The sequence below is a fragment of the Arachis hypogaea genome, chromosome 6, assembly GCF_003086295.3.
Source record: "Arachis hypogaea cultivar Tifrunner chromosome 6, arahy.Tifrunner.gnm2.J5K5, whole genome shotgun sequence".
In the NCBI taxonomy this organism is placed as follows: Eukaryota; Viridiplantae; Streptophyta; class Magnoliopsida; order Fabales; family Fabaceae; genus Arachis; species Arachis hypogaea.
In genome coordinates, this window is record NC_092041.1 from 74,509,148 (window position 1) to 74,570,095 (window position 60,948).

The 60,948-nt window shown below is 34.5% G+C and overlaps 1 protein-coding gene and 1 long non-coding RNA gene across 3 annotated transcripts; both read left to right on the forward strand.

The window, feature by feature from the left end:
* Nucleotides 1-24,543: 24,543 nt before the first annotated feature.
* On the forward strand, nucleotides 24,544-30,972 carry LOC112696718 (kinesin-like protein KIN-5C). The gene is made up of 22 exons (XM_025749558.2): nucleotides 24,544-24,945; nucleotides 25,152-25,310; nucleotides 25,393-25,742; nucleotides 25,829-25,967; nucleotides 26,061-26,158; nucleotides 26,278-26,434; nucleotides 26,877-26,946; nucleotides 27,028-27,104; nucleotides 27,302-27,355; nucleotides 27,453-27,533; nucleotides 27,614-27,725; nucleotides 27,811-27,897; nucleotides 27,982-28,157; nucleotides 28,344-28,505; nucleotides 28,610-28,717; nucleotides 28,895-29,053; nucleotides 29,133-29,216; nucleotides 29,313-29,518; nucleotides 29,596-29,697; nucleotides 29,861-29,970; nucleotides 30,168-30,319; nucleotides 30,427-30,972. The coding sequence occupies exons 1-22, from the start codon at nucleotides 24,757-24,759 to the stop codon at nucleotides 30,619-30,621; spliced, it is 3,027 nt and encodes a 1,008-aa protein (XP_025605343.1). The 5' UTR covers nucleotides 24,544-24,756; the 3' UTR covers nucleotides 30,622-30,972.
* Nucleotides 30,973-39,396: 8,424 nt separating this feature from the next.
* On the forward strand, nucleotides 39,397-56,659 carry LOC112696719 (uncharacterized). 2 transcript variants are annotated; one of them, XR_003150855.3, is made up of 8 exons: nucleotides 39,397-39,635; nucleotides 39,810-39,914; nucleotides 40,339-40,494; nucleotides 40,629-41,088; nucleotides 41,746-41,844; nucleotides 42,419-42,550; nucleotides 54,326-54,468; nucleotides 56,312-56,659. It is a non-coding gene; the product is annotated as an uncharacterized lncRNA (long non-coding RNA). The 2 variants fall into 2 exon arrangements; XR_003150854.3 differs by lacking the exon at nucleotides 54,326-54,468 and having other exon boundaries at nucleotides 39,398-39,635.
* The last annotated feature ends 4,289 nt before the right edge of the window (nucleotides 56,660-60,948 follow it).

Genomic DNA, 60,948 nt, shown 5'->3' on the forward strand with positions numbered 1-60,948 from the left:
GTATCCTCGATGTAGGGTTGACTAATTGGGATTAATCCACACACAATTACCATGTTTGTGGTTCACAACTAGGATAGCAAGTCTTAATTACCCAATTCTCACCAAGAGTTCTTTTTAATATTTAAATTCCATTTTTATTACCTTTACTTGCTTTTCATTTATTTTCTTACATGCTATTTATATTTCTTGCTATTTACATTTTTTGCATGATCATTTAATTTCTTGCACTTTACATTTTCTTGTTATCATCCAACCCCCATTTCTCCCTAATAGCCAATAATATGATATTTTAATTGCAACTCTTAGGAAAGACGACCTGAGAATTTAAATACTCTCGGTTAATTTTGTATTGCTTGTGACATCGTTGAATTTAAATTGGATTGATTGTCAATTGTTCGGGTTTGGAACTATACTAGCAATGAAAATCTATTTTGTGAAAATTTCAAACCCATGCTTTTGGTCATCGTCAGTGCCATTCCACCTTTTCCACATCCATACCATGACAAAGAGAGAGAATCTTTCATCCTCACCTTGCCAAATCCATGAGAAAAAAACCACCGTCCTCACAACATCAACCATATTCACATTTCAATATCAAATACGCAAGCACGATAAGACCACTATCCTTGCCAATCATATTTCAATAATATTCACAATGAATCATGCTCAAAATCACTGGCGACGAGTAAAACGATGGCAGAAGCTCGGTGATGGTGGCTGGCCCCCAGCAGCGGCAGTAACAACAGCAATTCCAGCTCCTTCCCCTTTTCGTGTTCTCTCCTTTCACTGGCGCTTTGATGGCAACGCTGAAAACTTCGACGGCAGCATGCAGTTCGGCGATGGCCCAACAACGACGACGGCGAACATCTCACAACTCTATGGATGGCAACGCGGGTAGTAGCGGGACGAGTTCTACGATCGCGTCATCTCCCTTTCGGCTTTCCTCCCTCGTGCAGTCATTCTCTCTCCTCCACGACGGTTCAACAGCGACGGTGACGCCCCTCCTCGCTGGCGCCGTCTCCCCCTCTCATCTCTTCTTCTCTTCTTCCGCTGTTGCCCAGGAGAAGGGGGGAAAGGAGGAGGTAGTGTGTCTGTTTTGAGGGAAGAGGGTTTTAGGGTGAGTATAAAGTTTATGTCAGAGTTTTAGGGTTTGTTGTAGAAATTAGGGTTTGTTTTGAGAATTTTAGAGTTAAGATAGATAGTATAATAATTAAAAACCAATTTTAATCCAACAAAATTATTTTAAAAAAAATACTATTTGTTTATCAAATAAATATTTTAACTCAAGAATTAGAGGTAATAAAAGTAATCTTTTTATTCATAAAATAAAGTTTAAAATTTAGATATTAAAATTAAAGTATATAAAATTTTTATTATATTTTAATTACTAAAATTATAAATTTAATATAAAAATTATCTAATTAATAATAAAAATATATGAAAATATAATTTTTAATAAATATTATAATTTATAAATAATTTATTATATAATTTTAAAAAATATGAGGTCTTACCATTAGTAGTTACCTGCAATGAAATAGTCTTCTCTAACGACTTTTGACCTCCAATTATTGTCTTTGGTTCTCTGCTACGTATTTTGAATTTTTGTATTCAACTTGGCTTATTGTTAGATGATAAAGTTGCAATGAAAGACCATTGTAGGAAGTACCTGGATTCTATTATTTTCTCATCCATTAAGTCTTATTAAATTTTATATCCTAACTTTTAAACACTAAATTTTAATAGTATAAAATAAGGTTTTAATTTAAATTATTGATTAATGTTAATAAAAAATATTAATTTCTAATATTTCTCTTGATTAAATATTAATTTTGCTTTTTTTTTTGTTGGATAAAAAACTCTATCTAGTTCAAAATAAAGAGACTTCTTTTGCAATTTGTGTGACATATTATGATAAATTATTGGAAGGACTAATTAATAAATCTAATTATTCTCTTAATTCTATAAAGTTGACATTTATCAAATTTGTCCATATCTTATTCATGTGCATTTTTCTTTTCTTAATAATCATAAATTTTTTATTCTTAATTTATCCACACATTTAGTTTTATATCACTTTCTATTCCCTCAAATTCTTTTCGTTGTACAGAGATGTATGCCAAGAATATGCTAAAAACATGGTGAAACTAGCATTAGAGTTTATGCATGGAACTTATTGCTCCACACTATATACTTATTAGAAATAACTCAAATAAGTAATGCTAATGTAAATATGCAGCTCCAAAGCATAACCCTCACCTACACTTGCGGGACAACCGTGAACATTACAACAAAAATTCACCAAAGAATTGTGAAAGTCCTAATAGAAAGGGATACGTGTAGAGTTTGAGAATAGAAAGGAGCAGAAACCAAGGAACCTTGATATAAAATAAAGTTGGGTGAAAACTAAAGATTGTAATTAAATTTTTAAGAAAATGTGTATTGTATATTATGCTTTTATTATTTAAATATTTTTCTATTGTAAAACAAATAATTTTTACTTTTTACTTAATTTTATTCTTCATTATGATATTACCCAAAAATTGTGTGTGTGTGTAAATTAGGAATAAAAAATTTTATGACTAGGAGAGAAAAATATATATAAATAAAATATAAAAAAATTAACAAGGATCAATTATTTATAAAATTAAGAAGATAATTAGGCTTATCAAGAATGCGTTTGGTTTGTCTTTTATTTTCTATTTTTATTTTTAATGTTTTCTATTTTTAAAATTTTATAAACAAAAAAAAGAGAAAATAAAAAATAAAATTTTATTGGTTTTACTCTTTTTTTTTTTCACAAAATTTTAGAAATAGAATAAAATTACTGAAAATAAAAATAAAAAATACAAATACAAACCAAACACACCCTAATTATTAATCCTTCTAATCATTTTTCTATTATTATTATTATTATTAATTTATTATTATCTGATCTCTACTGCTTATATTAAATTCATGTTCTCAACTTTATTAGACATATAATTATTCACATGTTTTTATTTAATCATTTAAGTTTAAAATTTTTTTAAAATATTTTATAATATAATATTAAAATTTAAAAAATATTAAAAAACCATCATAATTTATTATTTTTTACTATTAGTTAATTATTAATATTTAAAAATATAGAATAAAATATACATATTATTAAATTATTAGACTAAAAAAATTAAATTAATAATAAAATAATAGCTAAATATAATAAATTCTGTTAACTTTCTAACATTTATCTTAAAATTTCTATAAGCAAAATTTTTTAAACAAATCAGATTGTTAAGTTTATTTCGGTCAAAAGATTCAATCTTTTAACTGTGTTAAAAGAACTGACATATTTTTTGATGAAGTTAACCATTCTCTTTTATTAGGCCAGTGACGTTTCCGTGCATTATACGGATTACTGCAACTTTTTTGTTCCAATTTGGAATTTATTTTTGAATGACATTTTCATTCAATATTTTGAATATGGGATGACACTTTTATCAAATAACAGATACCCATTTAGTGCTTTTGGATAACACAACAATATACTTTAATTTTGGATTAATTTTTGGAACTTATTTAAAAACATGATGAAATCTTTTTTTTAATGACAATGCTACATAACTAAGTCATATTAGTACAAATTAGTTCAATAGCTAATTGAAATAATAAAAATCAGCCGAAAACAATATATAAAAACAATAAAAAAGTAGTTAAACTTAATTATAAAAATAATTTATTCATTTAATATTTTTTTCTAATGACATACCTTGTTTGTTATGCTAGCCTATAACAGTCATAATTCGATTTTATGTTTTAATATCATCATCTAATGTAATTTTTAGCCGAAATTTTTTATGATGATAATCATCATTAGGAATGACAAACGAGTAAGTCTATCCCCCTTTATCCCGCCAAATGTTTGTTTTTAATGAGTAGCGGGTTGGCAGGTTAAGTAGGGGTGGCAAAACGGATCGAGTCGATCCGCTAAACTCGCTAAAAAGGTGGGTCGGGTTAAGATTTAGAGTCCGACAAATTAAAAAAATCCGCCAAACCCACATTATCAAATTGGCAGGATGGGACGGATCGGTTCGTTGGACCGAATATTTTTTTTATTAAATAAAAGAGTGATTACTATATTATAAAATTAATAATTATAGAATTTTTAAAAACTTTTTTTTCATTTTTTATTTTTATTCTTCATTTAGTTATTAACTTTATTTATTTTATTTTACAATTTCGTATATATGTTCAAATTATGTGACTTATTTTTTAAAATAAAGATGATTCTATTGAAAAATATTATTTTGAACAATTTTATTGAAGTTAAAAATTAAAAAAAATAAAAAAATTATATTATAATTTGACTATTTTTTATTTGTATTTTATTTTTTAATTATTATTTTTTGATTAATTTTAATGAATTTTATTTTTCAAAAAAAAGAGTCAAGCGGGCTAGCCCGCCAACCTGCCATAAAGTGGGGTGGACTAGCATTTTAAACCCATTTTAGTTGGCGGGGCGGGTCGGTCCGCCCCGTTTATGAGGCGGGCCTAGGCGCGGGGGGGGGGGGAGGGGGCAGGCCGGCCCGCTTTGCCACCCCTAAGACCAAGTCCACTAAATTTATCTTTTTTACTATTAAATATTAAATAATATATATAATTTCACAATTATTTTAACAAATTTATAATTTTAAAAAATATAAAAAATTTATAATTTTTAAATTCATAAACATTAAAGTCTTTATAATTATAAATATGTAATAAACATAATCATAAACTAAATTTTTGAAATAAAATAATAAAACCAATATTGTCCAAAGTAAAATAAATATTGTCCAAAACATATAATTAAACATCTATAAGTTTAGAACATAATCAATCAAACATAAAATATAATTCAAAATACTAAATTAGAACATTTTCAAAAAAAAAAACCTGAGCCCAGTGAAAAAACCCGCTCCGCGCCGTCAAAACCCGCGATTTAAACGGTACAAATTAGACGAGCTTTTAATGTTTGACAATCTCAATTTTTCAGCCCGACTCGCCTTCTTGACGGGTTACACAAATCGATCTGACAAATTTAGGCCCGTTTACCGACCCTAATCATTATCAATTTAATGGCCAAACACATAGTCAATAATATCAAATTTTTTCATGGTAATTCATCCATGAAATGATTACATATATAGTTATCCAATTATGCTAAGTAATCAATCAGGATATTAGCCAATAATATTTAATTATTAATTAAGTTACAAACAAACAAAAAATTATCAATTGAAAAGAAATATGCAAAAGCAAAAGAGAAAAAATATTTAAAATATAAAAAATATCTAAACCTAAATGAAAAAATATCTAAAATTATTATAAATATAATAAAAACTTTTAATCATGATAAAAACATCTAAAATATAAAAAAGAAAAAACATTTAAAACCCATAAAAAAGTAAAAAACAGACATACAAAATGTAAGAAATACAAACATTTAAAATTATTAAAAAGAATCATCCAAAATCTAAAAAAAAATCAACATTATTAAAAAGAATTCTTTTGTTTCTTGATTTTGGAGAGATAGTGTAAGTAGCGGTGATCGAAAAGAAAAAGAGAGAAATGTGGAGGGAGAGGCGTGGAAGAAGAAAAAGAAGAAGAAGAGACATGGTGTAAGGAAGTGGTGCAAGGATGTGCGGCTGCTGGCGGTGGTTTTCGAACGCAGTTTGTAGTGTAATCGCGACAGTCGTTCTCGTGCACCGTTCGAAGTTGAGGATGCATGGCTGCTGGATGTGAATGACTTCTGGGCGAGAGACGTGGTGGAAGAGGAGAAAAGATGGGAAAAAGAGTAGGGGACGCGTGTTTTTTTAGCGTAAAATTAATTTTTGAAAATTTAAAATAATGATTTTTTTTAAAAGTTGACTACTTGATTGCATATAAATAAGTTGGTTTTCTAGATTTTTTTTGTAGTTATCAATCTCGATTTAAATTGAAAACTTAATCATCCAATCGATCAAATAAGATCTGGTCTCTAAATTAAATTAGATCATCACTTAAATCAGTTAAACAATAAATAATTTAGTCAAATTTAATTAAACTCAATCAAAACGGGCCAAATTTGATCAAAATCGAAAAACTCAGTTAAATCTAACCAAACCCAATCCAAAGCCAAGATAAGGCTTAGCTTATCACTAAGTTAAATTGTTGTATTATACATGATTTTTTTATTTTCAAATTATATTTTTAAATTTAAAATAAATATTTTTTATTAATTTCAATATATTTTATATTTTTATATTTATGGTCTTTATTCTCTTTTATATAATACTTAAAATGTATAACAAATTAAAACTAATTGATAGTTATTAAAATTAAAAAAATAGTTAATTTAATATAAAAATAAAACTAAAATGATGCTTATTTTAAAAATAAAAAATAAAATTTTATATAATTATTTAATTATAACTAAGATAATCAGTTTAACTTATAATTCTCGGTTGGGTTGGATTAGTAATCCAAGAATTTGGAGTAAATGTTTGATTAACAGTTAAGTTCTCACAAGTATGATTAAATACATTTAAGTCATTTTGTCTCCCAAAGAACAAATTCTAAAAATTCTTTTTCAATTTTTTTTAGTAAATAACTAAAATAGTATTTAAAAGTTCATATTGCTGATAAAAATAACTTTAAAAAATATTAATAACAAAATTTTTTTAAATAATTTAAAAACATAATAAAAATAACACGAAATATAATATTGTAAATAACAAACAAATTTTATATTTAATAAATGACTTGTCCATTTGATTCTAATTATTGTGAAAACATTTGGATAACTATTTAGTCGGTACATAGAAAAAAAATCAATCTATAGGATTTGTTTTCAAAAAATTCTTTTAAAAAATTTTGTCATTCGCAAAAAAATATTAAAAAATATTCACGTGGAGTAAAATCACTAAATTCTAAGAATAAGTATCTATTATTTTTCTAATAATGTTACAAAAAATCTCATCAAGATCTTATTTTTAAAATTTTTTAAGAATATATATTTAATATCTGATTATGTTTATCAGATTATTATGTATTTTGAGAATTTATTTGTTATTCATATTTTTTAAGATTATTTTTGTTTTCAATATAAATTTTCAAGTATATTTTAGTAGTTTATTGTTTACCCCTTTTTCTTATAATGTTCTATATCATGTATTATACCTATCAGACATACTCATCACTTGAAACATTTATTTTTGAGACTAATATTCCACCTATTTTGGTTCAACTTCAATGTAGAGCTTTTTGATTAAAAAATAAATAAAAAGTTCTTCAACCAATTTATTGATAGGATGTTCATGGATTGGATCGTATCTGTAAATCTGCAGTAAATATTCGGATAGGATCCGATCCACACCTTTTATGGATCGGATTGCAGATATTTGCTTTATATCCGCATATCCGATCTGCGAATCCGCAGATCTGCACAATAATAATTAAAAATATATATATATATATATATATATATGTTTGGTATTATATTACTTGTTTGTATGTTTTATTTAGTAATTATTTTTCATATATTGTATTATTTTATTTTTGTTATTTAAAAAAATTTGATTAAAAATATTTTAGGAATAAATAAGTTTAAAAGTGTGAAAGAAATATTTTTATTGAATTTTTTACATAGAAATATGAATAAAAAGAGAAGGTTCAATTATGCTGATATATTCGATATTCGATCTGATCCGATCCGATCCGCATATTTGCAGATCGGATCCGATACTAAAATATACGGATATCATATCCGATCTGATCTGATAGAAATTGTGTGGATCTGATCGAATTTTCGACTATATCTGATCCGATCCGATCTGCGTACATCCTTAGTTACTGATGATCGGTTCTACCTTGGTTACGAGATCTATGAGCAAGACTTTGGACCATAAATACGTATTTAATAAGCTATATATTGAAAGAAAAACTTCAATTCTGCTATAAAATCCATTCAATTTTTTATTTTTATTTTTGTATTGTAAATAATTACGCGTGTTTGATTTTATTTTGAGAGAAATTCTGATAATAATTAATTTACAATAGATAACCACACACAAAAAAAAAGTGAAATATAGTTTGTTACATTTCTATATAATTTTTCATCTAAATCCATCCAAGCTGGTCCAATACTAAAAAAATCCAATCTCATTAAATGAACCGTGAAATTCACACGCTTCAAACCCCCCGAAACATTAACATTCATTTGCGTCTTGAATATGAAACAATGTTCCTTCTTCAACATTGAAACCGCTACTGGAGAACTTCGAATCACTCTCAAAAAATCTCAAAGCACAACCGTTTTCTCTGCGAAAATTGCTTCTACTCAGGAATCACGAGAAGATTTCGAAAGGAAGAAGAAAAAATAAATGAAAACAAGAAAAGAGGCTGTGAAAGGTATGAGAAAAACTACTATTTATTTAAAATCTTGCAATCTTGCGTTTCTTCTAGTTTCATTTTAGGTTTAGTGGATTGAGTTGCTTCGTTTAGTAGATCGACTTACTCTGATTCCATTTTTTTGTGTAACTAGGGCTTGGAATGAAATATGTTCTTATTTTCTTTCTGTTCAGTGGAGTTGCTTATTTTGATTCACTTGATTATTAGTGTGTTCAGTTGACTTCTTTTGCATGGAGAAATGCTATTCTTGATGATTGAATGTTTATGATGTTTTATTCAGCACATGAATGTTACTCGGTTCAGTGGAGTTGCTCATTTTGATTCACTTGATTGTTAGTGTGGTCAATTGAGTCATTGTGTATGCAAAAATATTTTTCTTGATAATTGAATATTTATCACGTTTTATTGAGCACATGAATAGTATTCTATTCATTGGAGTTACTCATTTTGATTCACTTGATTGTTAGTGTGTTCAGTTGAGTCTTTGTGCATGCAGAAATATTTTTCTTGCTGATTGAATGTTTATCACGTTTTATTCAGTACATGAATAGTGTTCGGTTCAGTGGTGTTGGTCATTTTGATTCACTTGATTGTTAGTATGTTCAGTTGAGTTCTTGTGAATGTAGAAATATTTTTTTGTTGATTGAATGTTTATTACGTTTTATTCAGCACATGAATGGTGTTCGGTTCGGTAGTGTTGGTCATTTTGATTCACTTGATTATAGTGTGTTCAGTTGAGTTTTTTGTTGTGCAAAAAGATTTTTCTTGATGATTGAATATTTATCACGTTTTATTCAGCACATGAATGGTGTTCGGTTCAATAGAGTTGGCCATTTTGATTCACTTGATTAAAATATGCATGCTTGTGCTGTGTATTGAGTGAATTATTGACCAAATTTTTTTGTCCTTACAGCAAAAATAAAAAAGATGATGGTAACAAAAAAGGAGAAGCCGCACTATAATGTAAGCATAGGGACACATTAAATATATTTATCGCCTTTCATTTGAATAAAATCTATTTTGTATTATATATATATCGTGACATTTTGTTTTGAAACCTTGTAGAAAACTCACGATTGTAGATGTCAGACAAAGGCAATAGCGAGGGTGTTCATGTAATACCCGGTCTAACCGAAATTAATTAAATAATGAGTTAAGTAGGAGCGAATATGGTTGGAAGATTTGGCGATTGGAATTTGATGATTTCAATGTGATATTTGGATTCAGTGAATTTTTTCGAGTCGGAAGACATAGTTTTCTGCGTAAAAGCGCGCAGTGAAATTTTGATCGGCAGTACCGGCTGAGACCTGTCTGGTACTTCAGCTGAGAAAATTGATTATGAGTAAATAAGATTAAGAAATGAGGGATTATAATTAGGGGAGGTAGAAATATTTGAAGTGCGATTTAGAGCGCTAATCTTAAAGGTTTTGGTCCAAAATTGGGCCAACGGACAAAAATAAGTGAACCGGGCCTAAGTGGGCCCAAGACCCAACATATATAAACATTAGTTATGAGCATTTCAGCTCATTTTGCCCTAAAGAAGGTGTGTGGGGCGCTGAATTGAGAAGAGAGAAGAGAAGAGAGAAAACCTAACTCTCTTTGATCTTCAAACCACCATAACTTGAGCTACGGAGCTCCGATTGACGAGCCGTTTGCGGTCACGCGTCGCTCTTTTCATCCTCTACAATTCTATCTAAGTTTTGTGGTGAGTATTCCATTCATCTCTGCCCATTTTTCGAAATTCCCGACCGTTACACGTTTTTGGGAAGTTAGTGTTGAAATCTTGTGATTTTGGGTGTTTAGGGATACTCCAACATGGATTCTAAGTGGGTTCTATCCCTACTTCATATGGGCTGAGGTAAGAAGTGCTCAAACCCTTGTGATTTATCATCTTTATGAGCCCTAGGTTGATGTATGTATGTAATATCGGTTATGTTAGTGCATTTGATGGTTTTGGTGCACGATTGGGAGATTGGTGTTGTTTGAGGAGCTTTGGTGAGGCTTGGGACTAAGTTTGGTGGAGACTTCTAAAGAAGAGGCTCAATTGATTTGGCTACAAGAGGTACGGTTTAAGTTTCATTTAAGTACCGTGTGGTGTGATGAGAATTCCTAGGCTAGATGCCCCTAGGATTAAGTTTGGATTGTGTAAATGGTTGGTGCTAATATGCATAGTTGGTATGTAATGTGAATTGATGATTGGGTTGAGAATTGTGTGGCCTTGTATGCTTGGTGTATTGAAAATTTGATATATTGGGTAATGAGTATTGATTTGTGGTTTATGCATTTAAATTGTGAAATTGGGCCGGAGGCCGTGAATTTTGGGCCAGAGGCCGAAAAGAGGTAAGTAAGGTAAGTTGATGTGTGCATTGTATGATGACACAAGTGATTGGATGAATTTCAGATAATGAATATATGAATGATTGGGTTGGTTATTGAATAATGAGGTTTGAGGAGTTGAAGTGTGGAAATTGGTAATTTTGGGTGAAATTGTATAGATGAGGTATGTTTGGTTTTGGTTGAGGTATGTTATGTGGTCATATATGTGATCATGATTATTGATGCCTTGATGGTATGATAATGCATGAGAGATATGTATGTTGTGATATATGTTTGAGGAATGATTGAGGTTGATTTGGGGATGAAACCACGTGATAGTGAGTATGATATTGATCATGTATAATGATGGTTGAATCGAAATAGTATTGTTGGAAATTGGGATGAGGAAGGATGTATAACATGTTGATGTGTTTGTAATTTAGCCATTTGTTTGAAATGGGTAAAAATGGTTATATGGCGGTTTTGTGAATTGTGGTAATGTGTCAATGTGTGAGTCGAGGAGGCTTGACGTTGAATTTGATATATTTCAATTGATTTCAAAGAAAAGGGATGAAATTGGCATGTTTTGGTTGATTTTGAAAAGAGTTGAAAATGGCTTGTTTTGAAAATGGCACTTTGTGGTTTTGTATGAAAAATATGGTTTTTGGGCATACTTTGACGGGACATAACTTGGACTACGGATCTCTGTTTTGTGCCAAATCTGTTTAGAAATGAAATTGGATCCGGGATGTCCATGCCGTTCGAAGAACGGGTGAAAAACGATTTAAAATGAGAGAGTTATGTCTGTCAGAAGATTGGGGGTTGAATCTGTGAATTCTGCAGTTTTTAACTTAGAAAATTTTTAGCAGAATAACCCCTTGCGCGTGGGCGCACTTGGCGCGTACGCGCCGATCTTCCAGAAAGCACCATCCACGCGTGCGCGTGATGTGCGCGGGCGCGCCGATAGTGCTGCACCCCAATGCCCAGCCATTTTCCAGAGAGTTGTGCCAGAACTGTGCCAGCTTTGTGCCTGGGGCACGAGAGTATCCACGCGTACGCGTGGTTGACGCTTGCGTGTCGATTTGGCAAATTTTTTATCCACGCGTTAGCGTGCATGACACTTGCGCGTCGATGAGTTTTTAAGGCCATCCACGCGTGCGCGTGGAGTACGCGTACGCGTGGCATTGTTTTCATGCCAAAGTTGATGTTTGAGTTTTAAAAGCTAAACCTCATACTTCTAAGCCTCCGATCTCACCCCTTATGTATTAAATCATTATGATATGCTTAGTAATGAGAAAGGAACTAGGGGATGTGGTAACTTGCGAGTGAAGCAAGGGAAAAAGTTATGATCAATGGTGATCAACGATGATTATATGAGACATGGAGGATGGCGGTAGGAGTACCGTGTATGCCATGAGCCGAAGGGCTATATTTATTGATAAATGGCTGGTTCTTGATTGAACCATGAGCCGGATGGCTGAGTTATTGCCGGGTCACGGCAAAGCCATTATTGATTATGGCTGAGTATAAATGCATATATGATTAATGAATGAATGTGTTAAATGGATAATAATGGAAAATGTTGAAATGTGATGTGTAACCCCGGGTAGTAGGCAGTGGCGTTGTCCACTTGCTCCGGGTATGAGACGAAAAATGATGTTTATGATAAATGAGTTAATTATGGAGTTTTGAATGAATGTAACTCTGATACCTGGGTAGTAGTAAGGGTTGGGGTCCGTCCCACTTGCTCCAGGTTAATGTTTGAGGTTTGATAACAATGAGGATTGATAATATGAATTGAGATTGAATGAATATATGCTTAAGATACCTGGGCAGTAGCAAGGGTTGTGGTTCGTCCCGCTTGCTCCGGGTTAATGCTTAAGATACCTGGGCAGTAGCAAGGGTTGTGGTTCGTCCCGCTTGCTCCGGGTTAATGCTTAAGATACCTGGGCAGTAGCAAGGGTTGTGGTTCGTCCCACTTGCTCCAGGTCAGAGATTGTGACACCTGGGTAGTAGCGGCAGTAGTGGTGAATCCACTCGCTCCAGGTTGAGCTTTTAAACACCCGCCTGGGTAGTAGCCGCAGTAGTGGTTGTTCCACTGGCTCTGGGTTGAGCGGGTAGTAGCAAGGGGGTTGTAGCTCAAACCTACTTGCTCCGCAAGGGGTGTTTCTGTCCAATGGTTAGCTACCAGGACATGTCGGGTTGGCTATATAACCGACAGATGATATCATCAGCCATAGGGCAGGCATACATCATTTGCATATGTTTGAATTATTTGGGTTTGTCTATTTGTTTTGGATTTCTACATCATATATGCTATGCTACCTGATTATGTGCTACTTGTTCTACTTGTACCTTATTTGTGTATTACTTGTCTGCATTGCTTGTGTTTGTACAACTGAGAGATCCCTCATGTTGGTGTCGCTGGATGTTGAGGGCTGTACTTGATGAGATGAATTGATGATGCGATAGCATGATGATGATGATTTTTGGAATGAGATAATTTGAGCCCCCTGGGTAGACGCAGTGATGTGATTTCACTAGCTCCAGGCGAGGGTATGATGTATTGATATAGAGTTGCTGAGACAGAACAACTGGTGATGGTTTTGCTTATAATTCTGAGTCTGATTCGTGTAAGAATCAGCGAGTTGGGAAACATGTGTAACATGAACTAGATTTAGTATCCCCTTACGACAGATGCCTATTCATGGATTAGTGAGAATCTAGGCTGGATACTTGGAGAAAAGGAGTTTAGGATGCTTAGTGAGTTTTTGTTGCAGTGCATTGTATTTATTTGGCACTTTTACCGTACTGGGAACCCATGGGCCCGGGGTTCTCATTCCGTATATATCTCTTGTTTTTCAGATATAGGTTCAGGTGCTCAGAAGTGAGCTGCGGTTCGTCTGAGAAACGGCGAAGATATTTATTTTCTCTACTTTGTGTTTTCCTTAGAATCTCTCCACCTTTGTTTTGAAAAGATTATATTATGTGTTGAACTCTTTTGGAACATGCCTATAGAGGCTCTTATGTTTCCTTTGGGAGAGATTAGGATGTACTGTTGTCAGTTACTTTCATATTGTACCCTAGCCGGCCTAAACTTCGCGGGTCGCGACTAGTGGCTATTTACTTATATTATATATATCTATCTGTTATCTATCTCTTAATCTCCTTTATGCCTTGTCCATATATTGCTTTCGGCTTCACGTTTTATCTTTTCGTTGTCGAAACGTGAGTGATACGTCTTCGCGATTTGATTTCTACTCTTTTCAGGCTCCTCGATTAATACTCCTTTCGAAATTACCTATGTTTATATATTTAAAAATCCACCTGAGAGTCGTACCACCGTAATATCATTGACTTATGACTCGAGCATAAGGATTTGAATATTAGGGTGTTACAGTTCAAGGAAATGAGCCAAGGAAAGAAAGATATTGTTGAAGAAATGGGCTTCGGTGTGCTGGCACATGTCTTGGAAATAAACGTCTCTCACAGCCTCTTGAGAGAATGGGTTGCTTGCTATGATGACTATGATGGTTACTTAAAAATTCTCCATGGAAAAATATACATAACACTTGGAAAGGTAGCAGTTGTGCTGGGCATAAACCACGGCGGTAATACACTTTCTACTTTCTGCTTATTTTCGGTTCTTTGGTTCCTTTACTTTTGGTTCATTTGGATATAGAAAATGAAACTGAACCTTTTTGGTTGATTTTTTGCTATTAAAATATTGTAGGAAATCATTTTCCTGAAAAAGTTGAGTACGACAGTCTAAATGAGGCAGACAAGGCGATAATTGACAGCTTCAAATATGTTACATTGGTGTCTTTGACAAAGTTTGTCCTCGAAATGAGTGTTGAAAGGGAGGAGAACCGGAAGAAATTCCGGAGGACTTTTGTCATCTTCGTACAGAAATGTTTCTTACTGCCAACGAAGGTAAGCATGGCCTCCCCGATCCATAAGCCGCCTGCCCATCGTGTGGACAACATCCGACAATAGGATTGGGCAAATCATGTGCTAAGCTTCTTGAGGAAGGGGATAAAAAACAAGAGAAAGGGAAAGAAACTGTCCATTGACGACTGTGTGTTTGTTTTCATGCTGATTTATTTCCATGAATTCAAGTTCCCTCGCTTGGATGCACCTGATGCACCCGGACTACCGTGGGTGGCTCACTGGACAAAGAAGATGATGCTCGACCGGATTTTTAAGGAAACAACCGATACAATGGTAAATTAAACCAAAATTTCTCCTTAAAATTTCATTTCAGATGCTTCTAAAATATTCTGCCAACTAAATTAGCTTGTGTATTTAGGGACTTCTGTATAGAAAACAATTAAAGGAGGAAAAAAACAAAAGAAAATAAGGTGGAGAAGAAAACAGCTTCTCTGAAGGGGAAAGTGAAAGGAAAAAGGGAAGAAAGAAGAAAAGAAAATTGTTATTCTGGATTCTTCTTTGGAAGAAGACACTTTTTCCAAATCCGAATCTGAGTCCGAGAAAACACCGTCAGCCAAAAAAATAAGACAACAGAGGTTGGTGAAAAAACAAAAAATCATTTTGACGAATTCAGAAACAACAAGTGAATCTCAAAACTAGAGCAGTTTGACAGATTCGGAAAGCCCAACTGAATTCGAAAACCAGTAAGTTTCGAAAATGCCTATTTTCGGTTCAACACTATCTTTGTCTGATGTTCTATTTGTTTAAATTTTTTCTTATGCGCTGGTTCTTATGTACCGCAGAGAAGAAGAAGAAATTGAAAAAATAGCGACATAAAAAAAGAAAACAACCACAGAAGATGGTTGAAAAAAAAGAAGCTTGTGCCGACGGATTCCGAGAGCACAAGTGAATCTGAAAACCAGTAAGTTTGAAAATTGATTATTTTCGGTTCAGTGCTGTAATTGTATGATGTTCATTTGGTTTGGTTTTGCTTTTATTTGCTGAAAATTGTTTGTGTGTGCTTGTTAAGTAAATAACGGTTGTGATATTTGTCTCCGGTATAAATTCAATGTGTTTGTGTGTGTTGTAGAGGAAAAAAATTCGAAAAAGAACCCACAGTGAAAAAAAAAACAATCGGAGAGGGTGGCCAAAAAAAAACCAAATCAAGCAAGATTATTCTGACAGATTCAGAGAACAAAACTGAATCTGAAAAGGAGTAAGTTTTTGGAATCATATTTTCAGTTATTGATGCTTTCATTTTAGGTTCCTTAATACTTATTTTATGATTTTTTAGAAGTGAACAAGTAAAGGATAGCGCTGCCGAAAGAAGAAGACATGCATTGCAGCTGTTAAAAGAAAAAAGATCAAAGAGAAAAAATGATGGAGCTAGAAATACAAATGTTGCTCTAGATGATTTTGACCCGACAGAGGCCTGAAATGATTTCTCTGAGATGTAAGATTCGATTTCTTATATCAAGTTCTTTTTTTTTGTTTGCTAACTTTTGCTAAACCTCTTGTCACTAGATTTACTGAATAAAATTGATTTTTTTTGCTTAGACCGTCGACTATAAATTTGGACAGCGAGCCTTTACAAACTCAGATAAGCTCCACACCGTCTGTGAATGCACCAGCAAATGCTAGGTAAATTTGGTTAATTCTAGGTTTAAGTGTCGTTCATTGGATTCCAAAAATGAATTTGATGTGTTTTTAATCATCTGCTTTTAATCTTGGTTGATGATTTTAATTTGGTATCTTTTTTATTAGGAAAAGTACTTTGGAAACCTTGGTAAAAGTTTTTAGAAGAAAGAAAATCCATCAAAAATAGAGATCCCAAACTCCACCTATGTAAGTCAAAATATTTATGTTGGTCTTGTAGATTTAGGTAATAATTTTTTATTAATTTTTGTTTATTCAAAACATGAATGTAGTTTGGTTCAGTAGAGTTGATCATTTTCATTCACTTGATTGTTAAGTGTTCAGTAGAGTTGTTTTGCATGCAGAAATATTTTTCTAGCTATTTGAATGTTTATCACGTTTTATTTAGAACATCAATAGAGTTCGGTTCAGTGAAGTTGGTCATTTTGATCCACTTGATTAAAATATGCATGCTTTTGCTTGTCGATGTATTGAGTGAAGTATTGACCAATTTTTTTTTTTAATTGTCAGTAGCGCTACACCTGAACCTGACCTCCAAATTATTGCAGTTCGACAAGAAACTTTGGATATGTGAGTTTTTCAATGTGCAAATTTGGTTTCTCAGTACCTATTCTAGTTATTCAGCATTAACTTTTTCCTTGTTTACATTTCTTAGAGCTCCTATTGCGGTGTCTCATCCGAGTTCTCTTAAGGAAGAGCTAATAAATGATGACTTTACCTATGTCCCTTCTAAAAATGAACCACAAGAAGCTTCTGTTAATGAGTAAGTTGCACATAAAATTCTTTCTATTTAATTTAATGGTATAGGATAATAATTTGGAGTCATTATTGAACTCTTTTCTATTTAATGCAGTAACCCTCCGAAACTACAACAGCAACCGTGCCAAGAACCTCTAGCGATAAGACAAAAGGAAGAAGAAGCACACATTGATGTGTAAGTTTTACTACTTGTTCGGATCTGGATAATTTTGGTTCATTACATTCTCTATTTGCGATTCATTAGAATCCAGAAATCAATTATTTTTTGTTTGTTATAGCTGCCCTCCGAAATCCGAAAAGCAGGCCGGCGAAGAATCTTCACCGAGGAAGGCGGAGCCATAACCTCCTTTGAATGTGTAAGTTTTAATTAATATCATTTTTATTAAATTTCATGTTATATGGTACTGCTTTTTCCTTATTGCTTGAAACTCTTGCAGTGCTGCTCATCCTAGGCAACGGGAAGATGATGCACCTTCCTTCAGCCTTAGGATAAGTCCCCCAGCATCTCAACCAAGTCCTCCTTCTCAACTGATAGTGAGTTAACTCAAAATATAGGCGGACACGGTGGTAGATGCTGGGGTGGCGACAGCATAGAAATTTTCTGATGCAACAAGTGCCGAGTCAAGCCTCACAGTCGCTGAAGGGTACAAAACTCCGGAGAAAGAGAAAGAAATCATGGAGGAGTTGATGGAGAAGTGTTATCATTGGATGACACATCTAAAACAAACCAAAGATTGTACCAACGAATATGACACCATATTCGTCTTGAAGCATGAAGCGAATTTCGAGGGGCTTAGACATCATTTCATGTCTCTAATGCCCAAACAACATGTGGAAACCACGGTAAATTTTTTGCCTATTTCGTTAACATTAATGATTTTTCTAAAGAATCTTATACCGTATATCTCATAAATTTTCTTCCTGTAGGTGGTCAATGCACATTGCAAGATTCTCAACCAAATAAATGGTCGCCGGTTTCAGGAACAAATATATTGTGTGCCGGCAGATATTGCAGTAAGCCAAATTTTTTATTCCCTGCTGTTTGAATGTTTATCACGTTTTATTTAAAACATGAATGGAGTTCTGTTCAGTGGAGTTCGTCATGTTGATTCATTTGATTCTCAACTGTTCAGTTGAGTCCTTTTGCATGCAGAAATATTTTTCTTGATGATTGAATATTTATCATGTTTATTCAGCACATGAATGGTGTTCAGTTCAGTGGAGTTCGCCATTTTAATTCACTTCATTGTTAGTGTGTTCAGTTGAGTCCTTATGCATGCAGAAATATTTTTCCTGTTAATTGAATGTTTATCACATTTTATTCAGCGCATGATTGGTGTTTTAATGGTTCTGATAAATAATTTGGTTCATTTGTGATTTAACTGAGGTTCGTTTTGCAGATGTTTATGTTGGGAAACCATGGCGAGAAATACATGGATCTAAACCGGATGGATGTCGACCAATATGCCCACTACCACCGTTTTCTTGACAAAAGAAAACTCGCATCGCATCCATTTGTAAGTTGTGATTTCTAAAAATTCTTTGATAATTCACTCGTTTGCTATCATTTCAAATGAAATATTCTATCATTTTCCCAAATTTCAGCTGTTTGTGCCGATTTGCAATGGAGGTCACCAGTGGTTGTGGATTGTCGATGTCCAGAAAAAGACATTCTATGCGCTTGACCCTGTGAATAAGAAGAAAGAAGAAATACCTGGCTTGAGAATTAAACTGAACAAATTTGTTCTAAGTTATTTAAATCATACAAATTTTGTTGTAAAATTCAAATATGAGTAGAATTCGGTTCATTACAGTTGGTGATTTTACATTTGGTTTCCTTAAGTGCTTAGTTGAGTTCTATTGCATGCAGAAATGTTTCCCTTCTTGATTGAATGTTTATAACATTTTATTCAAATCATGATTGATGTTCGGTTAAGTGTAATTTCTAATTTTGATTCACCTGACTGTTATGTATTCACTTGGGTTCTTTTGCATGCACAAAATATTTCTCTTGCTGATTGAATGTTTATCATAATTTATTCATAACATGAACAGAGTTCGGTTCATTGTAGTTGCTAATTTTTATTCACTTTTTGTATCCCTTTCAGGGGCTAATAGTTTCCCAGATGAGGGTTTACGCTGGGGCAGAGCCCTTAATTGAGGACGGAAAGGGAGAAGAAGCAGAGTATATCAGGCTGAATTGTCAACGTACAAGGTAAAAATCTTTCTCTTCTATAGTACTATTTTTAATGTGTTTTATTTTGTATACTATTAATCATATTTCACTTAATTCTTGTTTAGCTATGATTGTGCAATATATGTCATGAAATGGCTTGAAATAATTGATCCCCGAAAGATAAAAAAAGATAAGAGGTGTTAATATAAAGCTTAGACACAAGTAAGTAGTTTCTAAATTAATATAATTCTTTGATTTCTTATTTCAATTAGGTTAATTTCTTATGTAACTAATTCCTTTTAATTGAATTGTAGAATGAAATTGATGCCTTCAGACGCGAATATGGTCCAAACATTCTATTGCACAAAATCAACAAAATCAGAGACCAAATGATTCGGGCATCAGAAGTAATAAGACTCTCGGAGCCATCTATTGCCCTCTCCAACCCTTTTTGTAAATTCACATCTGCGGATACAGATAGTAAATAGGACACACTTTATTTAATTGATTGTAATTAACAATATATTTTTTAACTTGTTTAAAAAAGCAAACACTGCTTCTTTGAATGTATATATGTGAATATTAATGTAAATGTTATTGGAAATCTAATCTAATGTTAATGTATATATCTGTTGGAACTGTCTAGCTGCTGTTTTGTTCTAGGTTGATATTGAATAAAATCAGGGCATTTATCAAACATTAAGAGCCCCAAAAAATCAAATGAACCAAAATTAATACATTGGATGGACTGAAAAAGAGCATATATCACTATTGCAGAGAGCTAATTTTTAAAAAATGTTTACATCAGTATTCAGTTTCAGAAACACCTGAACTCTTTGACATAATAGAATAAATTGACTAGTCAATAAACAAAAAAGTGACTATTTAATAAAAAATTTCAGAAAGTTAATATCAAACACAAAAAGTGACTATTCAATAAAGACTAACATCAGCCAGAAATTAAACCTCCTATAACTCCAATGAATTGAAATTTGTTGATACATGAATGGAAATTTATGTTACATAAAACTGAAACTCCTATAATCCTCTCTGGGATAATTTAAATCTGGTGAATTGTAAAGGCTGGAACTTGACTGAATCGTTGATCAGCCGTCTAAAAGGTTCAACAGCAAAATAGAAAAGAAATCGTATATTAGCAAAATGTAAAAATGAATTTTTTTCCTAATCGAAAGCAAATCAATTTATCTCGCTTGGAGTTGGCTTTTTCTTTTTCTTCATGGTGTTTGAGATCTTTCTTTCCAAGTTTGATCCCAAGTCTGTTCTTCGGGTAGCCTCTTGTTCTGACACTTGGATGGCTTTGAAGGTTGTTCACATCACTCAACGTCGCTTCTTCGTGGGATAACGAACTTTTTCCTTTGCTTCTCGCTTGATATTCTTGCATCTCCGCCATGACATTGTCAAAGGCCCAGTGCAGAGTTTCAGTCAGCTCCTCGGTCTCTGACACAAATTCGCATATATTGTGCTACCGAAACACCAAATCGTCGAATCTCTTACTTATCGGCTCCAGTAGAGGCTCGTCTTAGCTGCTCCTGATATATGTAGGCCTCCTCTTTATATTCTTGCTCCAGCGTTCTAGTATGTATTTCGGTGCCACATTATTTACTCGCTCGAAGATTAAGACGCTCAAGGAATGGCGGCATAATATGCCCCTTGACTTGAACAGTAGACACTGGCACTTTACCTCTCGTGATACTGCGTCGTAGATGACGAAAAACTTGTTGAATGTGGAGTTAGAAACCTGCTCTATAACTTCGTATGTTGTGAACCTAGGGTGAAATGCTTTGATCTTGTGATGCAGTTCACCTTTTCTTTGAATTGTTCTTGAACTTCCTTGAACTTCTCGTGGGTACACACGTGCTGAAATTGAGCCTCTGTTGCTGATTTTGTTGTGCATAGTATCATCGTGTGAAAATCTACACCATCAAATTCTCTCTCTCTTTGCTCTCTGCTTGCTAGGCAATCTTTGTTGCGTGTGATGAACTTGTTAAAAAATTCGTGCATGCTCTCGCTCCTTTGTGTGCTTCTCATCTCGACTCAAAAGTGGTGATCCAGGTAAACTGAAATATATATATGACGATCTTCGTATAGCTCTGTAGAATGAATCGAAAACATGAGCTGGATTAAAACGAAACCTGTGTGCATTTTAACAAAAAAAGTAACAGTATGAAAATAATTCGAATTGAAACCTCGGTTACCTGGAGCCTCTGAGGCCATACTTTGTGAGGAAATTGTTTCAGTTTTCTGTCGAATGCGTCTTTTGTGAACGAGTTCCAAACGACGTGGCTCATCTCTTGTTCAATTTCTTCGTGTCACTTGTAGCCATTTAGTTTGTTTGGGATCTTCTTTATGATGTGCCAGATGCACCACCGGTGAATTGTTGTTGGCATGCACATCTCGATGGCCCTTTACATCAATGCGCATTGGTCGGCGAGAATGCCTTTTGGTGCCTTTCCTCCCTTGTAACGGAGCCAACACCCGCATAGCCATTTGAATGATTAGATGTCCTCGTTTTTCATCAGAGCGCATTTGACAAGTATTGACTGATCGTGGTGATTCATGCCCACAAAAGAACTAAAAACCAGATTGTACCTGCATAAATGGACACATCCAAACATTTATGAACAGAAATGTGTAAATTTAGTGAACCTAAAGACTTAATTTGGGTGAACCGAATACTTGTTTGTGTTGTACGTGGTGTCGATTGAAACTTTGTCACCAAAATATTCGCATGTAGCCCTGCTTCTTGCGTCAGCCCAGAATGCATGTTTGATGGAGTGATTGCCTTCGAGGTTAAGCTCGAAAAAGAAATTTTGGTTCTTCTCTTTCATTCTTAATAAGTACTTCTCGAATTCTTTGGCATCGTCTTGTTCCGACACATTTCGTACTTTCCTTGTGATGTAATTCCTCACGTCTTTTTCTATAAAACTTAGTTCCCAATGACTGCCGGCTGCTGCTACGAATGATTGGTAAGTGTTTCTCGGTTTGATTCCGGCTTCCTTGTTGGTTTCGATGGTGCAAAGCACAAACATGCTTAGCTCCCTGTGTTGTTTTAGTATCTCTACACGGTCTGGACAGCAAGGGTGTGAATGATTCAGAACAACTGTGGAAATTATCCAAAGACCGACGTCTTTCATTATGTGTACGTAAAGCCTGGCTAGACAGTTTAACCCAGCTGAGGTGTTTGTCTTCAGAGTTGGAGATATTTTGGATTTTTACCTCCCCTCTCTGCTACATATGATTTGTTGATTCTTAACCTCGTCTTCCTTCCGAGTCGTGTTCCTTATTTTGGTAGAAAAACCAGCAAGTTTGGAATAATTTTTGTAAAACTTTCCAGCTTCTTTTAGTGTCTTGAAAATTATCCCAATTGTATAATGAATTGAACATGTTATTAAGGTGAAACAATTCTATAGTACTAAATGAATGAAACATTATCCATTATATAAATTCAAATTCGAAAGACTGTCTGCATAATGAACCGAACATGTTTCATAGAGTGAAACAATTGTATAGTACTAAATGAACGGAACATTATCCATTATATAAATTCAAATTTGAAAAGCTTTCTGCACAATGAACCGGACACTTTATTAAGGTGAAACAATTGTATAGTACTAAATGAACGAAACATTATCCATTATATAAATTCAAATTTGAAGAGCTGTCTGCACAATGAACCGAATATTAATTTAAGGCGAATCAATTGTATAGTACTAAATGAACGAAACATTATCTATTATATAAAATCAAATTCATAACACTTGTGTCTACAACTTAGAGATTATCAATTCAATTCAATTCAATTCAGAACACCTACGTGCATAAAATTCAATTCAATTTAACAATTACATTCCAAACCTCGTCCGCTTGATAGGATTCAGAAGAATAATCCAAATTGATTTCATTCAATTGATTTAAAGTTGAATTATTCATTGCTTCGATTTAGAGATAAATGCTATGTCTAGATCGAAGAAAAAAGCGAAGAAGAATGAGAAGAAGATAAATCCAATGTAAGCAGAACAAAGAAGAAGATGAAGAAGATGGATGCGTGCAGAGAAGAACGACGAATCTTATTACGTTGAATGGAATGCAAATTGAAGAAGAAGAACTAGCAGAGAAGAACGAAGAAAAATGCGAGTAGAAAAGAAGAAGAACGCGAGCAGAGAAGAAGGTTTAGGTTGTAGCAGAGAAGGTTTACGTTAATATGCTAGGCGCGTGTATCACAAACGAGTTGGAGAGCGGGGGAGGCGTGTCTAGGAAAAACTGCTTGGATAACTTGGATGTATTTTTTGTATGAATGTGGAGCATTATTGATATTATAAAACGTTAAAAACTTTAATTTTTCATATGTTTCACAAAACTATTTGATATCAAATATCTTGAGAAATATTGTGTTAGCAAAAACTCTTACTTGTAAACCAAAGATGCATGTGGTGGCTTATCTCATCAGAGCTGTTGTGCAGTGTGTTCGCGGTCGAGTTGCTCTCTAAAGGTTAGTTGTTAATATTAAATGCCAAATACCGATCAAAGCTAAGCTTAAGCTAAGACACTTTGTTCAAGACTTGCAATTTGGAAAAAGAAGCCTCTGTCCATTAATTAATACCAGTACGTCTCAACCAGGCAATCGGGCAAGGATGCCACTACATTTTTTTGCATTTGCATAATTTAAGTAGTAGAAGATTTGTAGCTAACTTTCCATATATAGCATTCTTGATGTAAACTCTATGTCGGTCACCGATGGCTGAAGTCTGAACCCTTTGTGACCTGCCCAGTAACAGTTATTAAGGACTCTACTTCTTACAACTATTGTAATGTCTCTCTGATCTGTTGCGCAATAATTAAACGATGTCATGACTTATCATTTTCAAACCCGAAGGCAGAGCAACTACATTTTAGAGTTTTATGACAAAAAGCAAATATAAAAAAGTGCAACCACAATAAGCAATCAAGCCGGGAAATGAGTGAGGCCCTTATATTTTGGTCTTTGCATAAGATTACGTGCTTGGGCTGAAGCCCATCAGACCAGGATTGGGGCTCCTTAAAAATAAGGCCATTAAAAAACAAACGTAAAAGTAGATTAGGATATGGGCTCCAACAGTTTAATAATTAGGCCTTAAAAAGCCCAATTGAGTCCAGTTCTTTCCAACAACCAAAAACAGTGAGCGACAGGTAAAATATAATAATAGAGAGCCCTCAGGACCAAAAAAAAAATAAAATAAAAGAGAGCTCTGGAGAGATTTCATAAATATAAATATAAATATAATAATAGAGATCAAGAGCGGATTACGAAAATTCAAATTTCAAACTCAACAGTCACCGCCCCTGGCTCTCTCTTTCTCTCTCTCCTTCCCCCCGACCCCATTTCAGATACATCTCACGCAGACAGAGAGAGGAGTTTCTGAAGCGGATCTATCTATCTATCTCTACTAAACTAAACAGAGTGAAGAAGAGAGGGCATCTTTCTCTATCTCCCTCTCCCACAATCGACAATGTCTCTTCGCCACGAGAAAGAGAAGGGAGTGAACGTGCAGGTCCTCCTCCGCTGCCGCCCCTTCAGCGATGACGAGTTGCGCTCCAACGCCCCCCAGGTTGTCACCTGCAATGACTATAACAGAGAAGTCGCCGTCTCTCAAAACATCGCCGGCAAGCACATTGACAGGGTTTTCACTTTTGACAAGGTATTCTTCAATGCACTTTGCTACTCATTTGCAAATAATTTTTTTTTTCTTGCTTATAAGCCTTGGATTTGTTCAAATTGAAATTAGTGTTGTTTGTATTGACAGAAATGAATAATAATTTTGTTACAAGTTTTGAGAAGTGAATACTGGAGCGACTGTTTTTAGGGTATCCGATGTGTGATCATGTTCTATGTTCTATTTTGCAGGTTTTTGGTCCTAATGCACGACAACAAGATCTTTACGATCAAGCTATTATTCCTATTGTAAATGAAGTTCTAGAAGGATTTAATTGTACTATATTTGCATATGGTCAAACTGGTACTGGAAAAACATACACTATGGAAGGTGAATGCAAAAGGTCAAAGGTATGAAGTAGCATCTGTGCTAGTTAGTATTCTACCTATCACAATGAATGTGATTTTCATTTATTTGACTGCTGTATTGCAGAGTGGTCCCAATGGAGAGTTGCCTGCAGAGGCTGGAGTCATTCCTAGAGCTGTTAAACAGATTTTTGACACTCTTGAGAGCCAAAATGCTGAGTACAGTGTCAAAGTCACTTTTTTGGAATTGTACAATGAAGAGATCACCGATTTGCTTGCCCCCGAAGAACTTTCGAAAGTTTCTTTGGAAGATAAGCAAAAGAAGCAGCTGCCACTTATGGAGGATGGCAAAGGTGGAGTTCTTGTAAGGGGATTAGAGGAAGAGATTGTGACGAGTGCTAGCGAGATTTTTACCCTTCTGGAGAGAGGGTCTGCCAAAAGACGCACTGCTGAAACTCTGTTGAACAAGCAGTCAAGGTAGCTGTTGTTATTATTGTTTGAATTGTTAGAACTTAGAATGTCATATTTTGATTTTATATTAAAGATATAGTTATCTTTTTCAGTCGGTCACATTCATTGTTTTCAATAACAATCCACATCAAAGAGGCAACCCCAGAAGGTGAAGAACTAATCAAATGTGGCAAACTGAATTTAGTGGATCTGGCTGGCTCGGAAAATATATCTCGTTCTGGTGCTAGGGAGGTAATACATTGGGCGGATACCTCCTAGTTTTATCCTTCACCCTAGGCTTTACACAAAAATCTTAATTTTGTTTGATTTTGTAACATATCTTAGGGTCGTGCAAGAGAGGCTGGAGAAATAAACAAGAGCTTGCTTACTTTAGGGCGGGTGATCAATGCACTTGTGGAGCACCTTGGTCACGTTCCTTACAGGTTTTTATGTTTATCTTTGTTTTTTTGTTTCCCTCCTTTTAATAAACAAATTGGTCGACGCTCTTTGAGTCTTTGTATATTCCTCATTTATATGCTTACACGAAAAAGATGGTATTTAGGGATAGCAAGTTGACACGTTTACTGCGTGATTCCCTTGGGGGAAGAACCAAAACATGCATCATAGCGACAGTATCCCCTGCGGTTCATTGCTTGGAAGAAACTTTGAGCACGCTGGATTATGCACATAGGGCAAAGCACATTAAAAATAAGCCTGAGGTATGTCCATGATTAAAGTTATTTCAGTGTCGAGAATGTTTCTTACACCATGCATCTTTAACAGTATAATTTGGCTCATAAATATATTGCTTTTACAAAGATTACATGACTGTTATTCTGTATATTACATCTGTATCATACATAAAAACATATAAACAGATATAGTGTTTTCGGTACACCATTTGATCAATTATTTGTAATGGCAACGTCGTATGAGAGTTCACTTTTTGGTTCACATGAACCAAGTGAACTGGGGCAGATTAAGTGCTTTTAATCCCATTTTGTTTTTTAAAGGAATTTTTACTAACTAGTCCATATTAGTTTTGGCTATTTTCTTATTGGAATCTGTACTGCAAGGTAATGAAGATGTTTATCATGTGTTTTGTTGTGATTCGTTGCCTTGATTTAGAATTTTTTTTTCTCCCCTTTTTTCTTTAATTAGGTTAATCAGAAGATGATGAAGTCAACTCTTATTAAGGATCTTTATGGGGAAATTGAACGCCTGAAGGCAGGTGAGTATCTCTAAATTTCATTGCTCTTCATATTACTGCTAAAATTGCATTGTTGCTGATGAAGTTTGTGATTTTGATCAGAGGTTTATGCTACACGTGAGAAAAATGGAGTGTATATACCAAAGGAGAGATTTTATCAAGAAGAAAGTGAAAGGAAGGTAGTTTTTTCTGCCATCATAAGTACCGATATAGCAATATTAGTTCATAAGAAAATATTTTTCCATGTGATTTCACCTGCTGAGATTGAAATGGAATTACTTTTCTTTTTCCCTCTCGTTTTTGTGCTCGGTATATAAGCTGGTTTCATGTATTGTTCTCATGGCGTTTCATTGATCCAAGATTTTTCATTGTTTAGGCCATGGCAGATCAGATTGAGCAGATGGGGCTAACTATAGAAAATCATCAGAAGGTTGGTTTTCTTAAAAAACCATTAGCTATATCTGCAGATGATATTGTGCGCCTGTGTATTCCTTTTTTGCTTGATATTTTTTTCATGTTTGGACCAGCAATATGATGATTTGAATAGTAGATACATTGAACAAGTTCGACAATGCTCTGATTTGGGCAACAAACTTGATACCACACAGGTTAGCTATTTATTGGTTTTGGTCCTTTATTGTTATGTTAATGTACATCCACTTATCAGGAAAAGAATAAAAAACTACAGAAAAACTTGAACAAGACCAGTGAGTTGCTCACTAACACAGAGGATGAATTGAGGAGATGCCAGTATACCGTGAAAGAGAAAGACTTCATCATTTCTGAGCAGAGAAAAGCGGGTAGATTCATTATTGTGTTTCTGTCTTTATCTCTTATTACGCAGTATTAAGTTGAGATGGTGGTTAAAACAATTGTGTGTGACAGAAAATGCTCTAGCTCATCAAGCTTGTGTATTACGGGCTGATTTGGAGAAAGTTCTTCAGGATAATGCTTCACTGTTTTTGAAAATTGGTAGGCATTTATCCTTTTCTGTGCAATTATTGACAAAGAATCCAAGTTGTACCGTTAATGACTTGTATACATCTGTTATCGTAGGTAGAGAAGACAAGCTGAACTTGGATAACAGGGCTGTGGTGAACAATTTTCAAGCAGAGCTTGCCCAGCAGGTTGGTTGTCTTTGCAATATTGTTGCGACATCATTGTCAGAACAGAGTGAACATCTGACATGTGTGGAGACGCTCTGCCATTCTTTTCTAGGTGTTCATGATAAGGTGGGTACCTCAATTATCTAATGCTGCTGCTTTTTTTTTGGTCATATTCTTCTATGTTTTTATTTAATATGTTGAATCCTCTTAATTCACTGTTCATTGTTATTTTGGCTTGTTTATTTCATCGCTATGCGTTTGCATGGATGTTATGATATAATTCACTAATTCTCCTCATTTTGTTGCGTATAGGTGGTTTTGGATTTAAAAAATAAAGTGACAGGTTTAAGAAACCTGTACTTATCACACATTGAGGCAGTGCAAAATGTGGTTCGTTTGCATAAGGCGAGCTCAGATGGTGCTTTAGAGGAATTATCTTCTCTGATATCTTCCAATGGTCGTTCTATTCAAGAAGTATGTTTGAACCATCTCAATTTGTATTCCTTGTTATTTTATATATTTGTTTTTACATCTCTGTTCAACATTAACAAAGTATCTTTTTCCCCTTGGTCAATCAGTTTCTTGAATCTGAGGCCACTCAAGCTGGAGCAATATTTGATGAACTTCAGAGCTCTCTTTCAACTCAGCAGGGTGAACTGGCAGTTTTTGCTAGGGAAATGCGCCATGTATGATCTTTAACTTCTCTCTTCGGCTATAAGACTATAACATAACTATGCACGAATCAATCGTACCTTTTTATTTCTTTATTCTATGCAGTTTCTTTTGCTGTATTTTGTTTATCTTTAGCTGAGTGGTGTTTTTTCCTTTCTTTTTTTTTTGGGCTCTGTTTATTCAAAATGCAGAGATTCAATCTTAGCGTTGAACAAATAAAGGATATATCTGATCGCTCTCAAGAATTTGTTGATAAGCTTTTTGAAGAATCAAAAAAGCTTGAAGACTTTGCATCAGAGGCTGAGCAAACACAACTGAATTGTATTGCTGACTTTAGGAAGTCTTTCGAGGTTGTGATGTAAAATATTAATATTAATATTACTGCACTTTTTCTATGGTGGCTTATGGTGGTTGACCTATTCTTTACAGGAGCAATCAAGATCAGATTCAGAGAAGCTTATTGCGGATATGACCAGCTTAGTTTCTGATCACATTCGTCGTCAAATGGATCTGGTCCGATTTGAGTATTACTTCGTCAATGTTTCTTAGTAAATCTTTCTTATTTGGGTTGGCAGTTTAGTTTCTTATGGACGATGGTGAATTATTCAGGTGGATGAAAAGCTTGTTGATCTTAGACAGAGCAGCATTAAGAACAAGACTTTCTTGGACGAACATGTGTCTTCAGTAGGAGAAATTGTGTCCCATGCAAAAAGGAAATGGCAATCTTTTTGTGTGCAAGCAGAGAAAGAGACCAAGGATACTGCTGATTATTCTGCAGCAAAGCATTGCCGTATGGAGTTACTCATGCAGCAAAGGTCAGTGGCTTGCCCATGGTTTCTTGATCAAGTCCTCCTTTAGCAAAATTCGTAGTGTCTTATTTTTATATCTGTAGTGTAAGTACCGCTGGATCAGCTTTAGAGCATATGAAGAGGACTCATGAGGCTGTAAATGAGAAAGAGTCCAAGCATATTTCTGCAGCAGTGTCACTAATCAGGTATCTAGTGAATTGATTGTAAGAAACTCAGAATAACAGTCAGTAATGCCCATGCTTATTGAAAATGTGCTTCATTGAGTCCTTATCCGCTCTTAAACTAATACTTTTGTGATCAACTGATTAGTTTGTTCCATGTGATGCAATATCAATCACTTGTGTACAGTAATTCTTCTAATAGCAATGAGCAACATGACATGGAGATCAATTCTGCTCGTGTTGCAGCAGAGGAAGATGTGGCAAAGAACAGCAAGGATCTCTTTGAGCAGTTTGATTGTAAGTGTATGGTTTCATTGCATAGCAAAATTGGTTGCAAAAAAGCAGCTGCAGGTGTCTGCAAATTTATCTTAGCTAAAACAACTTAATGAAGGGGTTTACTTGTTGTGCAGAACAAAGTCAATTTTTTTCTCTTAAAAATGAGTCTCATTTTGCATTCATTTGATCCTCTATTTTATTTTATTTTATTTTTGCAGTCATGTCTGCGCAAGAGCGGGAATCCATTTCTGGAATGCTGGATGTAGTAAAGACTCATTCAAATACACTTGAGACCTTTAGAGAAGACCATGCTGGCCAAGCCTCTTCGATTGAAGAGAAGGCTCGCGAAACTTTTCAACAGCACTATAGGGTACTTTAACTCTATTTAGTAACTACAAGTTTTATCAATGAAGCATCACTAAACTTTTTCTGCCTTTCATGCATTGCATGGCTTGTTGCTTTGTCTTCTCTTTGCAGGACTATGAGCCTAGTGGAAATACACCAGTAAGATGTGAAACAGACGTTCCGAGTAAAGGAACAATCGAGTCTCTTCGATCACTGCCAGTGGAATCGCTTCTTGAGGAGTTTCGGGAAAACAATTCAAGTGAATCCTCAGTAAAGGAGTTGAAACCATCGCTTATTCCACGTTCTCCTCTTAGCGCACTGAACTGATGGTTCAACTAAATTGCATGCTTTGGTCCTTAATGAAGTTAAATTTGTTTGTATCTGTATCATTGCATTGTTTTTTGTTACCATTAGTAGTTCCATGCTTGAGAAGCATCAGTTGATGAGATACAATGTGAAATCTAGGCCAAATTACTTGTGTAAAATCCCATCTTGGGATGGAATATAGAGGTCAAATAATGTTTGTAACTTTAGGGTAATGATGTCGTATCTAGTTAATTCTTATTCTTGACCTGTCAATTATTTGGCAGATACCTGTTTACTTAATGTCTCCTGTAATGATGAACACATTTATATCTAGTGAAAATGGGAACCAGGGTTATGTTGGAAGTATTTAAAGAGACAGTTTCTTTTGCTGATGGACACGTTTATACATTTTTAACCGTATGTTGCTAATATTGGAATTCATTATTAATAATGATTTCTTCTTGAATTGTAAATGACAAAAAATAGTTGGCTACTGAAGGGGATTAGGCTTTGTGACCTTTAGGGGGTGAGTGGTTTAAGAATCAAATATACTCAGAAAAAAAAGGTGGGAATTAAAATAATGATATTTTGATTTTCTGGATTTAAATTTGTTTTGGAATAATTTTATAAACTTTGAACCAAGTATGAAAATATGATATTCTCATCTTAAAATTCTTAGGATTTTATAAAATGTTTTGCTAGAATTTTTTAGAAGAGTAATTCTTATTTTCAAAAGTATGAGTGGATTGGATATTCATCTTCATTTGAAATCAAGATTTCAACATGACGGACACCACTACTAATTCAACAAGATTTTGGTATTTGATGATCAAAATATTCAAGCTGAATTAGAGAGCTGTTCATGCAGTCTAATGGGACGGATTTTGGCTGATTGTGCCTTCAGTCCAGAAACAATGAAATTTGCCCTGCACTTAATTTGGGACAGCCGGCAGGATTTAAAGTGAAGAGTCATGGAAGGAATATGTTCTAATTCTTTTTTGACAATGAGATTGATATAATTAGGGTGGAGAAAAGTTCTTCCTAGTTATTCAAGAACTACATCTTAAATCTACGGAAATGGAAGAAGGATGAAATGATGGAAGACAAAGATTTTGCTTATGTTCCTATTTGGATTAAGATGTGGGGCTTACCCGAACACTACAAAACAAAGGAACTAGGGAGAAAGATGAGAGGAGTTACTGGAGAAGTGATCCACGTGGACTTTTTCAATATGAAATGGAAGGAGGACAGAATTGTTAAGGTTCAGGTTAACCTTGATGTCACCAAACATCTACGAAGGATCATGAAGATAGTAGGTTCTAATAAGAAGGTAATTGATCTGCAATTAAGGTATGAGAAGATAGGAAATTTCTGTAATTATTGTGGTTATTTAGACCACGAGGTAAGGCATTGTAGCATTCAATTACGAGATGCGGCAAATGAGAAAGTGGACGAAGAGAAGTGGGGCGAGTGGTTGAAGGCTGATCAAATTGGGAGAAGGGCTGGGGGTACAAAAAAGTGCTGAGAAGTCGAACAATTTAAGCAAGGATAGTGGAGTTAGTGACAAACCCTAAAGGTCCTACTCCAGTCAACGTCTTTAAAGGATTATTTAACCTTTCGGTCCAGGAGGATGGAGATGGAGGAAAGAAAAAGAAGAAGACATTCACAACATTACATCAGAGAATAACAATAGAACTACTGACTTAGTTTTGAGAGAAGTTGAGGTTAATCAAAATGCTTCAATCAATCTCAATTCAGAGTTTAGTTTATTAAGAGAGAATAATGGGATGCTAAGCACTAAAGATCAATTTTGTTTCGCTAGAAAAGTAATAAAGACAATAGAATGGGGATAAGGAAGACAAATATAAAGAAGCTAGCTAGAAGCATTCATTGGTGGGGGGAGAATCAAGGCGGGAGTGAAGAGAAGGGCAGAGGCTAAAGAGAGTGCGGTGAATCTGAAGAAAGCTTACCAAACTGAAGAAAATCAAGCTGCAGTTGTGGGGGGAGGGTGCCACCCAACAAACGACTCCTGAGAATCCATTAAGATGATTATATGGAATTGTCCGAATTTGGGAAAATCCCTAATAGTTCACAGCATGAAAGGGCTATGTAAAATCCATTTTTCCAAGATTGTGTTCCTGTATGAAACAAAAAACACCACCATGATTGTGGAGAGGACATTACATGATGCTGGTTTTCAGAAGGCTTTTTGTGTTAGTCCAAAAGGATAGTTAGGAGGGTTAGTGGTTGGTTAGAAGGAAAGAGAGAGAATTCAGATTGGTCACCATAAAGAATTCCTAATTCATTCCACATAGGAGGACCCGCTGCAACAAAAAACATGGGATGTGATAGTAGTATACATGCATACCGATGAGAAGCTAAAATTAGAATAGTTTTCAAAGGTTCAATCAATATTGAACAGTGCTGAAGATTATAAAGTTGTAATAGGAGATTTTAATGCTATAACAGCCTTTCATGAGAAAGGAGGGAGGATGAAGTTAGCTGCTTCTATTCATAATTTTAATGACTTCATTCTTGAAGGATAGCTTGTGGATTTGGAATTTGAAAAGAGGAAGTACACATAGTCTAATCGTCAATTTGAAGGAACCCTTATCAGAGAATGTTTGGAATTTGGATAGAGATTTGGTATCTCTGCGATGGAAGGAAAACTATCCTAGGGCGATTGTTTCACATTTAAGTGATGTGGGCTTTGACCATTTCCCATTGTTGCTTAATTCTGATATAGGTTTGGTTAAACTGAAAAGAAGATTTCGATTTCAGGTACGTTTACTACAAGATTTTTATTTATTTATGAGAATTTTTGTGTGGAGGTTTTTAAAACCTCCTCAACATATTTTATTTGTAGCATAATATAAAACTCCCATTAATTAATGCTAGTTAAAATTTAAAAATCTTAAGTTGTTGTAGAATAACTAAATAAATAAGGAAGAAGTAACAAATATAAAATATGGAAATATAATTAAGTAACTCAAGTAGTAATATTTACTAGAATTACTATATCAATATAGTAGATATAATTAATATATTTAATAATATTAAAGTATATAAGAAAGAGAATAGTATGAAAGAGAGAGAGACTATTGTTTTTATTGCTTGTACGAAGGTGAAACTGCATTTCACTATTTATAGAGGTTACATGCTTGCTTTTTCAAAACCTCTTTAATGCCATTCACTTTAGAGAATGTGAACCGTCCACAATGAATGGGCATCCACGTTATAACCTTATCACAACACTCCCATTGGATGATCATTCAGGATTATGTCTTGTTAAAACCTTACTAAAGACAAACCCAGTGGGAAAAAACCTTAGTGAAGGAAAAAGAGTACAAAATCCTTTGTGATAGAGACTGCCTCATTAAAAACATTGTCAAGAAAAACCCAATGGAAAAAAAACCTGACCAAGGAAAAAAGAATACAGTCTCCCTCTCTTGTCGACATCATTTAATGTCTCAAAATCGGCGTATCCCAATCTTATGTACCAATCTTTCAAAGGGGAATTTTAGGAGTGACTTTGTGAATAAATCTGCCAGATTGCACTTAAGCGGATCTGTTGGACATGAATTGTCCCTTGATTTTGAAGATCATGAGTGAAGAAGAATTTGAGAGAAATATGCTTTGTTCTATCACCTTTAATGTATGCACCCTTAAGTTGAGCAATGCATGCCGTATTATCCTCAAACAGGACAGTTGGAGCTATCTTATGATCAATCAGTCCACATGATGACAGAATATATTGGATTAAACTCCTGAGCCAAAAACACTCGTGACTAGCTTCATGTATCGCTAGTATTTCGACATGATTAGAGGATGTTGCAGCAATCATCTATTTTGTGGACCTCCATGATATAGCTGTTCCACCATATGTGAACAGGTATCCTGTTTGAGATCTCCCTTTATGTGGATCAGACAAGTATCCAGCATCTGCATAGCCAACTAATTGTGACTTGGATCCATAGGGATAAAACAATCCCAAATCAACCATTCCATGAAGATATCGAAAGATTTGCTTGATTCCACTCCAATGTCTTCTGGTTGGAGAAGAACTATACCTTGCTAGTAAATTCACCGTGAATGATATGTCAGGTCGCGTATTATTAGCAAGATACATTAGCGTTTCAATGACACTAAGATATGGTACTTCAGGACCAAGGATATCTTCATTTTCTTCCTTAGGACGGAATTGATCCTTTTCCACATCTAAAGATCTTACGATCATTGGGGTACTTAATGGATGTGACTTATCCATATAAAATCTCTTCAAGATCTTTTCTGTGTATGTTGTTTGATGAATAAAGATCCCACCTTTTGTATGTTCGATCTGCAGGCCGAGGCAAAATTTAGTCTTTCCAAGATCTTTCATATCAAACTCTTCTTTTAGAGTTTTTATAATTGTTGGAATCTCTCCAGGAGTTCCAATGTTATTTAAATCATCAACGTACACAGCAATTATAATGAATTCAGATGCAGTTTTCTTTATGAAAACACAGGGGCAGATATCATCATTCTTGAATCCATTTTTGGCCAGATACTCAGTAAGACGATTATACCACATTCGTCCAAATTGCTTCATACCATATAAAGATCTTTGCAATTTGACTGAGTATAACCCTTGCGAATATTCATTGGATGATTTAGATATCTTTAGTCCTTCAGGGACTTTCATATAGATATCCCGATCTAATGAGCCATATAAATAGGCTGTTACCATATCCATTAAATGCATATGCAGTTTATGATATGCAATAAACTGACCAAATAACGCAATGTTATCGCATCCACTACATGGGAATACGTTTCTTCATAATCTATACCTGGCCTTTGAGAAAAACCTTGTGCTATAAGTCGAGCTTTGTAGCCTACAATTTTATTTTTCTCATTTCGTTTTCTCACAAATACCCATCGGTATCCAACAGGTTTTACATCTTCTGGTGTACAGACTACAGGTCCAAAGACTTCATATTTTGCAAGTGAGTCTAATTCAGCCTTCATGGCTTCTTTCCATTTTGGCCAATCATTTCTTTGTCGACATTATTCGATTGATCTTGGCTCAAGATCCTTACTTTTATGCATGATATTTAGTGCCACATTATATGAAAATATTTCATTGACAATTGTCTTATTTCGGTCCCATTTCTCTCCTGTAAAGACATAATTTATCGAGATCTCATCATTTTCATAATTTTCAGGTACCTGAACGTCTTTTGCCGTTAAAATTATATCAGAATTTTGGACAACTGCAGGTCTCTCTACTATGTATTTCCCAACAGGAATAGTATTTACCTCTTTTCGCTTTCGAGAATTTTTGTCTTTGGAACCGACAGGCCTGCCACACTTCTGTCGTGTATTTGCTTCGGTGGCAATTTGTCCAACTGGGACATCAATTCGAATTAGGGTATTTTTTGCTGGTATATAAGATTTGATTACCTTCTTTGTATCGGAAAATGCATCAGGCAATTCATTTGCTATTCTTTGCAAATGTATAATCTTTTGAACTTCTAGTTCACATTGCCCTGATCAAGGATCTAAATGCATCAAGGATGATGCAATCCAATTAAGTTCCTTTTTAGGAAACTTATTCTCTCCCCCTAATGTTGAAAATTTTGATTCATCAAAATGACAATCCACAAACCGGGCCTTAAATACATCTCCAGTTTGTATCTCAAGATACCTCACTATAGAGGAAGAATCATATCCAACATATATCCCCAATTTTCTTTGGGGTCCCATTTTGGTGCGATTAAGTGGTGCAATGGGAACGTATATCACACACCTAAATATTCTTAAATGGGAAATATTTGGCTGCTGGCCAAAAGCTAATTGCATAGGAGAGAACTGATGGTAACTCGTTGGCCTCAAACGAATAAGTACTGCGGCATGTAAAATAGCATGCCCCAAACCGAGATTGGGAGATTTGTTCTTATAAGCAAGGGTCTAGCAATTAATTGGAGGCGCTTAATAAGTGATTCTGCTAACCCATTTTGTGTGTAAACATGAGCTGCTGGATGCTCAACACTTATTCCATTAGCCATACAATAAGAATCAAAAGCTTGGGAAGTAAATTCACCAGCATTATCAAGATGAATTGCTTTGATTGGATTTTCTGGAAATTGTGCTTTTAATCGAATAATTTGAGCCAGTAATCTCGCAAACGCCAGGTTGCGAGAAGATAATAAGCACACATGTGACCATATCGAAGATGGGTCTATTAGAACCATAAAATATCTAAAAGATCCACATGATGGATGAATAGGTCTACATATATCACCTTGAATCCTTTCTAGGAATTCAGGGAACTCAAATCCAATCTTTACTGGTGATGGCCTTAAAATTAACTTTCCTTGAGAACATGCAGCACAATAAAATTCACTAGTTTTAAGAATCTTCTGGTTCTTTAGTGAATGTCCATGGGAGTTTTCAATAATTCTCCGCATCATGGTTGTTCCCGGATGACCCAATCGGTCGTGCCAAGTTATGAATTCATTTGGGCTAGTAAACTTCTGGTTTACAATGGCATGTGATTCAATTGCACTAATCTTGGTATAATATAATCCAGATGAAAGTGAGGGCAACTTTTCTAATATAACCTTTTTATTTGAATCATGAGTTGTGATACATAAGTACTTATGACTTCCCTCATTCATAGTCTCAATATGATATCCATTTCGGCGAATATCTTTGAAACTCAACAAGTTCCTCAGAGACTTGGTAGATAATATTGCATTTTTTAATATGAATTTTGTTCCTCCGGGAAACAAAATTATAGCTCTTCTGGAGCCTTCAATCACATTGCCTGAGCCAATAATAGTATAAACACATTCTTCTTTTGGCACCAGATGGGTAAAATATATATCACTTTTGAGAATAGTGTGCGAACTTGCACTATCCGCAAGGCATACATCTTCATTACATATTCTTGCCATTTTCTTCAAAGATAAATAATAATAAAATGAGTAGCAATACATGCACAGTCAAATCGAATTCTTGATTGGAATTATTTTTCTAAGAAACACTGCACATAATGTCATATACTAAAATTTTATTTTAAAACTTGACACATTTAATAATTTCAAAATTCATAAACATTAATATTTCATTATTTATGTACATCATATTTGAAACTTAAATGCATAAAAAATAAAACTTAACAATAAGTTTTTTACATTATTTATTTACATGGATACATAACAATCCCACATTTTAAACTATTCCATCATTGATCAAATGACCAATATTTCTTTCAGGATCCTCAAAAAAATCAGATACATCATAATGAGTGGTAGAATTTTCAGCATCATTTGAAACAAAATTTGTTTCTTTTCCTTTGTCATTCTTTTTCAAAGATGCTTGGTAAAGATCGACTAGGTGCCTTGGGGTACGACAGGTACGTGACCAATGGCCATTTCCACCACAACGGAAACACTTATCCTCTGTTGATTTATTTTATCCAATATTTCTTTCTTTATCCCACTTTTGGTAAGATCCTCTCTTTTGAATATAATTCTTTTTGCTTCCATAATTTTTCTTGTTATTAAAACCTTGCCATTTTCCTCTTCTGGGGTAATTTGCCACATTTACTTCAGGAAATGGGGCGGCGCCAACTGGGCGTACTTCATGATTTTTCAAGAGCAACTCATTGTTGCGTTCAGCAACAAGAAGGCAAGAAATTAACTCAGAATATTTTTTAAATCCTTTTTCTCGATACTGCTGCTGCACGAGCACATTCGAGGCATGGAAGGTCGAGAAAGTTTTCTCTAACATATCATGATCAGTTATCCTTTCCCCACATAATTTCATTCATGAGGTGATTCGAAATATTGCAGAATTATATTCATTTATGGATTTAAATCCATTGAATCAAGATAAATTTCAGCATATAATATCCATGATAAATAATTGTTTCCAGATATATCAAGAGCAATGAATTCAAGATGAGAGAGCTTCGACATAATGAAAATTTGATACCTGAGTCTTCCTAAAAATTTGATCAGAGTCTAGTGCTGATAATGTGTTGTAGAATAACTAAATAAATAAGGAAGAAGTAACAAATATAAAATATGGAAATATAATTAGGTAACTCAAGTAGTAATATTCACTAGAATTACTATATCAATATAGTAGATATAATTAATATATTTAATAATATTAAAGTATATAAGAAAGAGAATAGTATGAAAGAGAGAGAATAGTATAAGAGAGAGACTATTTTTTATTGCTTGTACGAAAGTGAAACTACATTTCACTATTTATAGAGGTTACATGCTTGCTTTTTCAAAACATCTTTAATGCCATTCACTTTAAAGAATGTGAACCGCCCACAATGAATGGACATCCACGTTATAACCTTATCACAACATAAGTCTAATTGTCCAAACAAATATTTATACCCTAGACTATTATAATTAAACTTAAACAAATTTCACTGTACACAAAAACTTGTCCAAACAAATTTAGAAGAGGAAAAAAAAGTGAGAATTGAAACCTTAGATCTACTCGCCACCATCACATTCATCTTTTTGCCATTATCACCATCAAGCTCGTTGTGATGTTCGAGATCAGAGGGAGAGTAAGCTTGCCACTGTCGCAACTGATGTCCTCGTCGTTGCCTCCATCAAGATTCTATGTCAATGTGTTGTTTCCTTCATCTACACGTCATAGTTTTTGAGATTAGAGATAGTGAGTTCCTAGACACTACCGGCGCCTCCATCAAGCTTATCTGTCGACGCGTTTGATTTTCTCCTCAATCACCTAAGGTCAATTTCTATTTGTTCATTTTTCTTTTTCATTGTTATTTATTTGACTCAGTTTGGATATTCTTTTGTTTTTCTCTACATTTTCATGCATATACAGCGTGGTTGGAATTTGTTATGAAGAAAGATTGTGGCAGTGGAGCAAAGAATGGTTCTTCAGAGAGCGCAATAAGTGAAAAAGAGTAGACATGGACCGAGGTCACGAAGCTCAAAATATTGCGGAGTCACCTTCTATCAAAGGATCGAACGATGTGCATCTCATATTTGGTTAGTAATCAATGATTCGATTATAACTTTCTTGTTGAGTTTTATTTCTCCATTTTGATAATTTTATAATTGATGCTATTTTTATTTTATTTTATTCTACCTTTTTCCTTGGATTCAATAACACATGCTCTGATTCATGATTATTGATTAATTATGATCTTGATTCAACAACAGCATGATGGATTCTTCCTTTTTCTTGGAAACTGATGCTTTTTCCAATGGCAATTTGAGAAAGTGCACTTCTCACCATATTTCTAACCTTAGTACTGGCTTTCACCTGTTAGTTCTCTCTCCCTCCCTCTCTCTCTCTCTCTCTCTCTCTCTCCCTCTCCCTCTCTCTCTCTCTCTCTCTCTCTCTCTCTCTATTTTGTTGCAACTTACACTCTCAGATTGTTGTTGTTTATGTTGTACATGTGGATCAGCGGTATGCATATTTGATTCTATCATCTGTTTGAAAAGTATGTGTTAAAAATTTAAATTATATGAAATCATTGAAAATTCTTTCTTGGATTTCACATCTCACTATTTTCATTCATGCTATGGAAAGTCAAAATTCAATTTGGATTAGATTTTGTAAATATTTAGATTATTGATTACTTGCAATTATGATAAAATTTAGTTTAGATATTAGAGTCAAAATTCTATCATCTGATTGATTTATATAGATTGTTGTAAGGTAATAGCTTACAATAGATTTTGGCAGGACATGAAGAAAGTATGATCCAATTTATATTGAAGATAAACCCCTTAGGGTGATTCAATCGCCGCCTCTCTCACCCTCATCGGCAACACAGTCGCACATATTAGAGACCCTTGGAGCAAAGCAAAGACTGTTGATAAGCACAACAATGACCTTCAAGTTAGTAAATAGAACAATTTTCATTCATTTTATTTTTCCAACTCTTGTTTTGTCTATTTTATTGTATAATTTGATTATAACATCTTTGTTCATGATAAGGTTAATGCACTGTTTAACTAACATTGTTGTTGTAGTTTCTGAGGATGATGGTGTTTCATGGTGCAGTTTGCTTTAAGTTAAGTAGTAGGTTTGCTTTAAGACACTGAAGCTTTTGTTGCAATTGTTTGAACAGAGCATGCTACTTAGTTTGCACTAGTCACATGTCCAATTAGGATGCTCTTTTATTTAGTTAGTGCATATCACTACACTAGTGAATGAATCATCTTTAATTTTATGTCATTAGTAGGCAATCTGAACTTTCCTACTTTATTCCATTTTACTTTATCTTCCTGGCAAGTAAATAGGTTTAATTGACTGAGTTTTGTAACATGTTCATCCATATGAATGTGTTTAGTCTAATCCCTAAAGAACTAATTTGTTGGTCCAATATACTAATTAGATTTATTAATTTTGTAGATTAATATTTTCGCTTCAGCCCTTTCTTTCTAATCACTTATAGAAGTATCTTCGGGCTTGCCTGAGCATGAATAGGAGGTAGGTTGGCCTTTAGCATCATATAATGAACCTCAATCAAAAAAAAATTTCATTCAAACTCAGATTGTCTCTCTTTATTCTTTATGAATATGCTTCTGCAATAATATGTTTATGTTAAAAAATGTTATAGTAAGTAAACAATCAATTTAAACACTTGAAAAGTTTTGCTCATTGGTCTGCAAATTCAAGGCACCATAATGTAAATTATTATTCTAGGACATGAGATTAAAGAATGATGATCCTTTCATGACTTAAGCAGGTATTAGCTGAATTTTATTGAAATTTTTATCTTTAGTGGATTTTAAAGGGACCATTTGCTTAAGCTTAGAAATGGCCTTAATATTTGTATATTGATTGTCATAAGATGAAAATCGGTAGGAAAAAAAAGTGAACTTTGGTGGCCTGTACTTTTGACCACAATTGCAACTTAGGCCCTGACTTATCATGCTTTTTCCATATTTTCATTTTTGTTCTTTTTATTTTCTTCCTTAATGTGCTTGATAAATTATTTGGATTTTATATTATTTTTAAGTATAAATGTTGACTAATGAAATTTCCTAATTTCAAGCCTAACTTGCAATTTTAAACTTCTCTGACCAACTTTCCTATTTTGTTAACCAATGATTATCTCTTATAATTTCCTCTGCTTTGTTGTAGCGAATAGTGTCGGTGGTCCTCGCCGGACTTGTTGCGGTCCTGAAATTGGTCGGAGAAAACTTAGCTGATCACAAGTTCCTCTTTCTTAGGGCTGGAGAGGTATAAATTTAATTATGAGATTGCCTCTTTATTTTTTAAACATAAATTGTTTTTAGAGCAAGGTCCTTTTAATATATGTACATTGCTTCATCTTCCAAAAGTAATTTTCCAGCAATGCTTTTTGTTGCTAAGAGAAAGAATAAGAAGCTGTGTGCTGCATTATCTATCTGATCTCTTAATTTGATTAATAATTTAATATAAGAAAAATCTTGTTATAAATTGAAACAAAGTAATAATCAGATCCAAGACATAAATGATAGTAGAATAGATAGAAGATAGGAGAGAAACACAAAGCGTTATAATTATATATTATTTTCCTTTCTATCAACATAAGAATAACATCAAGGTTGGTATTGGTATTTTTTGTTAGAAATAACATGATACTATTTTTTGCCAATTGTTTGTTGCAAAGAAGATAGAACAATTTTAGTTGACTTTGCAATTTGGTTTTGTGGTCTTTGATCTTAGGTAGTAACATATTTTTTGTTATATGCTTCACAAACTGCTTCGTTGCCTGTTCCCACTGCATATAGCTTTATAGTTATCATCATTATAATTTTTCTTTTATGTTCAGGTTAATAATAAAAAAGCTCTTGGAAATCACTCATTCCGTCCCAATTAAAGAGAGATCATTAATGCCACAATGAGTAGATGTGATGTTTTTGTTTTGATGCCCACTGGTGGAGAAACGAGTCTGACCTATCAGGTACTTGTAATTTTTCAAGTGAGCTTATGACTTATGGCTTTTTCAAGTAGATTGTGGATATCTTTTAATGATAGATGTTTCTTTTAGTTTTCAAACACAATTTAGTTTTTTTGTTACAATGTCTATAATATATTGTATTAAAATTTACAATATCTGTCAAATGGCTCAGTAAAAGTGATGTTATACAATATCAATTTCCCTTATTTTATAGGCTTTATTTTGTTTTTATTAACTTATAACTTTAGATGGTCTTGTGTTGTAGCTACCAACTCTTATCTGTCCTGGTATAACATTAGTAATTTCCCCTTGTGTCCCTTATTCAAGATCAAATTATGCATCTACTATAGGTATTGCATATTTTTTATTAATAGATTCTATTTTTTATTGTGTTATTTTGATACATATATGCTTACATTCTCCTTTTGACTTGCCGTATAGGCAAATATATCCGCTACTTACTTAAGTGCTAATATGGAATAGACTTAAGAGCAAGAGATCTTTAGAGAACTTAATTTTGAATATTGTAATTATAAGTTGTTGTATGTAACACCAGAAAAGATTGCCAAGTGTGTAATGACCCGATTCCCAATACGTCATGATCATACTGAAAACTGAGTGTCACCAACTTGCTTATTCAAAACACAACACATACACAATCACAGAAAATAGAATTCATAGAAGATATGCTCGAACAATTATGATGCATGTCTATCCCTAGTGCAGCTAATGGGCTCATCTGTTGGTTTTGACCCGCTCCCGACGTAACTCAGCAACCTTTGTCTGAGTTTGATTTCCAGTGTCATAACCTCTATAAGAAACCTCTGTCTTACAAGTGAAACTCTCTTGAGCTGATATATGCAAACATAACATCTGTAAGCAACCCCGGTCTTACAGGTGAGGCTCTCTCTAGCCAATGTATGTATCGATAATCTCTGTAAGCAACCTCTGTCTTACAAGTGCGACCATCCCCTATATTGGGTGATGTATCTTTGGAAGCAAATCTTAGTGGACTCACCACCATATCTCTGCTCATTTTCAGCGGGTACACAATCATCTTAGTTCATTCTCAGCCAAACAATATTTCTGCTTATCTCCTTTTCTTTTCGTTCTTTCTTTCTTTTCTTTTCTGTGTCTGCCCTCTTGTGGTAGGTGTAAACCCTGCTAAATAAGTAAATAATTAGCCAATAAATAAGGTTTTGATAAAGAAAATTAGAAATGTGAATTTTATATTAAATTTGGATAGAGCTAATTAAAATGAGAATTTTGACACTAATTTTAAAAATTTTGTCCCAAGATTGGGCCGAACGGGCCAAACCAGGCCCAAAATGGGCCCAAGGCTCAATCTAGTCCATAACACTTAGGCAAAAATAGCTTCCCTTTCACCCCTCTCCTTATTCACACTACAAACCTGGTGCACAAAATTGTTATCACTAGGCATGGCTCCAAAAACTTGGTGCACAATACCATGATTCACACGTCTCTTCACAACTTCGCACAGCTAACCAGCAAGTGCACTGGATCGTCCAAGTAATACCTTACGTGAGTAAGGATCGATCCCACGGAGATTGTCGGCTTGAAGCAAGCTATGGTCATCTTGTAAATCTCAGTCAGGTGGATTCAAATGGTTATGAAGCTTTGATAATTAAAAGATAAATAAACATAAAATAAGGATAGAGATACTTATGTAATTCATTGGTGGGAATTTCAGATAAGCGTATGGAGATGCGTTATTCCTTCTGAATTTATGCTTTCCTACTGTCTTCATTCAATCATTCATACTCTTTTCCATGGCAAGCTATATGTTCGGGCTTCACCGTTGTCAATGGCTACCTCCCGTCCTCTCAGTGAAAATGGTCCAACTACGGGATACGTAGGGCTAATCATCTGTCAGTTCTCACTTGTGTTGGAATAGGATCTTGTGATCCTTTTGCATTTGTCACTACGCCCAACAGTTATGAGTTTGAAGCTCATCACAGTCATCCCATCCCAGATCCTACTCGGAATACCACAGACAAGGTTTAGATTTTTTAGATCTTAAGAATGCTGCCAATTGATTCTAGCTTATATCACGAAGACTCTGATCTCAGGGAATGGAAGGCTCTGTTTTCAGGAGAGGAAACCATACGTCGTGAACCAAGAATCCAAGATATATAAATTCAAGCTTGTTTTCAAGTAGAACGGAAGTGGTTATCAGACACGCATTCATAGGTGAGAATGGTGATAAGTGTCACTTGATCATCACATTCATCATGTTCTTGTGTGCGAATGAATATCTTAGAATAAGAATAAGCTTGAATTGAATAGAAGAACAATAGTGCTTTGCATTAATACTCGAGGAACAGCAGAGCTCCACACCTTAATCTATGGTGTGTAGAAACTCCACCGTTGAAAATACATAAGTGATGAAGGTCCAGGCATGGCCGAATGGCCAGCCCCCATAAAAGTCTAAGATAGCATAAAACTGATCAAAGGATCAAGAGATAATCCAAAGATGTCTAATACAATAGTAAAAGTTCCTATTTATACAAGACTAGTTACTAGGGTTTACAGAAATAAGTAAATGATGCAGAAATCCACTTTCGAACTCACTTGGTGTGTTCTTGGGCTGAGCATTGAAGCTTTCATGTGTAGAGACTTTTTTTGGAGTTAAACGCCAGCTTTGGTGCCAGTTTGGGCGTTTAACTCCAGCTTGTAACTCAGTTCTGGCGTTTAACGCCAGAATAGGGCAGGAACTTGGCGTTTAAACGCCAATTTGCGTCGTCAAAAATTGGGCAAAGTATGGACTATTATATATTGCTGGAAAGCCCAGGATGTTTACGTTCTAACGGAATTGAGAGTGCACCATTTGGACTTCTGTAGCTCCAGAAAATCTATTTCGAGTACAGGGAGGTCAGAATTCAACAGCATCAATAGTCCTTTTTCAGCCTCTGAATCAGATTTTTGCTCAGGTCCCTCAATTCCAGCCAGAAAATACCTGAAATCACAGAAAAATACACAAACTCATAGTAAAGTCAAGAAATGTTAATTTTGCTTAAAAACTAATAAAAATATACTAAAAAGTAGCTAGATCCTACTAAAAACTACCTAAAAACAATGCCAAAAAGCGTATAAATTATCCGCTCATCACAACACCAAACTTAAATTGTTGCTTGTCCCCAAGCAACTGAAAATAAAATAGGATAAAAAGAAAAGAATATACAATGAATCTCACAATATCAATGAAACTTAGTCCCAGTTAGATGAGCGGGGCTAGTAGCTTTTTTGCTTCTAAATAGTTTTGGCATCTCACTTTATCGTTTGAAATTCAGAATGATTGGCATCGATAGGAACTCAGAATTTTTGATAGTGTTATTGATTCTCCTAGTTCAGTATGTTGATTCTTGAACATAGCTACTTTATGAGTCTTGGCCGTGACCCTAAGCACTTTGTTTTCCAGTATTACCACCGGATACATAAATGCCACAGACACATAACTGGGTGAACCTTTTCAGATTGTGACTTAGCTTTGCTAAAGTCCCCAATTAGAGGTGTCCAGAGTTCTTAAGCACACTCTTCTTATTTTGGATCACGAATTTAACCACTCAGTCTCAAGCTTTTCACTTGGACCTTCATGCCACAAGCACATGGTTAGGGACAGCTTGATTTAGCCGCTTAGGCCAGGATTTTATTCCTTTAGGCCCTCCTATCCATTAATGCTCAAAGCCTTGGATCCTCTTTACGCTTGCCTTTTGGTTTAAAGGGTTATTGGCTTTTTTTGCTTGTTTTTTCTTTTTCTTTCTTTTTCTTTTCTTTTTTTTCGCCCTTTTTTTCACTGCTTTTTCTTGCTTCAAGAATCAATTTTATGATCTTTCAGATTATCAATAATATTTTTCTTTGTTCATCATTCTTTCAAGAGCCAACAATTTTAACATTCATAAACTTATCTATAAAAAATATGCACTGTTCAAGCATTCATTCAAAAAACAAAAAGTATTGCCACCACATCAAAATAATTAAACTAATTTTAAGATAAAATTTGAAATTCAAGTACTTCTTGTTCTTTTGTAATTAGGCACATTTTTCATTTAAGAGAGGTGAAGGATTCATAAAATTATTCATAGCTTTAAGGCATAGACACTAGATACTAATGATCATGTTGTGAAGACACAAAAGAAATAATTTCATGATACTATGGATCATGATGGCCCGGTCCACAGTTACTTTGGATCAGTTGCTAGTAGGAATGATGGAGCGTTTGATGAACTCCAACCATCCTCTAGCTACAGGCTTAAGGTCTGGTCTTCTCAATTGAACCGGCTTGCCCTTGAGTCTCTTTTCCATTGAGCTCTTTCCACACATATGTCCATGAGGACTTGGTCCACCTTTTGATCAAAGTTGACCCTTCTAGTGTAGGGGCGTGCATTTTCTTGCATCATTGGCAAGTTGAACGCCAACCTTACATTTTTCGAACTGAAATCTAAGTATTTTCCTCGAAACATTTTAAGCCAATTCTTTGGATTCGGGTTCATACTTTGATCATGGTTCCTAGTGATCTATGCATTGGCATAGAACTCTTAAACCATTAAGATTCCGACTTGTTGAATGGGGTTGGTGAGAACTTCCCAACCTCTTCTTCAGATCTCATGTCGGATCTCTGGATACTCATTCTTCTTGAGCATGAAAGGAACCTCAGGTATCACTTTCTTCTTGGCCACAACTTCATAGAAGTGGTCTTGATGGACCTTTGAGATGAATCTCTCCATCTCTCATGACTCGGAGGTGGAAGCTTTTGCCTTCTCTTTCCTCTTTCTAGAGGTTTCTCCAGCCTTAGGTGCCATAAATGGTTATGGAAAAACAAAAAACAAAGCTTTTACCACACCAAACTTAAAAGGTTTGCTCGTCCTCGAGCAAAAGAAGAAAGAAAGAAGGGGAAGAAGAAGAAAATGGAGGAGATGGAGGGAGAGATAGGTTCGGCCAAGGGGGTAGGAGAGTGTTTGTGATGTGTGAAAATGAAAGAGTGAAGAGGGGTATTTATAGGGAAAGAGAGAGAGAGAGAGTGGCCGAATGGAATTGGGTGGGTTTGGGAGGGAAAAGTGTTTGGATTTGAAAAGTGAGGTAGGTGGGGTTTTTGGGGAAGAGGGATGGAGGTGATTGGTGAAGATAATATGGGGAAGAGGATAGGATTTGATAGGTGAGTGGTGTTTTGGGTAAAGTGTTATAGAGATGTGAGAGAGAGAGAGAGAGAGAGAGGTAGGGTAGGTGGGGATCCTGTGGGGTCCACATATCCTGAGGGGTCAAGGACTTCTCATCCCTGCTCCATTTAGGCGTGCAAAACGCCGTTAGAGTGCAATTCTAGCATTTAACGCCAGACTGCTGCCTGTTTTTGGCGTTAAACGCCAGCTTTTATACCTTTCTTGGCATTTAACGCGAAGTTGTAGCTTATTTCTGACGTTAAACGACAGTCTGGTGCCCATTTCTGGCGTTAAACGCCCAGAATAGTGCCAGACTGGGTGTTTAACGCCCATTCTGCTACTCTTACTAGCGTTTACTAGCGTTTAAACGCCAATAAGTTCATCCTCCAGGGTGTGCTATTTTTATGCTATTTTTTATTTTGCTTTGATTTTTTTTTGCAGTTGTTTTTGTGACTCCACATGATCATCAACCTAAAGAAAACATAGAATAATAATGGAAAATTGGGTTGCCTCCCAATAAGCGCTTCTTTAATGTCAATAGCTTGACAGTGGGCTCTCATGGAGCCTCACAGATAATCAGAGCATGGTTGTGGCCTCTCAACACCAAACTTAGAGTTTGGTTGTGGCCTCCCAACACCAAACTTAGAGTTTGAATGTGGGAGCTTTGTTTGACTCTGTATTGAGAGAAGTTTTTCATGCTTCTTCTCCATGTGTACAGAAGGAGAACCTTGAGTCTTGAATACAAGGTAGTCCTCATTCAATTGAAGAACCAACTCTCCTCTGTCAACATGAATCACAGCTTTTGCTGTGGCTAGGAAAGGTCTGCCAAGGATGATGGATTCATCCTCATCTTTCCCAATATCTAGGATTATAAAATCAGCAGGGATGTAAAGGCCTTCAACCTTCACTAGCACGTCCTCTACTAGTTCATAAGCCTATTTCATTGATTTGTCTGCCATCTTTAGTGAGATTCTTGTAGCTTGTACCTCAAAGATTCCTAGTTTCTCTATTACAGAGAGTGGCATGAGGTTAATACCTGACCCTAGGTCACACAGAGCCTTCTCAAAGGTCATGGTGCCTATGGTACAGGGTATTAAGAATTTACCAGGATCCTATTTCTTTTGAGGTAAAGTATGCTGAACCCAGGTATTTAGTTCATTAATGAGCAATGGAGGTTCATCCTCCCAAGTCTCATTACCAAATAGCTTGGCGTTCAGCTTCATGATTGCTCCTAAATACTAGGCAACTTGACCTTCAGCAATGTCTTCATCTTCTTCAGAAGATGAATAGTCATTAGAGCTCATGAATGGTAAAAGAAAATTCAATAGAATCTCTATGGTCTCTGTATGGGGCTCAGATTCCTTTGGTTCCTTATTGGGGTACTCCTTAATGGCCAGTGGACGTTCCCTGAGGCCTTCCTCACTAGGAATCACTACCTTTTCACTCTCTCCAGGTTCGGCCATGTTGGTCACAGTTATGGCCTTGCACTCTCTTTTGGGATTCTCTTCTGTATTGCTTGGGAGAGTGCTAGGAGGAGTTTCAGTAAGCCTTTTACTCAGCTGACCCACTTTTGGCTCCAAGTTTCTAATGGAGTACCTTATTTCATTCATGAAACTAAGAGTGGTCTTAGATAGATCAGAGACTATATTTGTTAAGCTAGATGGATTCTGCTCAGAATTCTCTGTCTGTTGCTGAGAGGATGATGGAAAAGGCTTGCCATTGCTAAACCTGTTTCTTCCACCATTATTATTGTTAAAGCCTTGTTGAGGCTTTTTTTGATCATTCCATGAGAAATTTGGATGATTTCTCCATGAGAAATTATAGGTGTTTCCATAGGCTTCTCCCATGTAATTCACTTCTGCCATTGCAGGGTTCTCAGGATCATAAGCTTCTTCTTTAGAAGATGCTTTTTTAATACTGTTGGATGCAGCTTGCAATCCATTCAGACTCTGAGAAATTATATTAACTTGCTGAGTCCACATTTTTTCTGAGCCAATATGGCATTCAGAGCATCAATTTCAAGAACTCCCTTCCTCTGAGGCGTCCCATTACTCACAGGATTCCTCTTAGAGGTGTACATGAACTGGTTATTTGCAACCATTTCAATGAGTTCCTGAGCTTTTGCAGGAATTTTTTTCAGGTGAATAGATCCACCTGCAGAATGATCCAATGACATCTTAGACAATTCAGACAGACCATCATAGAATATATCCAGGATGGCCCATTCTGAGAGCATGTCAGAAGGACGCTTTTTGGTCAGTTGCTTGTATCTTTCCCAAGCTTCATAGAGGGATTCACCTTCTTTCTGCCTGAAGGTTTAAACATCCACTCTAAGCTTGCTCAGTTTTTGAGGAGGAAAGAATTTGGCTAAGAAAGCCGTGACCAGCTTATCCCAAGCGTTCAGGCTATCTCTAGGTTGAGAGTCCAACCATATTCTAGCTCTGTCTCTTACAGCAAAAAGGAAAAGCATAAGCTTATAGACCTCATGATCAACTCCATTGGTCTTAACAGTATCACAGATCTGCAAGAATTCAGTTAAGAACTGAAAAGGATCTTTTGATGGAAGTCTATGAAACTTGCAATTCTGTTGCATCAGAGAAACTAATTGAGGCTTAAGCTCAAAATTGTTTGCTCCAATGGTAGGGATTGAGATGCTTCTTCCATAGAAGTTAGAATTTGGTGCAGTGAAGTCACCAAGCATCTTCCTTGCGTTGTTATTATTGGGATTCGGCCATTACTTCTTTTTCGAGATTCTCTGTAAGGTTTTCTCTGGATTGTTGTGCTTTAGCTTCTTCTTCAGAGTCCTTTCAGGTTCAGGGTCAGCTTCAACAAGAATGTTCTTGTCCTTCCTCCTGCTCATATGAAAAAAAAGAGAATAGAAAAGAAAATGAATCCTCTATGTCACAGTATAGAGATTCCCTTATGTGAGTAGAAGAGAAGAAGAATAGAAGGATGAGAAGAGAGAAGGAGAAAAAAATCCGAACACAGAGAGAAGAGAAGGTTCGAATTATGAGTAGAAGATAAGTGTTAGTAGATAAATAAAATAAATAGAAAGAGATGAGAGGGAGAGAATTTGGAAAATTATTTTTGAAAAATGGTTAGTGATTTTTGAAAATTAAAGTTGGAAAAGTGGTTAGGTGATTTTGAAAAATATTTTGAAATTAATTTTGAAAAGATAAGAAGTTAGAAAAAGATATTTTGAAATTAAGGTTTGAAAAAAGATATGATTGAAAAAGATTTGATTTTAAAAAGATATGATTGAAAAGATATGGTTGAAGAGAATTTGATTTTTAAAAAGATATGATTGAAAAACAATTTTTTTTTGAAAAAGATTTGATTTTTAAAATTTGATGACTTGACTAACAAGAAATTAAAAGATATGATTCTAAAATTTAAAGTTTGAATCTTTCTTAACAAGAAAGTAACAAACTTGAAATTTTTGAATAAAAACATTAATCGTTAGTATTAGTTTCAAAAAATATGAAGTAAAAATAGGAAAAAGATTTTGAAAAGTTTTGAAAAAGATTTTTGAAAATTTTCGAAAAACAAAGGAAAAAATGAAAAAGATTTGATTTTGAAAAAGATTTTGAAAAGATAAATTTTTGAAATTGAAATCTTGACTAATAAGAAACAACTTATTTTAAAAATTTTGACTAAGTCAACCCAAAAATTTCGAAATTCGTGAGTGAAATAAGGAAAAGATAATAATTAATTTTTTTATTCTTTTGTATTTAATGAGGAAAGAGAAAAATCACAAATGACTTAACACATAAAAATTTTAGATTAAAACAAATGATGCATGCAAGAACACTATGAATGTCAAGATGAACACCAAGAACACTTTGAAGATCATGATGAACATCAAGAACACATTTTTGAAAAAAATTTTAAGAAGAGAGACACATGCAAGACACCAAACTTAGAACTTTTTAATATTTAGACACTAAGAATTCAAAAATGCATATGAAAAAAAAGAAAAGATACAAAACAATAAAATTTAAAGATCAAACAAGAAGACTCATTAAGAACAACTTGAAGATCAGGAAGAATGCAATGCATGAATTTTCGAAATTTTTTTTTGAAAAATTAAAAAGATGAAATTGACACCAAACTTAAAAATTGGCACTAACCCAAACAAGAAACACAAATTTTTGGTTTTTATGATTTTATTAAAGAAATTTTTTTTGTAATTTTTCAAAAAAAAACTTTTTTTTGAAGAAGAAAATAAGAAACTCAAAGATTTTTAAAAAGAATTCCAGGAATCATGCAATGTTAGTCTAAAGCTTCAGTCTAAAAAGATTAGACATGGTCAGCCAAGCTTCAGCAAGACATTGCATACAACAACCAAATTGATGGAAATCAACTAGCTCCTGTGATGATAAAAGCATCATCTGAAACTCTAGAATTCATTCTTAAAAATTCTGAAAAACAAAATAAAAAGAAAAATACCTAATCTAAGCAACAAGATGAACCGTTAGTTGTCCAAACTTGAACAATCCCTGGCAACGGCGCCAAAAACTTGGTGCACGAAATTGTTATCACTAGGCATGCCTCCAAAAACTTGGTGCACAATACCATGATTCACACGTCTCTTCACAACTTCGCACAGCTAACCAGAAAGTGCACTGGGTCGTCCAAGTATTACCTTACGTGAATAAGGGTCGATCCCACGAGATTGTCGGCTTGAAGCAAGCTATGGTCATCTTGTAAATCTCAGTCAGGCAGATTCAAATGGTTATGAAGCTTTGATAATTAAAAGATAAATAAACATAAAATAAATATTGAGATACTTATGTAATTCATTGGTGGGAATTTCAGATAAGCGTATGGAGATGCGTTATTCCTTCTGAATCTCTGCTTTCCTACTGTCTTCATTCAATCATTCATACTCATTTCCATGGCAAGCTGTATGTTCGGGCTTCACCGTTGTCAATGGCTACCTCCCGTCCTCTCAGTGAAAATGGTCCAACTACGGGTTACGTAGGGCTAATCATCTGTCGGTTCTCACTTGTGTTGGAATAGGATCCTGTGATCCTTTTGCGTTTGTCACTACGCTCAACAGTCATGAGTTTGAAGCTCGTCACAGTCATCCCATCCCAGATCCTACTCCGAATACCACAGACAATGTTTAGACTTTTCGGATCTCAAGAATACTGCTAATTGATTCTAGCTTATACCACGAAGACTCTGATCTCATGGAATGGAAGGCTCTGTTGTCAGGAGAGGCAACCATGCATCATGAACCAGGAATCCAAGAGATATACATTCAAGCTTGTTTTCAGGTAGAACGGAAGTGGTTGTCAGACACGTGTTCATAGGTGAGAATGGTGATGAGTGTCACTTGATCATCACATTCATCATGTTCTTGTATGCAAATGAATATCTTAGAATAAGAATAAGCTTGAAATGAATAGAAGAATAATAGTACTTTGCATTAATACTCGAGGAACAGCAGAGCTCCACACCTTAATCTATGGTGTATAGAAACTCCACCGTTGAAAATACATAAGTGATGAAGGTCCAGGCATGGCCGAATGGCCAGCCCCCATAAAAATCTAAGATAGCATAAAACTGATCAAAGGATCAAGAGATAATCCAAAGATGTCTAATACAATAGTAAAAGGTCCTATTTATACTAGACTAGTTACTAGGATTTACAGAAATAAGTAAATGATGCAGAAATCCACTTCTGGGCCCACTTGGTGTGTGCTTGGGCTAAGCATTGAAGCTTTCATATGTAGAGATTTTTCTTGGAGTTAAACGCCAGCTTGGTACCAGTTTGGGCGTTTAACTCCAGCTTGTAACTCAGTTCTGGCGTTTAACGCCAGAATAGGGCAGGAACTTGGCATTTAAACGCCATTTTGCATCATCAAAATTCGAGCAAAGTATAAACTATTATATATTGCTGGAAAGCCCAGGATGTATACTTTCCAACTCAATTGAGAGTGCGCCATTTGGACTTCTATAGCTCCAGAAAATCCATTTTGAGTGTAGGGAGGTCAGAATCCAACTGCATCAGCAGTCCTTTTTCAACCTCTGAATCAGATTTTTATTCAGGTCCTTCAATTTCAGCCAGAAAATACCTGAAATCATAGAAAAACACACAAACTCATAGTAAAGTCTAGAAAAGTGAATTTTGCTTAAAAACTAATAAAAATATACTAAAAAGTAGCTAGATCCTATTAAAAACTACCTAAAAACAATGCCAAAAAGCGTATAAATTATCCGCTCATCAAAACCTTATGGGAAAGGGGGAAGGAAGACATACCCTTGCTCATAATTCCAACCACCGTAACTTTTTGCTCTGGGCTCTGATCGCTATACCGTTTGCGGTCACGTGTCCACTGCGTCGAGCTCTACAATTCCATAGGTAAGTCTCATCTCTCATCTAAGCCTCTTATTCTCCTGAATTTTTGAAAATTTGGGGCTTTGGTTATTAAATTTCAATATCTTGATGTTTAGGCTCAAATTAACTTGAGGAAACATTTACTCTTGCTTGTGTGATGCTTGGTTAAGGTGAGGATCACTAACCCTAGTTAATTTCTTGATTTAGTATGTTAGATATTGATTTTGGGTGTATATGTGTCATATATATGTGAATTAGGTTGTGTGGATGTAATTGGAGCTTGAATTGTGGACATTGGTTATTAGTGGAAGCTTGGGTTGGTGCTAGAGCTGGAATTGTGGTGAGAGGACTTGCTTCTTGCCTTGTGGATTACCTTGGTTAATACGTGAAAATCGGCCAAGGTATGGTTTAGGTTTCGCGTATTTAATATATAATGTTTTGTAAAACTGCAGGCTAAAGGACCATAGGATAGGTTGAAATGATACGCATGTTGAATGTTAGAATCTGTGATAATGGTTGATGACATGGATTGACTATGTGTTGGTGGTTGTGATTATATTGGAAGTTGAATGTTAAAAGTGGTATTTGATTAATGATGGGTTTGTTGGTAAGGATGTTTGTGCATAATTGGTGAATTGTTCATAGTTTTGTTATTTAAAGTAGGAATTTGGGAGCAAAATTGTATAATGTTTGTTCTTGGTGGATGATAGCAGGTTATAGCATTATGTCATTGTGATAATGCATGTTTTGCTACTGGTGTTAAGTTTGGAATGGTTAATATTTAAATGGTTAATCAGTGAAATAGAGGTTGGAAGGTTTTTGTGAAAAATTAGTTTTTGGGTCCGTGAAGTTTACGCCGTTCGAGGAACGGAAGGAAAATAATTTAAAATGAAAAAGTTATGCGCGTCTGAAGTTTGAGGTTTTCAATTGAAATTCTGCAGATGTCAGACTTAGTAAAAATTTTGGTAAAACGTACGCCCACGCGTACGCGTGGCCAACGCATACGCGTGACATGAGACTTTTGCATACGCATAACCCTCATTCGCATATGGTAGTTTCTGCCGCTCATGTATGCGTGCGCGAACGAGCCTATGCATACGCGTAATGGGCTAAATTTGCACGCCCACGAGTACGCGTGAGCGATGCGTGCACGTGACTTGGGGTTTATGCGTATGCAAGTTTCTCATAGGCGACCATGCGCTTCTGCCTGGTGCATAAGCGTACGCGTAATCAGGGGATGTGTACGCGTCATGGCCTAAACACGTACCAACGTGTACGCGTGGCCCTGTTTTTTGCAAAACTAGATTTTGAGTTTTTAAACTAAATTTTAAACTTCTAAAACTCTATTTTCATAATTTTATTCTCAAATCATAGTATGAGATCTAGTATTAAGATGGAGATAGGAAATTGAGATAACTTGGGGGTGAGGTAAAGTAGGAAAAATGGTGAAGTAAATATGGAAATGAGTATAATTGGAGTATATAGGATATTATGGCATGTATGATATGATTTTGCAAAGATTACAATGATTATGAATATTGTTTTGGCATTATATACTCAATTGATCTGAGATACGAGTTTTCCTGGGTAAAGTACCGTGGCTTGTCCCCACATGTTCCAGGTCGACACTCGATACTTTGTTGACCCTAAGACGTAAGATGTGACCGGACACTCTAAATTCCTGGGAAGGTTGACCCCCATTGAGCAATTTTATATATATTTGAGAAAAAGCTATGCATAGACTCTTGGGGATGTGCGTCGGGGGACAGTCCACGGTTTAGCAAACCGAACTTGTCAGATTGACTTGATAACTAACAGATGAGCCTCATCAACTATAGGGAAGACATGCATCATATGCATATTGCTTGAATTACTTATTTGTGCATTAACTGGGCGTGCCTAAACGCACTTGCTATGCTAAATGTATAATTGTTAACTGCAGAACTTGTACTCTACTTGTGCTTGTCTTTATCTGCTTGACTATCTGTGAAATATCATTGGAGATGTAGGAACGGAGAAAAGGTGGATAGGTTTAGTGTTCAGGTTAAGTTTAAGTTAATTTTAGATTTTTCTAAACACCTACCCCTTTTGTGGTTTCCGTTTAGTATATTAAGCTGTATAATCTGAGTGTCGGCATTCTAAAATTGCCTCTAGCATTCCTAGTACCTTATATCTTATGTGCGTGGCACCTTTACCATGCTGAGAATCTCATGTTCTCATCCCATACTGTGTTGTTATTTTTAGATGCAAGTCGATAGGCACCTCGCTATGCGTATGGACTTCTGAAGCGGAGTGGTTCCTGGGTTCTTTTGTTATTCAGTTTATGTATATATGTACTTAGCTTTCTCTCCAAGAAACTTGTTTACTTTGTCCCTCTTAAAGGTTTAAGGAGAGTTAAGGTTTTATCTTTGTATTTTGGGTATTTTGGGATACGTATATATGTATGTAAATATTCTCTGGCCAGCCTTGGCTTCGCAGGCTGAGTTAGGAGCTAGTTATTCTGTATCCTTGACTCTTTATTCCCTCTTTTTGTTTAATTACACCTATGAACTTTAGGTTTCTTAACACGCAAGTAATCTCGTTTTCTGAGCATTGCATTTGTTATTGGCGATTTTTTTTACCTGTTTTCCAAGACTCCTCGTATATTACTATCTTTCATATATATATATATATATATATATATATATATATATATATATATATATATTGTTTTAGAGCTCATAATACCATACCACCTTTGTTTTACGGCTTAAGCGTAAAGCTCTGTGTAATAGGGTGTTACAATAAGAATTTTTTTAGATTGTTTTAATCTTTGCTCTCTATCCTCCTGTGAGGCTGTGACAAAGGTTTTTTTAATATTTTTCTTTCCTTTTTCTTTTCTTTTTTTTCTTCTTTTCTTTTCTATTATTCCATAATATAAATTATTTTCGCATTATTTCCTCGCCTCTCCCTAAGTATCTTATGAAAAAGAATTATAAAGTTCTTTATTTAAGTATGTGTTCTTTAAAGCTTTTAAGATTACTTTACTTGCTTGCTTTCTCATTAATACTACACATTATAATATTATTACAAAATAATATCTTTGATAAATACTAATATAATAATTATTTATTTTAATATAAATGTATAATTTTAAAGAAGTATTTAAAATAATATTTATAATCTTTTTTTAAAACTTAGTTTATAAAACCTTATTTTTAACCTTTTATTAATTACTTTTTAAATCATGAACTTTTTAATATTCTATTTTTAACCTCAATATTTTATAAAATTATATGTAAACCCTCACTTATTTTCATATTTATAAAAATAACATAAACTTTTATAAAATATCCATTTTATCTATGAACTTTACTTATTACCTAAAATACCCAAAAACTTATACAATTACAAATTATACCTCGATTTTTATATACAAATACAATATTACCCTTTAAATATAAAATATAATTACTAATCTTTCTTTTATACCAAAACCAAAATCCTTAACCATTTTCTTTCAAAGTATTATTCGTATTTTAATCTATTTTCGAGTTTTTCGGTTACCGATTTTTCACAGCTTTTAGTTTAATCTCTTGGCCATCAAACTATATCAATTTTAATTAATAATTTTCATTCACAATAGCCTTAAAATCATCAAAATAACTCCAGCTGGACTATTTTGTATGGCCGAACCGCAATTCACAAATAACGGTAATAATTTCACAAAATTTCAACGTAAACTTAATCAAACTCAAACAGTAATAAATCAAATTAACATTCATTTATCAAATTCACATTTAATTATTATAAAGTTATCAAATCCTACTTTCGTACGAATTCAAAATCAATGAAAACTCTAGAAAAATTTTTTGATCGAGTTATTAAAAAAAAACGTTAAAAATTATTTATGCCTTTTAGAACTTCAATTGGCTGAATTCAAAAAGAAAAAAAATTACGTCACCATTAATTTCTACCGAATAAAAATAACACCAATGCATAAAAAAAGAAGATACAAATATTTTTTATTGAATTATATTTTTTATTAGAGTTATGTCAAGAAATCGAAGCCGAAACCTTCACGGTCACTGTTCTTATAAGAGCACTCTCGGTCTCTCTCTTTTCTTTCAAGCTCAATTCGGTTGTGAAATAAAAAGAAAAGGAAGATGATTAAGGCTGATGTTAATGAATGAAAATTTTGGGGTGGTTAAGACATTATTATGTGTCATGAGTATATATACATATACATATATAATTAAGCCACGTTTCATTTCTTTCATTGTTCCTTAAAGGCTTCGACCAATTTCTTTGACTTCTTTGGCTTCCAATGAATTAAATGAAGTGAAACATGAGGTGTTACAATAATAAAAGAGGCATATGTCACGATTATAAGTTGATGAATCAGCAATTTAAATTATAAATATCTTAAACGAATAATTATAAAAATAAGATATATTGTTACGCAAGTAATAATATATTTAAAAATAAATACAAGTTACTAATATAAATGGTATTAGTAATTTAAGAATAAAAAATATTTGATAAAGTATTAATAAATCTAAGCTCATAAAAAAAATACTGATAATTATTTATATCGACAAAAGTAGAACTTGATAATAATATTACTATTATTATCTAGCCTCCATTATAATTAGAGCAAGTAAATAAATAAATAACATAATAATAAAATTATATTATTTTTTGTTTTATTTCGGAATTCGAAGTCGACTCGTCGAAATAAAACTAATTACTTTAAAATATTATTTTAAGAAAAATCCGCGTTAGTACAAAAATTAGAATTATCACAAAGTGAGTGCCATTATACTCTTTCATCCTTCCAAATTTATTTTTTTTCTTGATATGCAAATGTTGCTTTTTAATTGAGAAGTATATTTTTTATTTTTGTTGAAATTTTTTAGTTTTTATTGTGATGGTAGAAGTGACTCGCTTTTACGAAATTTGGAGAGTTTACATATTCGAGAATCGCTTGCTAGGATTGTAATTGATGAGGTCACACAATAAGGACATGATTTTAGACCAGATTATCAGGTTGGAGCTAATTAATACCTTTTAAATTGATGTTGCATGATATATCATATAAATTTTAGTTGATGTTGTTGACTTGCACAAAGACTTGGCATATTGAAACAGAAATTTTCAAATACTTCCGTTTTAGCTTTGTTATGATGGGTAATTGGAGATTAGTAGCTAGACTTTTTAGGTTGGCCCAATCGCTCAAAGGAGAGGCCCTTTGACTGGGTTAGCGTCTGGGAGCCTCCATCCGACTTGTTTGCGTGTGCGTAAATAGGGAGTGGTACCTGCAAAGACATTCTGTTGCCTAAGTCAGCAAGGGTCTAAGCAAGTTTTTAGAGTATGGGAACTTGAGAATACCTGAGGGGTATCAGTGTATTTATAGTGGTGAATCAATAACCACCGTTGGAATAGTGCCACCTTTTAAGGTGGATAACCGTCCCTTTATCTTAGAGAAGTTGAGATATGGCTCTTGGAAGTTGGTTGAGAGATTTTAGGGGCAGTTCTGCCAGCTATCCATCGAACCCGACTTCTTTAAAAAGGAGTCTGTGTCAACTCTGACTTCTTTTGAGAAGGTCGGTGAGTAGTGAAGGCCAACCTTTGGATTGAGCTTTTTTGGTTTATTTGGACTTGGGTCATAACGTTGGGTCAGGGTATGAACAAGCTTTAACAGATCCTGCAACAACTAGTGTAAAAGAGGACGTTGTGCAAGCATTAGGACTTGTTAACTGCATTGTTAGTTTCTCATTTTTTTGGATGATAATGGTATGGCTAGAAGTCAAGATCTAGTTGCATTGTTTGCAAATACATTTATCTAGTTATGTTCATTATTCAGGAGTTTGGACATAAGTCTGTATTTTATAATGTTATTTTTAATATTTTGTTATTGTAATTAATGTGATTGGAAAATAATGGTAGTGTATTATATTGATTTTGTTTTACAATATTTTTTTAATTTTTTCTACATTTTTAATGTCTTACTTAAACATTTCTTTTAAATATTAAATGATCAGTAGTGTAATAACGTAGATTAATTTTTTAAAAATAATATTGACAGGTTTGTGGAGGTTTGAAATCTCTACAAAATAGCTATTTTTTTAATGAAAAATTCTTTTTGGGGGTTTTGAACCGCAACAACATTAACCAAGAACTGCCACAAAATGCCAGCACAGAACCCCCACAAAAAGGATAAAAAATCGACACTAAATGACATTGTGGAATTGTGAAAAACTGCCACAAAGGAGTTCGTGACACCTCAAATTTTGAAGGTTTTTGAAACTGGTACAACCCTTTTTGTGGGAGTTTGAAACCTCAACAAATAGGAGAAAAAATTGCCACAAATAAACAAAAATCTTGTAATAGTTGGTATGATAAGGAAAAGGTGGCAGATATTGTTAAGGAGGTTTGGATAGAAGAAGTGGATGGATCAGCGATGTTTAAGTTATCCCAAAAGCTAAAAAAGTGTAAACATGCCTTGGTTAATTGGTAGAAGACAGCTAATGCCAACTCTCGAGTGCAAATCCGAAATCTAACTGACCAGATTAATGAGAAAAAGAATAAGGGAGAAGCAGCAAATAGTGATATGATTCGGCAGCTTGAAATTAATCTTGAGGATGAAAAAGAGATATAAGAAAGGTTATGGAAAGAAAAATTCTGAATACAGTGGCTCAAATGGGCGCGGGGGGTGGGGAGGGGGTTAGTAATAGTACTAAATTTTTTCATTCGAAATTTCATTTAAGGAATTGAAAGAACAAATTGACCTGATTGGAAGAAGCAGAGGGAGAGAGTAAATCAGATGCAGCAGGTATGGCCTCAATAGCCCAAACTTTCTTTGAAAAGTTGTTCAGATCTTCTAATCCCAAGGCCCTGAT

Bases quoted from the DNA above. Each gene is read 5' to 3' on its own strand.
- LOC112696718 (XM_025749558.2), top strand. From the start codon at position 24,757: ATGTCTCTTCGCCACGAGAAAGAGAAGGGAGTGAACGTGCAGGTCCTC. The intron at 27,534-27,613 runs GTTAGCTATTTA...AAAAAACTACAG, and splicing joins ACAAACTTGATACCACACAG to AAAAACTTGAACAAGACCAG. The intron at 29,054-29,132 runs GTTGTGATGTAA...TATTCTTTACAG, and splicing joins ACTTTAGGAAGTCTTTCGAG to GAGCAATCAAGATCAGATTC.